At 37.1% G+C, this 72,089-nt stretch overlaps 2 protein-coding genes across 3 annotated transcripts; both read left to right on the top strand.

The window, feature by feature from the left end:
- Positions 1 to 24,118: 24,118 nt before the first annotated feature.
- On the top strand, positions 24,119 to 28,884 carry FABP7 (fatty acid binding protein 7). Its single transcript, XM_069077325.1, has 4 exons — positions 24,119 to 24,383; positions 24,909 to 25,081; positions 26,099 to 26,200; positions 28,539 to 28,884. The coding sequence occupies exons 1-4, from the start codon at positions 24,311 to 24,313 to the stop codon at positions 28,587 to 28,589; spliced, it is 399 nt and encodes a 132-aa protein (XP_068933426.1). The 5' UTR covers positions 24,119 to 24,310; the 3' UTR covers positions 28,590 to 28,884.
- A 5,025-nt stretch (positions 28,885 to 33,909) lies between these two features.
- Positions 33,910 to 63,822, top strand: SMPDL3A (sphingomyelin phosphodiesterase acid like 3A). Of its 2 annotated transcripts, XM_069076928.1 has the most exons (9): positions 34,054 to 34,179; positions 34,315 to 34,397; positions 42,121 to 42,334; positions 43,696 to 43,840; positions 48,425 to 48,521; positions 55,914 to 56,092; positions 57,256 to 57,436; positions 58,831 to 58,955; positions 61,943 to 63,822. In XM_069076928.1, the coding sequence occupies exons 3-9, from the start codon at positions 42,321 to 42,323 to the stop codon at positions 62,273 to 62,275; spliced, it is 1,074 nt and encodes a 357-aa protein (XP_068933029.1). In that variant the 5' UTR covers positions 34,054 to 34,179; positions 34,315 to 34,397; positions 42,121 to 42,320; the 3' UTR covers positions 62,276 to 63,822. The 2 variants fall into 2 exon arrangements, with proteins under 2 accessions (XP_068933028.1, XP_068933029.1); XM_069076927.1 differs by lacking the exon at positions 34,315 to 34,397 and having other exon boundaries at positions 33,910 to 34,179.
- The last annotated feature ends 8,267 nt before the right edge of the window (positions 63,823 to 72,089 follow it).

Here is a 72,089-nt window from a genome sequence, read left to right as displayed (position 1 = left end):
GTACAAAGTCTTGGCAGAAGTTAGAAGATTCAGTTTGAAGTTAGAGATTCGGGTGGAAGAGGATTTGGCATGAATATGGGATAAAGGTGGGATAAATTTCTTATAACCATACAGGAAAAGTATCTCAGTTTTCCATAACCAGTGAACACCCAGACCCCAGGTTATGTCCTCAAGATCATCAGACCCAACTGGGAGATAAATACTTACTTTATGTATAGAGAATCTTCTCACTATATCACTTCCAGTCTTCATGTAATATAAAAGATGAAACCCAGTGTGAATCCAATCATGACCTTGCGTATGTAATCATCAGGTGTTTATGGACCCAGAAACCTGACTAGATCTCCCCTAGTACTTAAGAGGCAGTCATTTGATGCTGACTTATGTCATCAAAGACCTTGAAAATGTAGCTTTAATGGGGAGGGAGAGAGGGAATAGCATTTATATAGCCCTTCACTGTGTGTGCTGATCCCCTTTTGCAAATATGACTCCTAAGCTTTAGTTATATTTATTTCATTTTTTATATTTATACTTATTTTATTTATATTACCTACACTGCTCCCTTTCCCCTAGATGCCCAATAGCCATCTTAAACTCAACATGTCTTAAATAGAATTCATTTTTGTTTTTTTCCTAACCTATCCCCCTCCAAACTACTTTATCTCTCTTGAAGTTAGCAATTCTCTCAGGCCCACAACCTTAGAAACATACTTGACTCTTCCCGTCCTCCCTTAACTAAATGATTAACAAATACTGTCAGTTCTATCTCCACACATATCTCTCATTCTTCCCTTCTCTCTACTCTATCCTAGTTCAGGCCTTTATCACATATCATCTAAATGATTGCATTAGCTTTCTCATTGTTTGCCCAGCTTCCAGGCTTTCCTCTCTCTATCCTAGCATAAATCTGACCATGCCATTCCTCTGCTCATGATGCTTCAGGGACTCCCTACTGCTCTAGAAGGGATACAGATTCCTCAGGTTGGCATTTAAAGTCATCTATTCTGTGGCTTCAGTCTACCTTTCCAAACTTATTTCACATTTCTTGCCATCTGAACTCCAGGTTTTAATTAAGTTGACCTACTGGCTATTTTCCAAACTTAGTATTCCATCTCCTACAGGCCTGTACATAGTATGTCTTAAATAATCTACTTCCTCCTCCTTCCCTCCTACCTTTTAGAACATTTAATTTCTTTCAAGGCTCAACTTTCATGAATTCCATAAGTATCAATACCCCTTCCTCAAACTGTCTTGCATTTACATATTTGTGAACATGCATCACCCTAGTAAAATGTCAGTTTCTTGAAAGTAGGGACAATTTCATTTTTGAAAAGTACTGGCATATATTTAATAAATGAGTATTGATTAATGGAAGGCAAAATGCACAAATATGACACAAGAGCATAATATAAATGTAAAAGAAATGTTCAGGCAAAGTATTATGAGAAATCCAAGAATAGAGCGATGATTTCTACCTAGGAAAGGGCTTCAGTCCAGTGAAGGCTTTGTTGTACACTCATTCAATTGTGTCTGACTCTTTGTGACTTTGTGGAGCAACTGTCCATTGGGTTTTTCTAGCAAAAGTATTGGAACAGTTTGCCATTTCCTTCTCCAGTTTAGGCAGGGCTTAAATAACTTGCCCAGGGTCACACAGCTAGTAAGTGTCACAAGTCACATTTGAACTCTGGTCTTTCTGGCTATAGGTCTAGTGCTCTATCCACTATGCCATCTAGCCAACCCAGTAAAGGTTTTTTGAAATTATAATTAGAAGTAAGTAGATTGCTGGCCCCAGAGTCAGGAGGACTCGAGTTCAGTTCCAGCTTCAGACACTTAACACCCACACAAAAAAAACTAGCCATGTAACCTTGGGCAAGTTACTTAACCCCAATTGCCCTCCAAAAGGCCAAAAAAAAATTATCATTAGACCTTCACTAATGTGAGAGATTTCAAGAGTTAAAGATCAGGAGAGATTGATGGGGACTATTGAGAGCAAAGTTCTGGGACAGGAGAGGGCATGATATCTGATTGGCTGGAATATAGAGTTTGTAAGGGATACTAGCATGTGTATGGACAGATAGGCTGGAACCAGATTTTTGGCTGGCCATGAATGCTACAGTTAGGCATTTATACTTCAAATGGAGGACTTCAAAGGGTCTTGAATAGAAAAAAGGACATCATAATATCAGTGCATTAGGAAGATTACCTCGGCAGCATTGTGAATGATGAATTAGAAAAGGATGGAACAGAGGCTGGAAGACAACTTAGACTTTATTAGTGTTGTCTTTAGTAAGAAAGAAATGAGGGCATCAGCTCATGGAGGATGATAGCATTAAGAATAAAGCTGATCATTCAGTACAAGAAGTACTGCTCATTGGAGTTTTCTGATTATTATTACTTGGAAGTGTTTTATTCCCTTTAATCTTTGAACACATTTACTACAATTTAATCATTTTTCTATGTTTATAAATATTTAATTTTATTATTTGTTACCATTTTAACATGGGAAAAAGAGGGACTCCTCAAAAATGTACACAGAAATATCTTTCTTTGTGGTGTTTTGGGAAATAATCACATGCATAACTAACAATACACCATTGACATTATTATGTACAAATATTAATTGAAAAAATGTTTGTGATCTTCAAAAAGAAAACAGAGCTTGCTTATCCCCATCTATCCAAGTCAAGTCTTATCGAATTGACCTTTATTTTTGTCATATCAATCCTTCTCTTTCCAATGCCAATGCTGTCACTGCAGCTAAAGCCTTTATTACCTCTCACATTTGGGTTTATTGCAACAGACTCTCAAATGGATCTCCCTGCCTCAAACATCTCAATCTCTCTAATCTTTCCCCTATTCAACCATCAAAGTTATTTTCCTAAAGGTGAGGTCTCATGGTGTCATTCCACTGTTCAGTAAGCTGCAGTGACTCCTAATTACCTTTACATTCAAATAGAAACTTCTCTATGCAGCTTTTAAAACAGTTCATAATCTGGCTCTGATAATTCCAGGGTAATTTAAAAAATATTTTTAAAAATAATTTTATAATTTTTTATATTATTACTGTTTAAGTACCCTATGGTTTAGTCAAACTGGACTTTTGATTCTCCTGATATAAAACATTCTATCTCCTGCCTTAATGCCTTTCCACAGGCTATTTTCCCATGTTTAGAATGCACTCCCCTCTTAATACATGCTTCTAGAATCTCTAATGCCCTGAAAAACTGAGCTCTAATGCTACTTCCTATGAGAGACATTTCCTAATCGCCCCAATTTCTAGTATCTCCTTTTCCCAAGTTGATTTTAATAGCGAAGACTCTGGGACTACCATCCCAAACCCTATTTGCACTGGTGTATCAAATCCCCAGAGGACAGACGGCCTACAAAGCTCCCTCAGGTTCTGGGTTATCAAGAGAAGCTGGAGGGTGTTTTTTTTTTTTTCCTGGTGACTTAGCTCGTGAGCTCTCACTAGTATGATTTCTCCATTGATTATCAATCTACATCAATTAACTAGCCAGTTTTGCTTAACCAGGTGCTATATTGCCAAGAGATGTGACTCTTCCATATGTTCTATACAGAGAGTGAACTGTGAGCTCAAAATTGGGCATAGTATGCCATGTATCTCATATTCTGAGAATTGATTTCAGAAGATTCAAAGAAAGTAAGTGGAGGACCACAATATTTCTCATTCTCATCAACATGACCACCACCTAAATTCAGATTTTCATTGCCTTTTGGGACCATTGCAATAATGAGGCAGACTTGGATTTGATGTCAGGAAAGTGTCCTAACAATTAGAAATATAGTGGAATAGATTACCTCAAGAGATGATGTGTTTCTTCACATTAAAAATGTTTGAGCAAAGGCTCAATGACCACTTGTTGGATGTGTAGTAGTGGGGATTCTTTTTCATGTACTGCTTGAACTAGATGACTAATAAGGTACCTTCTGACACTGATATTTTGCAATTCTGTGGAATATAACAAGAATAATCATTAAGCATTCACATATGGTTAATGAATACTTTGCTGCCTCTTAATTAACAGCCCCACTCTGATTCATCTTCCACACAGCCACTATAGTGATTTTTCCCAAAATGCAGGTCTAACCATGTCAACCTTCTCCTCAATAAACTGATAGCTCATTAATAACTCTATGTGCAAATATAAGATCCTCCATTTGACATGTAATGCTCTTAACTTTGTTCCAGCCTACCTTTCCTGCCTTATTATATGCTGCTGCCCTCTACATGGTCTTTCCCCCATTCCTCATGTATCTCCTGTCTCCATGTCTTTCAATTGGTTGTCCTCTACAGTTGGAATGTTCTGTCCTCTCATCTGGTTCTTGCAATCCTTGTTCTCCATTGAGACTTAGCTCAAGCCTTCCCTTCTGCCTGAGGGCTGTCCTTATTTCTTAGGTGCAAATATTCCATCCATTCCCTTACTTTAAGGTTATCTTTCTCATCCCCAAGTTATCTTGTATCAGCTTTGGTATATAATTTGTATATACCAGGGGTGGGGAAACTGTAAACTCGAGGCCATATATAATCCTCTAGGTCCTCAAGTGTGGCCCTTTGACGGAATCCAAACTTTACAGAATAAATTTTGAAGTTTGGCTTCAGTCAAAGGGCCACATTAGCTAATCAGATGGCAACTCCTTTCTAGTTTCCCTTTATGACAACTCTCCACATCCATTCTCATCCCTCCATTCACATGGAACTCCTAATTGTGCTCCCTGGTCTCCAGTCCCTTTCCTCTCCTATCTATAGGCAGGTAGGTGGTACAGTGGATAGAGTTTTGGATTTGGAGTCAGGAAGACCTGAGTTTAAATCTTACTTTAAACATTTATTAGCTATCTGACCCTAGGTAAATCAATTAACCTCTCTCACTTTCAATTTTTTCATCTACAAAAATGGGAATAATAATAACACCTGTTTCCCATAGTTGTTGTGAGGATCAAATGAGATAATATTTATAAGGCACTTTGCAAACCTTGAAGTGCTATAGAAATTCTACATGGTAATTAGTAGTAGTAGTAGTAGTAGTAGTAGTAGTAGTAGTGCACAGCTACTGAGCTGATATTTCTTAAACATATTTGGCCATATCATTTTCTTGCTCAATAAGTTTGTGACCTTCTTTTCTTCTAGGATGTGACACAAACTCCTCTGATTGACTTTTACAATCTGGCTGCCACCCATCTTCCCAGAATGATTTCATGTTATTTCCTATCAAGCATTCCAAACAGTCTTACTTGCTGTTCCCAATACTGGAGATGCCATCTCTCAAAATTGTGCCTTTGTATGGTTTATCTCCCATACTTGGGTTACTAACTCACTTTTTTCATACCTCCCTCTTGTAATCCCTATTTCCTTTTAAGGCTCAGATTAATGCCACCCCATATATGTGGTCTTTCCTGGTCTTACTAGTTGTTAATTGTGCCCCTAAACAACTTCGCATTTACTTTTTATACATTCTCCTTTTAGCTTTATATAGACATCCTCCCTTCTCACATGATAAATTGTAAGCTCCTTGGGAACAAGAAATATTTTGCTTTTATATACTTGGAATTTAGCAGGGAATCTGGCAGTTTGAGGACTTAATAAATGCTTATTTAATTGAAATGTCTTTTTCTTATGTCTATTTCTTCCTAATGACAATTCAAGGAACATAATTCAAATTCCTTCTTAAGAAAGTAGAAAACAGTAAAAATTGTATTTTCCTACCATTTTCTCCTTTGGGAGAAAATTTGGGATCTCTGGTCATCTAAAATGCTTAGAAAAATGATTCAGAAGTGGCAGAAACAAGAGCTCTGACATAACATGAAGATCTACTGTTAATTTACCAGGGAAGAATAGAATAATCACTAGATTGAAGTTAAAAGCTTTATTCTGAAGTATACAATTTTTGTTTTATTCCTTTATTAAAAGAAAGAAGACAGGGAAGGAGTAACAGAAGCAGAGGGAAAGAAGCTGAGGATAAAGGAATGAGTAAAGAGAAAGTCGAGAATAGAGATAAAATAATACCATAAAATAAAGGTCACAAAGGGGGAAAAGAATTGAAAAAAAAAATTGAAAAAAGAAAGAGACCTTTCCTTAGCACATACTAGTAAGAGGATAATAGAAAAATCGGAAATGGGGAAACTAAGCCATATAAAGGCAGCTGGCTTTCCCTTCTTTTTTCCTCAGTCGATCAGAGTATCAAAGGAGTGCCGTTTCCAAGGAAACAGCATCCTACCACTAGGTCTCTAAGTAATTGCTAAAGGACTCATTGTATTTCCAACTTTCTTGCACTTGGTAATGTCAACTGAAGAATAAGGTTATTTTGGGGGCATATCAGTTGTAAGAGTCCCACTGTCTCTCATGTTCCTCCCCAAGCCATTTTGCTTCTGGCATCAGCAGCAGTAGTCAGACAGAAGTATTGGGGAATAAACATGAGAGGAATTACCAATCCTGGCAGTTAAGTATCACTGTAGAAATAGGGAGAGCTAAGAAAGGAAAATCAGAGCAATCCAAGGAACCACATTAGCATAAGTAGCATTAAATAATAAAACCCTGAAGAATTAAACAAAAAATTAAAAAGAAACCAGGGAACTTTGGGCTATGTAGAGTGGATGTTTGCCAAAGTTTCTGTTGAAAAAACATTTTTTCACATAAAGAGTTTGGAAGAGCACTTGAGGCCATGGAAAAAAAGTTAGGGGGGAAAAGACTTACATTAAATCACAAAGCAGGCCTTTATCCTCCAAGGAACCATTCAGCATACATCCCCTACTGTTTTCCTTTTAATCAACTACTCATAGAAAAACAAAGGTCTGTAATTTTTTTCAAAGTACTGTAAATCTACCCCAATTTAGTACTAGATTTCCATTTAGACAATCCAAAATATAAATCAGTCAATGAAGGTTTTTTTTCTTATTAACTCTTATGAACTGGGTTATCAAGTTGAAGGGGGAAAATTGTACACCATGCATTATTAACTGTCTAAAGGAAATGCTGCTTAGTATGTGAGTCTTTACTGTGGCTACTGTGTGCTTAGCCCTTATTTTTTTTCTTTAAATAATAAGCCCCCTTTAAATAAGCCCTCTCTTATTTTCCTTCTATATAATTATATATACATATGCATGTGTATACATATGTGTGTATATATTGTGAATTATAACCATTTGACTTTAAAGTTACCAATGTTATATAGATGAAAACTAAAATAAAAATTGGTGTTGGTCCTTTTGAAAACATTTGTGCCAATTTTTTTTTGTACTTCTAAAACTTCCCACATTTCAGAAGGTTCTCTGTCAAGCAGAATCCTTGTCTTGAGCTATCAGTATTCTGTGGCCAGATACATGCCTTCCTGGGAAATTTCATCCAGGAAATTTCTCCCAATGGGCAATATTCTTGGTCTCTAAGATCTTGGGAGATAAAAGTCCTAGGCTTTACTCTTTGATTATGCCCATTATACCTATAAAATAATTGTTGCATATTTTTAGCCCTGTGAAAACGTGTAATTAGACTTCCTACTCTTCAAAAAGCAAAGAGCTCCTATACAGAAATCATATTTTAAAAAATTTAACTGAGAAAAATATTCTTTTGACTTGATGAATTGTTTACTGTCAAATAAATCAAATACCTGACATTAGACAACATCTGCCTAGAGCTAATTTTCACCCATATAACACATTGATATATCACATAACTTTTAGTGGAAAGTTCGACAGTACATTCAAAATGAAAGAGTAATACATTGCATCAAGTCTACACCCACTAAGTCTGAGCTTTTTTTTAATATTGTATATTTTCATTTTATTTATATTTTTATGTTATATTTATATATTTTATATTTTTAACTGACCCAGTTGACAGCACAAATATTTTAGAAATCTGGGAATATTGTCATATGTGAAGTATAGTTATATTAAGGTAATTAAGTTTTGTTGGTTTTTAGGACTGGTGATTTTATTGGTGTAGATACCTTCTGGTGAAACTCCCTTACCCATATGGAATGGCAAATGTTCTACAATTTTGACCTGGTCTGAGGGAGTTTCTCTGGAGTCTGAGATGTTATATGATTTACCCAAGGTCATACAGCCAGTATGTGTTGAAGGCTAGACTTGAACTCAGTTCTTTCTGCCTTTGAGGCTGACCCTCTATGCATATGACACTCAGAGCTATAAAATCAGTATTTCCATTATCAGAAAAAAAAAAGCTTGGATAAGATTGATTATTAGTGATAATTATCTAATTTAACTCTATACTTAGGATCAGGTTTTATTTTAGGCAATGTTTAATTCAATGTAGGATTGAAGATCTGGCAATGTTTAATTCACTGTACAGCTCATTCTGAGCATATAATCCATGTAAACAGTGCTAAGCCCCAATTCATTTTCTCTCATTTCATATTATTTTGAATAGTTTTGGTTTTTTTGAATAGTTTTCTTTCTTTAGTCATAAATTCCTGATTCACCAAATGAAAAACTTAATAAACTAATTGAATTAGCAGGATCTATAGTCATTGTGCTCCAGTTCAATACTGGAGTACAGTAAGAACAGACAGTATAGGACTTTTATCTCCTAAAGACTATTCAATGATGCCAGAGACACTTCTGCCAATTTCCTGCAGACAGAATAGAAGTATTAAAATGGAGACTATTCCACAAACCAGAAGATCTGCTCACAGTTTTATCATGGTCTTCCCTATTCTGTACACTAAGGTAATGTGTTTTTACCTGATATCAAATTTACAGCTATTAAACAGCAACAGGAGAGCTAGGATTTGACTAGGTGCACTGCAAACATTTTCAATGCACTGCAAAGCTACCAAATTGATTTTACTGCCTCTTGGGGGAAGGTGTGTATATGGACATAGGGGAGTGTAGTGGACAAAGAGGAAAGGTGATAGCGAGCAATTCCTAATGAAATACTTAACTTCCTTCTAGGGTGCAAAATTGTAGCACTGAGACAAATGTAAATTTGTTTGATGCAACTAACCAGAGGAGTGCCATGATATTGAACCTTGTTTTTTCTGGTGTTCTCCTCTAATGACATATTTGACTTTCAGGTCCTGATTCTTGCACCAAGGTATTAAATATTATTTCATTGCAGGTAAAAAGCAGTAGCACTTAATCTAGTCTAGGACTTTGACCCTGAAATAGTTTAATTGTCTTCATGATTTGTCACTGCCATTCTATGTGCATAAAATGTCTTTAAAATTCAGTTGGAGTCATGATCTAGTAGGTAATATACTATTACCATAAAAAGAACATAATCCTAGAAAATTTTTCCAAGATAAAAGCTCTTTTTGGTTATATGGCAATCATAGGTAGTAGAAAGAAATTTGAATTTGGATTTTGAAGATCTGTGTTTGATTTTTGGCTCTGCCATAGACTAGTTTGGCCATAAGTAAATCATTTAACTTCTGGGACTCAATATCCTTATCTGTAAAATGAGATTAATAATAACAGAGGCACCTATCTCACAGGGTTGTTGTAAGAATTTGTGAAACCTGAAGTGCTATATAAATCTGAGGCATTATCTGTGTTGTTGTGAAGATTCAATAATAAAAATAGCCCAATAATGAGCATAACACCTTAGTTTTACCATATGTGGGATTTTATCCTTGTAAGAAGCTCTTGTCCTCCAACGCAGATGGGTACCTTCTCCATAACTTACATTTTTAGCAAATTACCTGAGGCACCATGAGGATAAATGACTTGCATGGGATCACACAACCCATATGGATTAGAGTCAAACCTTAAACCCAAGTCTGCTGATTCCAAGGCCCACTTTCTAGCCATTATACCATGCTGTCTTCTGCCATATTTAGATAACATTTAAAGGTTTACAAATTGCTTCCCTTATAACATCTCTGCAAGAGGCATAGTATAAGAAAATGGATATAAAGTATTTTGTAAACATGAAAATTCTATATTAACAATAGCAATAATGATAACTAGCACCTATATAATGTTTTCAGGTTTTTACAAAATGCTTTCAAATATTATCTTGAAGAGGTTACCCACAAAGAGGATTAAGGTTGCTCTGGAGACCCCAAAATACCAACATGCCAGGTCCTGCCGAATGAATTCGACTCAAGTCTTCTCAGCCAAAGAAAAGTGAAGTTTATTAAAAGTTCTCTTGTATTGGACACAGAGTAAGTCTGTGCTAGGTCATTCTATGGCACTCTCACTATTCTATTGGTGCTCCCACTCTTCCATGGCGCTCTCACAAACATGAAGACAGGATGGGGTCTTATATACAGAAAGTTGTGGGAGGAATCTAGGGGTGGTCTAGGGGAGGAGTTTGGGGAGGGTGTTCAGGAGGAGTTAATGAGGCCAATGAGTGATTAAAGGTGGGAAGTGGCTGGAGGCCACTTGGAGACCACAGACAATGGTGGGCTAGAACAGTTCAAGGGTTGATCAACACTTTGATGGGCTCTAGGGTGGGAAGTCTAGTAACTGAGGGTGGGAAGACTAGTAACAGACTGGCCTGATGCAAATGCCTCATCAAATGAGATGATTTATCAGAGTTCAAGAGCCTGCACCTCCAGGACTCGAGGAGAGCTAGAGGGGACTCCAGAGCCCATACCTCATCAATCTCATTTTATCCTCATGACAACCCTGGGAAGATATCATCCCTGTTTTGTAGATAAGGATACTGAGTCCCACTTCCTATAGGAGCAATCCCCAGTTGTAATTGTCCCTTCCCCCAACCTCCTTGTACTTTCTTTGTATATATTTTGCATTCAGTCAGTTAGTATAAATTTATTAAGCACCTACTATGTGTCAGACACTTAGCACTGGAAATACCAAAAAGATGCAGTATTTTCCATGGTGCATAGAAATCTGGTCTCAGTCCTCAGAACCTTGGGTTCAAGTACCTCTTCTGGCACATCATGGTTGCATGACCCTGAGCAAATGACTCTCTGCTCTGAACTACTCTCCAAGGCTATAAGTTGCAGAGAAGGTACTAACCTCCATGGTAGAGGAAATTTCCTCACCAGAGAGTTCCTTATATCAATAAAATCACAGGTCCAGTCTCTATCTATTTCCCTTACTATGTATTCTTCCTCAGAAATTTCACAGAATTTTTGTCAATCTCATTGTCAAATCATGTCAGACATGACATTCTTTGTTTATTTTCATAAATTAGAAAGTTTGCAAAACACTTTACATAATTATTTGATGTGACCACAACAACCAAGTGAGGTTGATAACCCAGGTATTGCTATGTCCATTTTTTTAGATGAGGAAAATGAGTCTGAGAAACTGAGTGACTCATCCAAGATTTTACAATAAGCATCAGAAATGGGATTTGAACCCAGTATTTCCTCACTCAAAGTAGAGCAATCTATCCCCTGAGTCAGGCTTCTTCTCTATAGGTGGTATTGAATCTAATTTCATCAAGACCTGAAATACTGCAGATCCTCCTAATGAGATCCATAATGATCCTAAAGAGCTTAGGTTATTGGTGGGAACCTGCAGCCTTGAGGTCACATGTGACTCTCTAAGTCTAAACTTCACAGAACAAATCCCCTTAGTAAAAGGATTTGTTCTGTAAAACTTGGACTCAATCAAAAAGCCAAGTACATGAGGACCTGGATGGTCACATGTGGCCTCAGGCCTGCAGGTTCCCCACCCCTGGTTTAGACTAACCCCAGGCAATCAACCAACTCTAGTGCCTTCCTATTTCTTCTAGCCTCTTGATTAGCTTTTAAATCTTTGTACAAACTAACAACATCCTATCTCTTTAGCCTCACCAATTCCCCTTCACCTCTAATCCAATAAACATTTATTAAGCACCAACTATAGGCCAGGCACTGTGCTAAATGCTGGCTAGAGGAGAAAGGGAGGCTGGTGACTTTGCACAGCCCTCTCTCACTTAAATCCAAATCACTTGCAATTCTTGGCATCACCTTCTTGAAGTCCTTCATTCTCTATGATAATGAAGAGCAAACAACAGCTAAGTGCTGGGGATGAAATTGAAAAAAACAAAGAAAGATAGTCCTTGACCTCAAGGAGTTTACAATCTAAAAAGGGAAGATAATATACAAAAGGAAGCAGCAAAGGGTTGGGGTGGGGGTGGAGAAGGTACTGGCTTGAGGACATCTTATTCTATGGAGTAGAAAACAGGAAGAGTAGATAGTACAAATAATGTGAGCTGAGAGTCCAATTTCTGTCCAATATAAAGGAAGGCATTAAGGCATTGGGAGGAGTTAGGTAGTCCTTTCTTTAGCCCTCCAATCAGATGAGAGAAGAGGCTGAGAGAGGTAGTGTCAATCAAGACTTAGCAGCATGATGATGAGTTTACAAGGGATGAGCTCATCTTGGGAGAGGCATCTTGTTCTGTGAACAGCAGATACAAAGTGGAGTGAGGTATCCAGCAAATCTGGTCTCTCTGTTCCTTACACAGGACACTCTATCTCCTCTCTCTATGCCTATGCATTGGTTGTTTCCATGGCATATTGTGCACTCTTATAGCTGATTTACCACTGCATGCACTAACTATACACTGGAAACACAAATTAGACCTGTACTTCTCAATACATAATTTGATTTTTAGGTTGTTGTTTTTTTTTTTACATAAGTTACTGATAAGGTTCTTGATAGTATTTTTCCATTGGTGGTCTGTCCTAACAGAGGGTCCACACAAGCGTATCAGATGTTGAAGAACACAGACGTATTGATTAGATCATATCACATAAGTAATTTATTATAAAAAATCTTACTCAAAACAACTCACAAAATGGAGGCTTAAGATAAAGTGAAATTATGCTAAGTTGACAGACTTTTCCCTACTATTTTATTAATGTAGTAAAAGGGAGTTATTAAGGTAGTTATTCTAACTCTGCTTCATAAAGTCCTTTTTTTCCTCTAAAATGTAGCTCACAAGACATCTTTTACTTGAAACCTTTCCTAATTCCCCCAGCATCTAGTGCCTTGACTACTGAACTGCCTTGCACTTTTCCTAGTGGTGTCTGTTTCATGCAATTGAAATATGCTTTTCATTTGTCATACTATTTATTATATGAGAGTATTTTATTAATATATTGTTATTTATATATATTTATTAATATATTGTTAAAATGCCAAAATATGGTATTCAAAGACATGATGAAAAGCAAAATGAAGAGAAAATGAAAAAAAAAATTGGTCTGGTTTTGTTCTTGAAAAATATAAGAGGTAATGTGGTGCAATGAAGAGAGCACCAGAGTTCATCCCTTTCATTTTACAGGTGACACTAATGGCAAGCAGCAGAACTAGGATCAGATGTCTTGTTTTCTCATTGCATTACTTGTTTCAAAATCAAAAGGAAACAAATGTGTGATACAAAATTATACCCAACCGAATCTTCAGTAATGGATGCCATAGGGAATGGATAAGATATTGGACTTGGGAATTAGAAAAAACCTGGGCTTAAATCTATCCTCTGATATGAGCTATGTAGCTAATTGTGGGGAAGTCATTATAATTCTACATGGCTGTAACTTATAAATGAGGTTGTATCGGTAGAAGGAACTGCGGCACTAATTAAATTACGGGTCCTTGATACATTTTTTTTTTATAAAGAGAACATGGATTTTTGGAAAGAATGGAAATAAATGTGATTGGGGTCAAAAGATCTAAGTTAAAGATTTATTTCTGTTACTTATTTGCTAGGTGTCCATGGAACCAGGCTAAATCTCACATCTTTTCCAGCTTCATTTTTCTCCACTGTAAAATAGCGATAATATCCTTGGTCTTGTCTACCTCCTAGGGTCAGTATCAAAACCAAATGAGATCACATATATGAAAGTGCTTTTCAAACTACAAAATGAGATGCAAATGTAAGTTATTATTAGTATAAAAATGAGTTTCCTTGACAAATAACATGTTCTCTTTTGCCAGCCAACTATCCCTGTAAAGGATATTGAGTTTGGGGAAATCAGCTGGGTGTCTTAAATTATATATTGTTTCCAGGGAAAACAGAAATTATTCTTACAAATGGGTGAACTCATGATAAAACAAAATCATACTTCTGCCATATATTCCATAACTAGGCAAAATAGTCATCCCACAGTCCTTATTTCCATCCTCTTCAAGTCTCCCACCCCAAAGTTATAAGTGATCAGTATTCAGCCCTTTCACTATGCCTTCTGGAATGCCTGTTCCATGTCACAAAGACATGACTGAACAACAAGAGTAAATATCTTGGCATATATGAAACCTTTACTTTGACTCACTGATTTCCAGTTTCCCCAATATTTTTTAACAATTAGATAATATTTTCTACAATAGTTACTCTTTACTTTATAGACTACTATATAAAGAGTAACTAATAGTTACTCTTTACTTTATAGACTACTCCTAATAAGACTTGTTATAATAAACAGAATAGAACCTAGTGATTCTGGGTTCTCTTGATGTCAATCAAGTAGACTGATTAGTATAAGTATTTAATTCAAAGCCAAGTAACATTAGGGATTCTCAGAGAGATCAGGGTTTAGGTAGAGAATGTGCTAAATCAGAAGTCTCAAACTCTGGTCCCTGAAGTCTATTTTAATTTGAGTTTGACACTACTATACTAGATGGCTTCTATGGATCCTCCTCAACACTAAGATTCAATTATTTTACGTTCTTTTCATTCTATATACCATGCTCTCCTATAATTATAGTCTGATTTATATGTAGTATCTCCTCTAGAGAAGAAAAGGAAATATCACATAGTTTAGAGATTGAGCCCCCCTGGAAAGAATCTTCCGAAGGAGGAAAAATAACACATGGAAAGTAGAGAAGAGGAGAGGAGAGGAAAGGAGACCACAAGCACTTTCCCTAGTAGCCCAGGGGTACAGCAGAAAAGCAGAAGTAGAGATTGATGAGAATGTGGCTGGGCATAGTAGCCCACGCAGCCTGTAAAGCAGAAGCTGGTATGGCAGTTTGAACATCATACAAAAATTTTTTTTCCCTCTTTCCAGGCACCAAGAAAGGAAATCAGAAGGAGGATAAGGACAGTCTATTCTAGGATGGGAATAAAAATAACTCAGTTTGTAGCTGGTCATTATTGATCAGAGCAAACAACACACGCTTCACCATTTCATCTCCTCTTCTCCCCCTCCAACTCCCATCTCCATTCCCTTTTTTTTGTCCCATATTCTAAGGGGAAAAAAATAAAAAAAAAACCACAACAGAACCAAAACCAAACTCTTATGTCTGGCTCAAATTGTCCCATCAGCTCCAAATCCCCTTTCTCCAGAACCTCTGCCATTCAGTTATGACCCTGGGCCACTAGAAAAAGCATCATGTCCCCTTTCTTCTCTGTGTGCCCTTTCTTCTTTTGAGCACTCTTTTCTAACTCTTCCACAGACTCAAAACCATGAGGTTTTTTTTTCTTTTTTGCTTTAGGAGTTAAGCATAATCTCTAAATCCTAGCTGACAATATTAGATCAGACCATTCCTACTCTAGAGGCATTAATATGACTGTGACCAATTTGAAGAAGTAATAAATAGCATCAAGAAAGGGGAAAAAAAAACATTTTTAGTTTGATGATGGAGTTAGTCATTTCATCTCAATGAACATTTGTTAAATGTAATGGTTCAATAAGTTCATGACCCTAAACCTGTATTTTCTGTGTTTATTTTTTCACTTTTTTTTTTTTTGGTAATATAAGCAGCTACATTCAGATAAGATGGGAAATAAGGGAAGGGATTTGCTAAAAAAAAAAAAAAACGAAGGAAAATATGCAATTAAAGAGGGAATCGAGTCAACAAAACCATTAGAAAAATTGAATTTACACCAAAATTAGAACTTTAGAAGTTTGTATTTACTTAGAGAAAAGTCACCAATGTGTTTATTACAGATGGTTTCTCCTATGAAGATTACTTTCAGAGGGATTTTTTGAAGACAGCTGGACGCCTCATAGAAATGACATTTATAAAAGTGCTACTTTTGGTAAGATTTTTTAAAATGTGAATTTCAGTTTATGTCTCTTCAGTACAGATTGCCATCTGCTTTGCTGTTGTATCCTAGGCACTGTGGGGCCTTTCCATCTGCCCTCAGTTGAAATTTCCTTTTTGTATTATCTCATCCAAATAGAATATGAGCTCCTTGAGAGCAGGGACTATCTCACTTTTGTACTGATACCCCTAGCACAGTGTTTTTTTAAGTAATAAGTGCTTGTTAAGTTGTTTTTCATTCATTCATGTTATTTAGATGAACTGGATAATATGTAATTGAAATTCTTTCTCTGTGCCTGTTCAATGCACCTCTACCCTCCCCAAACACTCATCAATTCAATTCATAAACTGGGTTGGGTGGTTGGTTTGAATTTATTTTTGATTCAAATACAGACGACAGAATGAAGATAAAATAAAATATGGCCCTGGGTTGACGCCCTGAGAATTTGAGAAGCACTGCTCACACCCTGCAACACACGCCCACGCCTCACATTGTTACAAATATAATGGAGGACAAAAAGCCTCCAGAAGCTTTTTAATACTTGTGGAGGAGAATGTGAGATATGCAAGAATCTGGTTTCATTTGGTCAATAGGAGAAAGGATCAGGTTTTTGAATTCTGGAGGCAGTATTGTGATCTAGAATGATCTTAGCTTCACCCTAGAGAACATAAACTTAACTTCTGTGTAATAAATTTCATCATCAAGTTCCACAAAGACCTCCCTTGCTGATGTCCACAGTGTAATCTGATATGAAAATATATGCTGGATAAGTCATATTCCTTTACTAGAACTGAATCTTTTTCAATTGAGGTAAAGCACGTTGGAAATATTGAAGTACTATTATGATTATCATTTTGATCAACAGTCAGGAACTCGGAGATGGGCAGTAACGAAAAATATTTCATCTTTCTCAATGTGTTACAGAACTTTCTACTTTACTCTCCTGAGACAGGCTCCTACATAAAAGAAGTCTTCTAGAAGATGAATATAAGGTATTTATCAATTTGTTCAATTAAGATAAAACATTGGGGTGGCTAGGTGGTGCAGTGAATAGAGCACTGGCCCTGGAGTCAGGAGAAACTCAGTTTAAATCCAGTCTTAGACACTTAACACTTGCTAGCTGTGTGACCTTGGGCAAGTCACTTAACCCCCAAGTGCCCTGCTTTCCCCCTTCCAAAAAGCAAAAACAAAACAAAACAAAAAGAAAAAAAACATTAAAATGATTCTAGACATGTAAGACTTTATTCTAGGTCCTTTGTTTTAAAACAAATTTGTTTTCACTCAGAAGAAAGTTTTTAAAATTTCTCATAAAGTTGCCAGAATTATATATGCAATTTACCCAAACCTGATGAAGACATTTTACAACTTCTCTTTAAAATATGTCTACCCACTGCCTCTTAACTTCCTATAATTATTTAGCTGATAATCATTATTCAAAGTTGACTTCTGTCTTTGGTTTGCAGAACAAATGGTGTAGTTCTGCAAAGATTGGAATAACAAACAAATCTGTCCTGCTTTCAAATTCAAAAATGCTAATTAACTACTGTAAGCAAACCAGCAGTCTCATTGGAAAGAAAATTTCTATGAACTCATTCTGGCAACAGGAGCATTCCTACAGATGGTATAGTAAGAATCTGTTATACTCTTGTTCTTAATAAAACCCTCATATTTGAATTGACATCAAAGTGTCCATTCTTTGCTTTTATTTTAAATAGAAAAATGAAAATGATTTTTGAGAAAAGTCTAACTTCCTCCGCAATCTAGGGAAGGAGGGGCCTGGATACTGTACTAAAGATAATATGGATATTAATTCAATTTAATAAATATTTATTAAGCACTTGCTATATGCTAGGCACTGTGCTAGATGCCAAGGATCCAAAGATGTAAAAAATGTACCAGACTAAGTCTTGATCAGGAAATACAAGAAAAAATTACGAGTAGTTTTTCTGTTCATGTTTGCATATGGAGACAGAGGATGGCATACACGGGATAGAGTCAAACCAGAAGGGTGCCATGAGAAACCTTCTAGCTCAGAAACTGAACTGGGACCTGGGGCTGGGCATGGAGAGGTCTGGGATTCAGCACAAAGGAGCATGACACTGTGAAGGTTGAAGAAACAGGTATTGACTGACAGCTCTGCTACTTGTATCACAGTCCTGGATCACAAATTGAGTATGGACTGAGGAGGGGACTGGTACCCAAAGATGTTAGACCAAGGCAAGAAGAAGCTACAGGCTTAAGGCTGTGTACTGGATGAAGATCAAAAACAGAAGTAAGCAGTAACTGCAGCTCTGACCCCAGAAGCAGAAGTCTCAAATTTAGCTTCTGGCTTAGTCTGAATTCTAAAGCAGAGTAACTAGCACAGGTTGCATCTACTGAAGGGGAATTTGTAATTCTGTTCATCTTAACCTTCAGAAACTTTCAACTAGTTGATGGCACTTGGGCTCAATAGCAGTCTATCAGAACTTTAACTGGGGAAAACCCACAATCGTGTTGTTCAGATCCAAATCCAGGTCAGGATCTTGCAAAACTCAGACCAAGAGGGCAATATTCAAAATTTTCCCTGAATAAGACCTCTTAGGATACACAGAAAGCTTTCAAGTCTCCAGATGGAGTTGCTCCTAAGATACTTAAAAAACACAGGACTCAATACCCAATGAAAGAAACCTAAGAGAATGAAAAAAAAAATAGGACCAAGCAAAGCCCAGACATTCTCTTCAGAAATGTACAGAACTTGCCCCTAATGTAAAACCCAAAGTCAAGAATTAGGACTGAAAAAAAAATGAATAAATAAAGAAAAAAAAGCATCTCACCATTAAGAACAATTATGTTGACAGGGAGATGAAAGACATAAATTCAGAAGAGAATGACTCTAACATCTATAACTAAGAAAAACACAGTTTGAACACATATTCAGCTGCAATTCCTGGATAAAATGAAGCAGGAGTTTAAAAATGAATTTATAAATGAAATAAAAGCACTAAAGGGAAGAAATATAACAGAAATGAGCTATGAAAGAAAGACTTATATAGAAAATTAAGAGCTTAGCCCAAGCAACACCCTTGTACCACCCCAGTAGATTCCTATCACCCCCAGGATCAAATACAAAATACTCTGGCATTCAAAGCCCCTTATAAACTATTCCTCTCCTACTTTTCCTGTCTTCTTACACCTTAACTTTCAGGTCATGTATTCTATCTAGTCGTGTCTTCTATTCTGTGACACTGGCCTCCTGGCTATTCCACAAGTAAGACATTCCATCTTTTGACTTTAGGCATTTTCTCTGGCTGTACCTCATGCCTGGAATGGTCTCCCTCCTCAACTTCACCTACTGATTTTCCTGGCTTCCTTTAAGTCCTAACTACAATTTCATCTTTTAGGGAGGAAACCTTTCTCAACTTTTCTCTGTTAATTATTTTCTATTTATCTTGTACGTAGCTTGCTTTGTATATGTATTTGTTTGCATGTTGTCTCCCCCCACTATATTGTAAACTCCTTGAGGGCAGGGATTATTTTTTGCCTATCTTTTGTATGCCCAGTGCTTAGTACAGTGCCTAGCACATAGTAGGTGCTTAAAAATATTTATTGACTACTCATCACTTGAGAAGTGGCTGGACAAATTATGGCATATGAATGCAATAGAATATTTATGGTGGTGTAAAGAATTTTGAAGGGAGTGGCTTCACAGAAAGCTGGGAAGACATGTATAAAATGATATAGAGTGAAGAGAGCAAAAACAGAATAAGTTATAAAATGACATTGTAAAACCAAACAACTTTGAAAGACTTAAGAATTCTGATCAATGCAGGACCCATAATGAAACACCTGCCTACCTCTTGAACTCAGGGTACAAATTGACATAAATTTTTTGGACATGGTCAATTAAGGAAGATGTTTTGCTTGACTGCATATTTACTACAAGGATTTTGTTTTTCTTTCTTTTTCTAATGAATAAAATGAGGCAAGAGAGTGAGAAAATAAATTTTAATTGAAAAAATAAAATAAAAATTTAAGAGATGTATAGAAAAAAGTTACAAAACAACCTGAGCAAAGTTTGAACCCACTCTTTCTAGAGACTGAGGTGGGATAAGGAAGGGTGTGCCTCCTGAAATTATATGGAGAAGTATTTGTTTTTGTTACATCTTGAAGTAAACATCCCTTTGTAAAATCTAATTGATATTTAGTGTTTAAATGGAATTGATATATGATATTCGCCGGTGTCTAACAGTGGCGATGGGTGGAGGCTTGAGCCAATAGTTTTAGAAAACATTTCCAAACTACAAAGGATATCCTTAGAATCCTGAGGAGAGAGATTGCCAACTTGGCTCTGAGAGAGTGTGCCAGAGGATACTTGCCACACTGTAGTAGCTGTTGTTGAGGTCAAATTTGAACTCAGGACCTCCTGACTCTAGTTATCGTCCTCTGTCCACTATACTACCTAGTTGCCCTAGAATATAGAATTAGGGGGTGGAGATAAGGAGAGAAAAGTGAAAGTTAAAAAGAGATATAAATAGAGAAGCTGAAGGAGAGTGACCTGGAGATAGCCTACATTGCGTTAAAAATATATTCTTTAATCAACCAGTTTTGGATTTTAGATATGGCACTCATCTATACCTAACACCTCATTTTAAAAGAAGAATAAATTGAAGTCTAACAAGGTTAAATGACTTGCACCAAGTCATTCAGGTAGTAAATAGCAGAGGCATATTTGAATAGTGGTCCTTTAGACCCTCTCCTATTTCCACTGCAATATGAGCTCTTTGAATAGGAGGAAAAAATGCTTCTCTCCTTAGGCTGCTTGCCATTCTTCAATTAAAAATAAATATTTATGTGTATACTACTAGTTCATTAAAGTCATTATGATCATTATTAATAGAACCACAGAACATTAGAACTGAAAAGGACCACAGAGATTTTCTAATTCAATCTCTTCTTTTTACAGATAAGGGAATTGAGAGCCCAAGAGAATTAGTGACTTGCCTAAGGTCACATTGCTAATTTATGGCAGGGTTGGCAACTAAATCCATGTCTCCTAAACTTTAGTCCAGGGCTGTTTCAACTATACTGTGCTGTTTTTCCAATTAACACTAAATAAAAAGATGTGCCTATTCCAGGACTTGTGCATAGTTGCATAGTATCATAGCATAATCAACAATTGTTCCAAAATCCTTAGAATAATTTATTTTCATGTAATTAGGCTTCACTATTCCCATCTTCTTCTCCATGGTTTCACCCACATTCTCATCTGTTAAATTTCTAAGTAAATTTGACAGACATTTAGTTGAAACTATCAAATATAATGGTTTTTGTTCTTAGATGTTAATTTCACATCACAACTCTTTGATTGAAGCATTTTAATAACACATGAGAGGGTTCAATACATCAAGTCAAATAATTGGGGTATGTTCTATTGTCTTTTCCATATAATTTTCCTCTAAGTTTCATGTATAAATCAATATTCCTCACCTACCCCTAAATTCTTAGGTAGCCATTCAAGCACTGGCAAACCTGTACCCCTAAGGGGTAGGAGGAAGAGTGGTCATCATATCCAGGGTCCATCAATATTTTACTATAAGTGAATCATCTTTTCACATTTATTTTATCTATGAAAAACCTTGCCCTAAAAGAAAAGATTTACAAAAGGGATAAAAAATAAATCCTAATGTGTGAAAGGGAAATAGTGCCTCTTATAATAATCCTCCTAGATCACATTTTACCACATTAGTCCTGTGTTATTGTGGAATCCAACATGAAAAGTATTTAAATCTACTAAAGTCAGATATTGGAGAACAGCTTACCTACAGAATTGTGCTTTCTTAGGCTGCAGCAAGATATCACCCTCACACATCTTCAGAGACAAAGACTAGAAAATGTAAACCACTAAGACAGTATTTAATATCTTTCAGTAGATATAACATGTCTGGATTTCAGTAAGGCCTGTGATATGCCTATGATGTCCTTCCAGTCAGGATGAATGTAAGACAGTCTGGTGGATTGATAATTGCCCAAGGTCACATGACTAATGAGAACTGCAGTTCAGGGAAGTTAAATAACTTGCAACATAGTAGGACCTTAATAAATGTTTAGTGAATAAATGCTGAACAACATAGATCAGTTTTGAGCAAAAAGCATTATAGGCATAGGAGGATGAAGTGTCAGCTGCTGAAAGCAAGAGAGGTCAAGGCCAGCAAATAGGACAGTCACTAAAATGACAGTGGATTATATGTGCCAGTTCTATGAAGGGATTTAGATAGCATCAACATTAACAGCAACAGCAAACCTTTATTAAGTATCCCTTTGTAGAACAACTCTTTGCACCAAGACAAAACTGTCCATCATAAGAGGGACAGACTTAACCATGGACAGTCCAATCCCCACCCCTCAAGGTTTCTGGAACTAACCAGTAGATCCAAGTCAGGGGTTTTGAATTTGGGGTCTGTGAACTTTTTAAAAAAAATATTTTGGTAATGATACTGCTATATAATTGGTTTCCTTTATAATTCGATTTATTTTATATATCTAAAAATATAATACTGAGAAAGCCTTCATAAACTTCACCACCCTGCCAAAGGGGTCCATGACACCCAAAAGGTTAAGAACTGTAGATTTAGGTTTTGTTCTAAGACGATTGTTCTAGTCCACTGACAAATCAGTCTGCTCTTACATTGGACCAATCCTGAAGATGTGTGAGACTCACTGTGTGTCATGGTCCTTCTTGGGTCCCTGCTGATCGATAATTAACTGCTTCTGACTCATCTCAGCCACTGAAGGAAAGCCATATAAAACCTCTATGGCATGCTGTCTCTCCTGTCCACACCTCCTACCTTTCCTTCAGAGTGTGAAAATCAAATAAATACCATTGCTTCTAAAAAGGAGGCATCATTCCTTTGCCATATGGTTATATTCACTATTCCTGTGACTTTACCTTTACCAGCCATCCATCACTTTCCCTAAATTTCTTGAGAACAGAGACTATTTGCTTTGTTTTTTTGTATTTCTACCCCTAGCTCTAGCATAATGCTTCAAATACAGTAAGTGCTTAATAATACTTTTCCATTCATTCATGGTGATTTTGGGACGTACTGGGGAATACTAATAGCTTCGCAAAACTCTCAAGTACTCTTAGAAATATTTTGTTTTAACTTAAGTCAGCATGACTTATAAGCACACATCCATTTCAGATATATTCTACATGAGTAAGGGCATGGGAAGGCTACAGTTGAAAGCAGACACCCCTGCAATAGTTTCTTCAACTTCTGCTCTCCTCCCTGTGCTGGCTTAGATTGGCAACCCTGAAGAAATCATAGGGTCCTATAGTGCAAGCATGTGTGGATCAGTCTTTAAAAATGCTAATCATTCAGATACCCTTCCCTGCAATTTCTAGAAAGCTTCTATCTTATAATCTAGGGAAAGAAGGAAAAGTAGCACACTTTTCTCCACCCAGACAGTTCTTATTTCCTTCTTTTCTTGGTAATGAATCCTCATCTTACCCTTTCTTGGCTGCTTTCTCATTTCAATCTAGCTCTCCTATTCTTGCTAAGGACAATGAGAGCTCTAAAATCCTTTTGCTTTGTGTTGGGAGGGTGTCAAAATAGCTTTAGCTCATTGACACCCAGGCAGGGAAACATGCATCATACAGGGGAAAAAGGCCCTTTATCCCCTCCTGGTTTAACTTTATTTGAGATATTTTTGAGAGACTCTCTCTCTCTCAAATATGAGATAAAATAAAATCAAGCCAGGAGCAGATAAAGGTCCTTTTTTTTTCAATATGAAGAGAGAGAGCAGAGAGAGAGAGAGAGAGAGAGAGAGAGAGAGAGTCTCCAATATCCTTTGGCTTAAAAAAAAAGCCTAAAACTTGGCATTACTGTAATTTTCTTCATGGGGCTTTCATTTGTCACCATCTTCACGTTCAACGGAAATCAATCTGAATATCCTATTGTGAGTTTTTCTTTTTCCTTTTCATAGCCTTGTGCTACTATTGCCAAAATTTCAAGCTAAACCTGAAAGACCCCCTCTTATTTTTTGCTTCCTTCCCCTCCCCCCAGCCCTAACAAGTCCTCCCCTGCCTAGCCCCATAAGGGATAAGGGCTGCAGTGTGCAGGGTGGGTGGTGCCTGCCCTACTCTGCTGACCCAGTGGCCTGAGCCAATCACAAAGAGGATTGGGCCCCTTGCTCCTCGATTCCATTCCCCCTCCCCATCTCCAGGCTCCTAGAAAGAGGGACAGAGGAGGGGTGGGGATTTCAGCTCTAATCCTTGCTAAAGAGCCCGCCTCTTCTTCAAATAAGAAGCTGGAGCTGAAGTACAGGGAGATTTTCTAAACCATAGGACCAGGAAAATCAGACACATCTTCTCAGTTGTCTGAAGCTAGAGAGGGAGAAGAAAAAAAAAGAATGGTGGAAGCTTTCTGTGCTACCTGGAAGCTGACCGACAGCCATAACTTTGATGAATACATGAAGGCACTAGGTAGGTAAAAGACAAGACTAACTCCTTCTGAAAACCACAGTATGTATGTGTATGGTTTTCTGATTCCTTTTTCAACTGTTATGTGTAGATTTTTTTTTTTTAAGGCAGAACCCAGGTCTCCAATTCTGAGACTATGCTTTTTCTAGCAGATTAAAAGACCAAGATGATGTAAATAGAGCCCTTATTATCTGTCCTCTCTCCTCCTAAGCCTAAACTCTTCAGATTGGGTTGTGTTTGCCACTTGAAACTAAAAAGAGCTTGCAGATGTTTTGATTTTATCTTCTTTTCATTGGAGTTTCAGTTATTTTTGGCAGATAAACTCCTATTACATGACTGAATATCTGTTTGTACCTTAGGATGCCTTGATTTCCAAGATAAGGTTTGTGAGTGAGGTGGCGGGGAGTGGGAGGAAATAGGAAAAACAAGGAAAGGCTTTGAAAGTTGTCTATTAGTGCAGGCTCTCATTGTAATCCCAGTAGTTTTTAGGCTCAGAGTGATTAGTATTGTTTCTCCTTGGTGCTGTAGGAGTGGGCTTTGCCACTAGGCAGGTGGGGAATGTGACTAAACCAACAGTGATAATCAGTCAAGAAGGGGACAAAGTGGTGATAAGGACTCAGAGCACCTTCAAGAACACAGAAATCAGCTTCCACTTGGGAGAAGAATTTGATGAAACGACTCCAGATGATAGGAACTGCAAAGTAAGTAATTCAACTTCTTCCTAGAAAGGGAAGAACCAGGGTGAGGTTGTTAAAAGGGAAATTTAACTTTGTGGATGCCAGGAAAATAACTTTATTAAAAGGAGAGCTATCCAAAAGTGGAATGGGCAGCCTTGGAAGTAGGAGTTTCCCTATTATGGGAGTCTTCCAGAAGAGGCTAGATGACCACTGGTCATCCACGTGTGTATCTCTCTCTCTCTTCTCCCCTCTTTCTTTCTTCCCCCATCCCAGACCCCATCTATCTGAAATTCTTTTCAAGGTATGCACTGAATTAAATTCCCACTGAATTCTCAACTTTGAAATTCTGCATTTAAAGACTCCTTACCTATTTCTTCCTATGGGGGATTTCAATTCAGTGGTGAGAAGCCCTAAAAGTAATCATTCCATCCTACTCCCCATTCCATCCTACTCCCGGTGCTTGGGGTGTTAGATCAACCTCCCTGATCCATAATCTATTTTTAATTTTAGGTCTAGTTCAAAATTTCCTATTTCATTGAAACTGTATTCTGTTCTTTCCCCTTAATTTCTGCTTGAGCTGTATTCTTCAAACAGTGCAAACTCTAGAGTGTACACTCAAAAGAAGGGAACATGCATTACTCCTAACCTCTTTGAGAAGATTAAATGAGCAATATTCTAAAATGTGTTTCATTTCAAGACTTCATTTAAGCACAAATATTATTGAGATGATGATCATTTGTTTTGGTATGGAATTTTAATTTCAGATACATGAAGGCATTGAATTTTGAAGTAAGATATGCACTCTAATAAAATGATTAATAAGAGAGGTTATATAATTCATGTGTTAATGATATAATTGTTATAGTATAGCAAGATGCCAACCACAGAATGGGCTCTTACCATAATACCAGTTAGTTGTTCAAGTTGTTTTCACATAGACTTCCTTTAAAGAGAAATTAAGAACTGTGTCGCTTCCTACTAGGCTTAAATCTTAACCATTTTATTGTTGCCTTAGTTCTATTATGCTTTTGTTCTCCATAGTCTGTTGTAAGCCTGGATGGTGACAAGCTAGTTCATGTCCAGAAATGGGATGGCAAAGAGACAAACTTTGTACGAGAAATTAAAGATGGCAAAATGGTCATGGTGAGTAAGAACAATGCATTCTGCCTAGAATTTATTTGGTTTACAACATGTAACATGAGTAGCAAAAACATATTAGTGTCTGTAAAAAAGAATTTTTCCCATAACTCTACTGGTTGAAATGCAGGAGATAGGGTGTATATAAGAAGTCAGTCTGGTTGTATATTAAGTATAGCAAATTTACTCTTTTGGTAATTGCTACAGTGAGTTAGAAAAACCACTCTGGTACAAAGTAATGTCTAAATCTGAAGTGAAATAAAATTCTGTATATAAATAATGTACTGTGGAAATATGAAAGAGAGAGGTAATCATTTTCTAATTACAAGAATAATAAGCTAGTTAAGTTTCAAAAAATTAAAGTTTACACATCCAATTGATGAAGAGCAAGAAAATGTTATAACTAATATATATATATTTAAGATATTGGCATGATTTTAAAATATTGATTTCCAATGTGTTCAGTAATAACAAAAGAAAAGTATGTGCTAGCAAAATAAATGAAAACTAATTTTCGAACTTAATTTCCTCAGCTAATTACACTGAACAGAAGTGGCTTTGTGAATGTAAAAAAAATTTATAATATTTTGACTCACCTTCTTTGGACAACTTATTGTATAATGTGGGACAATGACATTTTGATGACATGCATATATTTGAGGGAACCCATTCATTCTTTGCAGTTTAAAAAAAATTTAAAAAAAGAATCAGAAAAGAGTTAATTACATAAAGGTTTGTGCTTTTTGAATAATAGGCTTTGAATACTTGAACCATTATTTTGCAATGAAATGCAAAAGCTCATTAGATTGCTGAGTATAGAAGGTAAGGGAAAGGAAGAAGAAAAAAATGTACTAGAACTAGATTTTCTTTCCTTATCTGAAAATGTATTTACCTAGAAAACATTAACTGTAGACAACATATTTGAAATCCCACCTCCCCACATCCCACCATAGTAGCCTAGATATATATATATATATATATATATATATATATATGTATATATATATATATGTATATATATATATACTATTTATGTAAAGTAGAAAACACTTTACATACACTGGCAGGCAATACAATATCATCAGGCCCATTTTACACATGAGGAAACTGAAGTGGTTTCTTGAGCTGATTCTGTAACTTGACCAATATGTCTCAGGTAGTAAATGTTGGCTCTTTTGACTTTACTTCCAATATATTTTCTCCTCCTATCTGTTTCAACCTTTGTTCAACTGTGGTCAGTGATGAATTATAAACCAAATATCAAGAAAACTAATCAAAGAAAAACTGATGGAAGACAAAGACCCACTGAACTAATGCAGATGTCACATGTATTTGTACTTGTATGTGAAATGATAAATTCTAAAGGAAACTGAGTTTGGCAAAGTATATAAACATCAATTTTTTATTTGACATCTATATGCTAGAGAATACAGGCCGATAATTTGGAGTACTTTCACCATATTTGTAGTCCTATGCCTGGATTCCACCATCAAACACAAAGGATCACACATTCACCTGGTGCTATTCCAAAGATTACATCTTTGTTCAGATAATTTTTGACACACTGTGTTCAAAATCTATCAAAAATTCAGTGATACTGGGGCTGCTAGGTGGCGCAGTGAATATAGCAACGGCCCTGGAGTCAGGAGGACCTGAGTTTGAATCCAGCCTCAGACATTTAATACAAAAAAACTAGCCGTGTGACCTTGGGCAACTCAACCCCAATTGCCCTCCAAAAAGCAAAAAAAAAAAAAAATTCAGTGATACCAAATTTATGAAACTGAGCTTTGCAAACCAGTACAAGAGAGTCCTAAATTCAGGTGTTTTTTTTTTCTTTTATGAAGAATGATAAATTTCCTTGCAGACAGCTGAAAAAATCATCTAGATTCATCAGGCCAAAGCTTAGGTTCCCTCAGATTTCCTCAGCTAGCCAGTATGATAAAAGGGACAGTGCAACAGAATTGTCAACAGGATGACCTAATTTCAAATCCTGCCTCAGACACTTTATCGTGGTAATGTTTAGTATAAGCTATTATTATTACTTTGATCATTTAAAGTATAATTAAGTTTTCTGGTTTGACCCAGTTCCCCTACCAAGATTCATCAAATCACTCTATCCATAGAGACTTACAATATGTATATTAATGAAATGTTTAGAACCATATATGATCTTTAAAAAAAGAATAGGAGAATCAATCCCTAAACATTCAGGCAAACTTTCAAGTATATTAGTTTTAAGGCTCCAGATAATTTAAGGTACAATTTAAAATATAAAAAAAAAATGCCACCACTGATATGTTTTTTTCCCTGAATTTAAAGACTTATTTATATTTTAATATTCTAGACTCTCACCTTTGGAGATGTGGTGGCAGTTCGTCACTATGAGAAGGCATAAACAGCATCATGATGGTCCCCTGTGCAGATGAACATTTCAAGAGAAGTTTTTGTGTCTTTCTGTCACTCTTTTATGAGTACTACCATACTACTGATGTGAATGCCACTTTGACCTGGAAGGTGATGAGCTTTTTAAAAATGTTGCTCAAGTCAGTTATCCCACTTCTTGTAAATTGAATTACTTACAAAAACTTTGTATGGTGTTGGAACCACATTTTTTTACAAAAGAAAAATAAATAATTTTTTATGATTTGTGGGGGAAATTCAAGTCAAATAAAGATAACATGTTAGAAATATGTGCAGCTTCATGAATTAATGGAAGTACTTTGGCTGGGAGGTAGGCATTAGGGAAGCTTATAACAAATTAGTCTTTTATAAAGGCTTACAGTTCTTAAGAGTCTGTGTGCAGAATGCCAAAAAAAAAAAAAGGCCCAATTAAGTGCACCGAAGCCTTGTTGTAATACTTCTTAGAGTCAATGCCAAATTATAGATGAGAATTTAATAAGGTACTTTTGAAAATTAGACCCACTTATACAGGGACCAAGACATACCTACTATCTTGGGTTGTTAAAACTGTACTTTAATACAATATAAAGAAACAAAATAAGATTTTCACATTTTATTATTTTAAAAAGAACTATATAAATATAAACTTGGAGGGGATGGAGGGGAAACCTTTCAGTTAAGATTTAAATTTGAAAAAAACTTGTGTCATGGACTCCTTTGGCAGTCTGGTGAAGCCTATGGATGCCTTCTCAGAATAATGTTTTTAAATGTATAAAATAAAATATATAGGGTTACAGAAGAAATCAATTCTATTGAAATAACATACACACATATGTGTTTATATATGCATATATACATACACATAAACAGACACACACACAAGTTCACAGACCCCAGGTTAAGAAGTTGTTTTAAGATCAGCCCTTAAAAAAAAACTAACACTTTGTCTGATCTGATTTCTAGAGTAAAAAAAAATTGTGATTTTAATTTACTGTCATTTTGATTTCGTAGGAAACCCTTTTAGTGTGATCTGGAAAAAAAATAGGTGAACATTCTTCTAGAAAAAATATATTTCCATTTAAATGAATAGCTACTCTAAATCCATTTGAATTGTATGTTTAGAAATATTTGAAAATTTTTTTCTCAAAGTATTATGGATAGTTTTAGCAGGATGCTGAATTATTTTAGTAACAATGATGTCTGGTGAGGCAATTTTAAAATCCAGATAGATATCTTGAATTAACATATGAATGAAAACAGCTACATACAATCAATTTACTGTCTGGTGAGACAGAGACCTGTCTGGGGAAGATATCCTTTCAGCTCTCCAAATACTGTGTTAGGATCCTGTTATAAGGCCTGAAATGGGTCAGTGAGATGATCTTTGCCATACCATAGCCTGACATCTGTCATTTCTAAACCCTGCCTGAAAAATGATCAACTCATATTGTCTAATGATATGCTTATGTGTAATATGTTTCCCACCTCCATTTCTAGAGATGGAAAGTTGGCACTTGGGTTTCTTGAAATGGAGTTGGATTTTATAATGGTTATCATTTCCATGACAATGGATTTATTTGTTTTGTGGAGGAAAGGATGAAAACTTCTTTTCCCTGTTGGGGGACTGCTAAATGGGATGGAAAGAAAAGCTAAGCTAGAAAGAGTGGCATTGGTAACAGGATTTGAATGTAAAATAGCTAATGTTGGCAATCTTCCTGCCTTCTCCTCAGATTCATTCAAGCTAATTCTAAGTACTTTCTTCAAATCTTACCCTGTTTACATAGAAACAATAGCACACATTTATATAGCCCTTAACAATTTACAAAGCACTTTCTCATAGCCTCCTTGTGTATTCAGTAGTACATGTTATCCCTGACAGCTGGAGTCCTGGAGACCCTTCTTCAGCTGGGCAGAGGTGCAGTGGAGGAGTTAGAGCAGCTGTCATAGTGACTGTCACATCAGATTTATCAGAAGTGTTGGTCATAATGAGATGACTTGGGCATCGTGTGCCATCCTTGGGTTCTCCTTTAGACAATCCTTGGGTCAGAAGGCTAGTGGCCTACATGCATAGAGGGGTCATTATATATGGCTTAGCTGCGCCCTATGGCATTGTCTCAGTTCAGGTAGACCAGAGAAGTGAGGTAATAGAGGAAACAGGGACTGCTAGCTTGGTACCGCTCTGGTCAGTGGTCTTACAGGCGTTGCTCCTAACTACAGAACCAGAGAGGAAGCTGTCCTTTTAATACCCTGTAAACTCATCGTAAAGAAGGTTAAGGAAATTGGATCCCAACCCCCTTTCAGATATGACTTATCTTTACTGATAGGTTAGAATTATAGTCCATTATCTTTAGAGGAACATAAATCCATAATGAAGAAATAATTTAAAACTGGGAGGTAATATGCTAGGTTAGCCCACATGTCCTTTTTAAGTTTGATTCACCTAACATTATGCTCCTTCAGTATGCAAAGCAATGTAAGTGTAAAGCAAAGTGGGCAGAGGACCGGTTTAGGAGTCAGGATGACCTGAGTTATGATGGTTGTGTGTTCATGGAAAATTCTTTTAACTACTTAGTGCTCTAGGCATTTCTTTCAGAGTATAAATTAAAGAAGACTTGCTAATCTAGATTGGTGAGGAGAGTTTCCACACTGGGAATTGCCCACATCAATGCAATGATAGGTCAGGACTGAAAGAAATAAGCTCAAGGCCCTGTACCTTGTTTTAATTCCTCCGAAGGCGGCACAATCATTTTTCTAGAACTAATAGAGTTTTTACATGCTGAGTGTTTTATAGCATATCACTAGCATGTTATGATTCTCCTTCTGGCTGTTGTTTTTCTGGTATTTCCCTGATCTCATTAAAATATTTGTACCTGGATCTCTTGCATGAAAGAATCTCTTAATAGTGTTTACTCTTTTGAGGTAAACCTTCCTAGGACTCCCTGGCTTTCTTTGTAGCCTTTTTGAAATTGTTCTAAGTCCAAGCTCTGTGTTTCGTTTCTCTCTCAAAAATTTACCTTTGGAAGCTCCTCTTTTCTTTTCCTCCCCCTCAGATTGTTAATGACTCTGAAAATTGTCTTCTCAAATGTTAAAAATCTCTGTTACCAAGACAAACTTAAAGTTCTTTCTTTCTGTCTGATATTGCTTCTTTAGACTCAGTGTTGCCGCTTTCAATTACTTTGGTTTACTTTTCTGCTTGTTTTAAGTAGGTCTTTCTTTTGCTAATAATCCATTTTATGGAAAAGTAATGTTTTTCTTTTATTACTTGTTTCTTTTATCTGACACATTACCGAGAAGTATTGTATATTCCCTTTTCCCTAACATGAATTCTTGAGGCCAAGGTCGCTCACTGCATTCTGGGCTATGCTAGTCATCTTGACTTTTGCCTTGCCATTGGACTTTGATGTCTCCAGAGGAGAGACTGACAACTTTCTGAAGCTTTGCCTGACTTAAATCCAATTGCAAATCAAGACATCACCCTTGTGATGTCATCAGTCCCCTTTGAGAATGAAGGATGTATAGAAACAATATTATTACACACACCTATTTTTAGACATGAGAAAACTGATTCTCAGAAATTATGACTTACAGTCACAAACCCAGCAAATGGGGCAAAGATAAGGGAAGAGACTCAGGACTTTAATCTAGTTATTCCACCTTTACCTACCTTCCTATCATACCACATTGCCTCTAAGCATTGTAAAGAAGCTAACTTCTTGGTATGTTTTTGATATAGACATCATGGAAGAACAGTAGCAACACACTCCAAATACCAAAGGCAATTTGAGTTAGAAGTCATTTCTAAGACACCAAGGTCGAAAAGATAAAAGATTAGACTAAAAAGATGTGTTGCAACAGAGCAGTCACGCCCCAATTACAGGCTACTGGAAGACAGGATACCATCTCTTATCTATTCTCATCAGCAATGCAGTCACTGTCCCTCTAACCCTCCTGGGGAGAAATATAAACCTACAATTTATAAATATGTGTACCTTGGGCACAATTAGGTTAGATAGACAAGAGGGTTATAGATCGGTGGATATGAAAGAGATAGGAGGCAAAGAAGCCACAGGATATTCTATACTATTTTAATTATGCCTTTTATGGATGAATATTCATTTTGTACATATATACTGTGTCTCACAGATTGTAGGCAGTATTATATTGGCACAAACTGGAGAATTTCACATGGAATAACACCTCTGATTTATTTATAAATGACATTAATGATGGTTCAAAAGTCATCTATCCCAATTCACTTTTTTCTTCCCTATTTGTTTATTTTCTCTTTGGACCAGAATTCAAGTTATCAATCAATATGTATTCTCTTATTTTGCTGTCCTGAAAACTGTCTTTTATTTCTCCTAGCTCAAATGTTTCCCCCCTCTCCTCCCATCTCTAACTCCAAAGCTTCTATTGTGAGCTGACAGTTTCCAAGTACCGTTTTTTTATCCTATGGTGAGAAAGCAGTTTGGTACTTTTTACAGTTTTGAATGCTGTTTCAGCATGTTTCTGGCTGGATTTGAAACGCAGGGCTGGGAAGCTTTGGTTTTCCATTCAAGACCATTAGATTACACGGCGGGGGGCGGGGGGGGACGGGGGAGGGGAGGCGCGGGGGGAAGTCCCACTTGATGGGAAATAAATGCACTTTTCCAGAAGTTTTCTGAGGGTAAGAAGGGAGGAAGGTGTTTTCTTCCCCTAATGCATTTCCATATTCTGATAATTAAATGTAGGAGCTTGTTATCTTTAGGGCTTTTCAGCCTCACCCCAAACAATCACTAACCGCACAAGACTAAGCAATGGGAGACTTGCACTTCCACTAGACTAGGTAGTTAATTTGTCTCAAGGTGCTTTAGGGAGAAAACCTACTGCCCTCATTATGAATTTCTTTACTGCTCTCTTAAATACAGAACCGAAAAGATCGAAGACCCTTTCCATCCCAGCCCTGTGCTTTAGCCAGTTTTCAAAGGCCAGAAGATGCTCAAGGGTTTGCAAGGGGTGGTTCTGTTGTTGTTATTGTTTTGCAAATCGTCCCATTAGAATTATGAGCTCTTTGAGACCAAGGACTGTGTTTCTCCATTTCCCGGTATCCCCAGAATTTAACAGTGACCAGCACTGTTAGTAAAATCAAATGCTTGCGTGGACAGACAATGAAGAAGAATATGAAGAGATTCGCATGGCCCGAACTCCTAGAGGTAGGCGTGGGGGATACTCGCTAATGGAGAACAGGACCTCGGCGCAGAGGAGTTGGACTTAGAACACAGTAGGCAAACGGTAGCTCCCAGGGCTAAGCTGCTCAGCTCCTAGCAATACCATTCTGGCCACACGTGACAGGCTCACCCAGAGCCACCAGCAAACGCCTCCTTTTCCCACCCCACCTCTTGGGGCCTGGCCTAGGGCCCGAGCTTAACCGCCCCAGACGCCGCGAGCTCCTGGGGCTGGCTCTGGAGCGCTGGCCTGGACTATGGGACTGAGGGGCGCGCTCTCCTGGGCATGCTGCCTAGTGAGCAGCTTGTATTTCTGTTCTGCCTTCATTTTCCCAGTCGGGAACTCTGCCCCTGCGGCCCGAATTCAGGACCCTGCGGTGGGTAAGTGCTCTGTCATCCCTCCCTAGTGGCTGGTTATGGAGAACTGCAGGGAATGGAAGCGCAGATGCTGCGATCTCTAGATAAATTAATACATTTTTAAAAAGAGTCTTCTTCATCCCTTTGCCTTCATTTTAGCTGAAGGGGGTGAGGGGAAGCACTTCTGAGATGTCTAAAGCTTGGACGGAGAGAGAAGGCAGGAAGGAAAGACTAAAGGAGGGGTAAGGATGCAAGTATATGGGGAAGGTGGAGGGTGAAAGCATGTTGGGGGAGGGGAGGGAAAGGAAGGGTGCCCCTGTCTGCCAGCCTGTTTACCTTAAGGGCCGAGAGTGAGACTGTGAGGAGGCAGCTGCTGCTTTGGGATCTGTTCTCCCAAATCCAGCTCAAGGGAACCTGTCAGTGAAACAAAACTGCGTCTGGTAAGTGAGCACCAAACACCCGAACAGTCAACTTCAGTCTTTTTTGACTTGCACAACCACCCGTTTTATTACCGTTGGTTGCTTGGAATAGGAGGTGGTCACCAACCTTTCCGGAAAAAGAAAGCTAGAAATCTGTCTTCCTCTTATTCTAAAGTTCCACAGGGAAGGAAGAAAATTTGGTGGAAACGCACAATTCCCTTGTGATCTTACTTTGGGCGGGCCCCAGTGCACTGTCCTGCTTTCTTTCCTTCCTACTCAGGGATTGTTTTGAATGCGCTGCGGTTAGTTATGTTAATTTTACACTAATCTGGACAAAGATCGAGGTGTTTCTCGGAGCTCTTCCAAAAAAATGAAACTCACCCGGAAGGACTTAGCTTTTTTTTTTTTTTTGAAGTAGCTGTCTCTTATGCCATAGTTCGCTTTGAAGCAAACAATTCTATCTGAGCAAGTGTATTCTTCTGTAATAAGTTGGGGCACATACCTGTCCCTGGCTGCCAAGCTCCTGTGACTCAGCCACTCTGTAATTAAAACAAGTCGGTTTCCCAACGTCAGTGAATGTCAGACATAACAAGAAAGTGCCTCTGATGATTTCTCAGATGTTAGCTGCTCCTTTGTTTCCTTGCTACACTGTGCTATAAAGGTGTATTGAGCAACTGTCCCGTGCCAGCCATGGCACTAGATCTTGGGGGAGAGAACAGAGCTCAGATAAGTGGGGTCACTTGCCCTCTGAAGCTTATTTTCTAAACCTTGTTGAAGTGACACTCCTCTTTGGAATTTAAAGATGCAAATTCTTATCATAAAAGAGTTAATCACTTGTTGATTTTAGGGATTTAGTTGAACCATGACTTGTAGTGAACTATGCTCAAGGTCAGTAGGTTCTCTTTTGGGGAAGAGAAAGATAAAGTTTACCTAGGCCCTTGGGAAGTGGAGGGCAAAGGGGAAAGTGCAGCCCCAAGGTATTTGAAAACCTGAAGTGCTAATGCAGTAGTTGATTTCTGTACTATTGTGTATGATTATTACTGAAGGGGAATATTTACAGAAAAAACCATGGTTAACTTTGCTACCCCAGACTCATTTCCTTACTCCCTAGTCCTACTCTCTTAATTTTTTATTTTTTAAAATCTGGAGAAGTGCTGCCAGACTTTATGCAGGTGTGTTTGATTAATTATAATATATATCACGATCATATATTCAACACCTGTATTACACATAATTACTGTTTTAGGTTAGGGGTATATAAAAACCTGACCTCTTGGAATTTACTCTCCTAGGGAGACCAAGAATTGATAGATCAGTAAATTTAGGATATGTGTAAAATACACAGTGATTCAAGCATACTAAAAAGTGGGGAAATCATGAAAGGCCTTTTGAAGGAGGTGGCAGGTCCACTGAGCTTTTGAAGGGAACCAGAGTTCCACTATTTACAGCTGAGGAGGGAGAACATTTTAGGCATAGGGGACAGCCTGTGCAAGGCCATGGGGATGGGAGGTGGAATATCTCGTGTAATGAATGACAAGAAAACTAGTTTGGTGAGCAAGCCACCAGTTTATGAGGGGAAGCAACATGTAACCAAGCCTGGAAAGGGAGTTTAAGGCCAGATTGTGAAAGGTCAAATTAGAGATTATGTTTTATCCGAAAGGTAATGAGGAGCAACTGAATCTTCAGGAGCAGGGGTTACATCTATGCTTGTCTGACGTCAGAAATGTCAAAAAGTGTCAGGGCCAAGATTCCTAACTTCATAGTTAGAATGAGAAGGAAGCTGTGAAGTCTTTCTAGTGGAACTCCATTTTACAGATGAGGAAACTCCGGCCCAGAAACTCTCTTCTTTTACTCCAGTTCCTGATGTACTCCTCACCAAGGTCAAACTTTCTGCTTATTTCTTCATTGACATTCCTTCTGTATGACCTGCAATCATACCAGGTCTCTCTTATTTTTAAAACAAAACCAAACTAAAAACAACTCTCCAGGGAAGGCTAGGTGGTGCAGTGAGTAGAGCACTGGCTCTGGAGTCAAGAGGACCTGAGTTCAAATTTGGTCTCAGACACTTAACACAAAAACAAACTGTGTGACCTTGGGCAAGTCACTTAACTCCAATTGCCCTCCAAAAAAGCAAAAAACAAACAAAAAACCAAAAAAAGCAACTACAACTCTCCAATGATTCTACCCCACCCACTCAAACTATCCTCTTCTCAGCTAATTACAGTCTGGTTTCCAGCCCCATCATTCAACTGAAACTACCTTTTCCAAGTTTACCACCAGCCTCTTAATTGCTAATTCTGAAGGCCTTTCTACAGTCCTTATCTTTCTTGACCTCTTGCATTTGACACTGTTGACTACCTGTGATAGTAATGGCAATTAAAGATTCCCCTGTATTGGCTTGGTTTTCAAATTGATTGTGTTAAAACCCAGAGCTTGTTAATCCCACCTGTGGGATGGACTTGTTGATGTGAAAAGAAAGTCCTGAACTGGGAGGAGCTGGTGACATAGATTTGGAGAGACACAAGAGAGAGGCAGAAGGACTTTTTGGAAGCAGCACCCACGTGGAGGCAGAGAGAGAGACTGAGAAGGATTGCTGGGGCCACTTTGAATCGCCCTGGACTTTTGAGACCTGCCCCCTGAGCTGCCAAAGACTGAGGAGACATGGCTGTTTTGCTGGTACTTTGTCTGTCTGTTTTGATGTTGTTTTGCCAGATTTGTCCACTGGTGAAAGACAGTCCTGTTGTTGAAGAAGTCCTGGAACCTGGCTTTTGGCTAAGAAGCCCTGAGACTGTCCTGCAGACAGAGAGTGAATACTGTCCACTGGTGAAGGACAGTGCTGTTGTTGCAGGGGTCTGGAGACTGTCCTGCAGACAGAGTGAATACCGTCCACTGGTGAAGGACAGTGCTGTTGTTGCAGGGGTCTGGAGACTGTCCTGCAGACAGAGTGAATACCGTCCACTGGTGAAGGACAGTGCTGTTGTTGCAGGGGTCTGGGAACCTTTCTGTTGGTTCAGAAGCCCTGAAGAAGGATTTTCTGGTTGTATGTTTACAGAAATCCTGGGAGAGGGTTTTGCTAATGTGTTCAGGGGTTCTAGGACTGTTCTACAGACAGAGGATGAATTAATGAAGGGACTGGCAACGTATCTTGTGGCCTTGCTAAGCCTTGTCTCCCCAGGAACTGAGATTGCTGAGAACTTGCCTAGTGTCAAGATGAAGAAAAGACCTCCATTTGGGTATTAAGTGCTGAGCTTAAACTTGATGTAACTCTGGGGTAGATTCAATTGTGATCCAGGGGTGGGGAACTTTTGACCTTTTTGTGTTCTATGGTTGAGCAAATGAATGCATTTTACTTATGTTTGGAAACTAATCTCCATTTGAGAAGAGGGGCTTTGTGGTGGACTAAATGAAGGTATAGCCTAGGGGTGGAGAAGTATTTAGACCAGGAACTTTGTAATTGATTGAATGATTGGAAGGTCCTGGGGTGGGGTAGTCCTTGGAGATTATTTTATCACACTTAGTAAATGCTGTATTTTGAATGATGTCATGTTTTGATCTTCTCTGTTCTTGGTTGGTCACTGAATAAAATGGAGAGCACCTATGCTGGTATTTTGAACCTGGGAAGTTGCCTTTCCTTGACCTTATATTACACTACCCTCTTCCTCTGAATACTTTCACCTGTCTGAATGTCAGTATCACTGTTTTCTCTTAATTTTTCTCTTATTTGTCTAGCCAGTTTTCAGACTCCTTTGCTGTATGATCATCCACGTATTTAACTCCTGTTGTGGGTGTATCCCAAGGCTCCATCCTAATCCCTCTTCTTTTTCTCCCTGTTCTTTCTCTTAGCAACTTTAAGTCTCTGCATTTAGTTATTATCTCTAAACAGATGACTTAGGTCTCTCTCTCTCTTTCCCTCTCCTCTCTCTCTTTCTCTCTCTCTCAACAGTGGCTATAGGGGTGGCTAGGTGGCACAGTGAATAGAGCACTGACCCTGTAGTCGGTAGGACCTGAGTTCATATTTGACCTCAAACACTTAACACTAGCCGTGTGACCTTGGGCAAGTCACTTAACCCCAACTGCCCTGCCCTCCCCCCTCCAAAAAGAAAAAAAAATTACAGTGAAAAAGCATTCTTTATTCTGTTGGAGGGAGGGAAATGAGACACATGGGCCCAGGGTCTGCTCTAGCACTGAGCAGACCAACAGAAGTAAGGCTGAGCCTTGATAGATGTAGTTGTGGCTAGACAAAGAAACAAGCAGTCAGCTGTAGCTATGGCAATGAAGGGATAACAGAAACAAAGACAAGTTTGATTCATAGCAGGGCTTCCTGACCAGAATGTGGCTACTGCAGGTACTTGTCTAAGCTCAAGGACTGCCTGGAGCTGGTGTGAAACAATTCTGTGATTTTGCTCCAGCAGAGTTCATTCAGAGGGTGAGCGCAAAGGACTGTTGTTATGCCAAGTTCAGGGCACGGCTTGTTTTCTGGACCTTAGTTCTAGAGGACAGTGTCTCCTTATAGTAAAAAGAGAGGAAGGCAAAGAGGGAGGTGGTCTTGACCAGGGGATCCTGACAATCTCTCTCCTGATTTCTCTTTAACTCCACAACGTCTGTCTGTCCCCTTTTCTTTTCACTTACCCAGACACCACCCTAGTTCAGGCCCTCCACATGTTTCCTTGGACAATTTAGTTGGTTTCTCTTTCCTACAAACTGTCCTCTATACATAAAGCTGCCAAACAGATATTGTACAAATTCAGGTCTGACTATAGCACTCCCATGATGTAGAAGCTTCAGTGGTTCTCTGTTTCCTCTAGAATAAAACATGATATTTCTTTTAAGAAGGTCAAGATAACAGTAAGAATTCATAACGCTTCAAGGTTTATACTTTGTATTTATTATTTCATGCAAAGCGCTAGAATTGTCACCACAAATGAAATTAATTATATTCTAATAGGCAGGTAATGACTGTTTATTGGTGTGGGAATAATTTCAAAATCATTGACTTATTGGAGAAAATATAAAAATCATCAAATTAGAAGGTTAAGAAGGAGAAAATAAGACAATGTGAAGTTGAGGCAAATTCATTTTTACCTATTTAAACTTTACCTTGGGCTAATTTTGGGCAAATCACCTAACCTGCTTCTCTATAGTTTTCTCATCTGCGAAATATTAATATTAGTGTCTATCCTCTTCCTCTTACAGGGTTGAAACCTCGTTGCATTTCAATTATTGTTTGATTTGCCAAAGTTAAATCTACATAGTCTTCTAGGAGTAGAATGTCATAGCCATATAATTGGGAGAGGTCTTAAAGACCATCTAGTTTAACATGCTCATTTTACAGAAAAGGAAAATAAAACCCAGAGAGCTGCCAGGGTCAGAGTCAATAAGTAAAGTGAATTTAAACCTATGTTAAAAATTCTTTCAGAAACATGAGCAACAAGGTTGCTAACTTCAGGTTTTAATAAACTATGTAGTCATATGTAATTGAAGGTAGTGTATTCAGTAATACTTAGAGTAATGACTGAAAATTCACCTTAGTTGGTGATTTTCTCCTCAACCTAATATCCCAACGATAGGCTGTCTTCAAGGTAACACTGGGCTTTCTTCAAATGCCAATGTGTGTGTTGGGTTAACATATCATATAGGTTTGGAGTAGAGCACAGTATTCTAGATCAACATTTTCAAAGTTGTAGGTAGGGGGATCATTAATTGATCAGTAAACGTTTCTGGAAACCATTGGTTACCAAAGTCTTTGGCATTGTGAAATGGTTCAATGTCAAAAACTAATAGCTTTTTATAAAGTGGAAATGACATTAAAGAAGCAGGCATCAACATCTGCTTTGCCACTGCACCCTAAGGGCCATGGGAAATTTCCATCTGACTTGAAGTTGAAACCTTCCATATGAATTGTCTCCCCCTTTAGAGTGGGAGCTCTTTGGGAGCAGGGACTGTTTTACTTTTATAATTGTATCCCTAGGGCTCAGAACAGTGGTTTGCACACAGTAAACTCTAAATAAATACTTTTCTTCATTTATTCATTCTTATTAGAGATACCTATTCTATGCCATTTTCTTTGTAATGCTGTGAAAGGACACTGTACTAGATGCCAAGAGATCTAGCTTCTAACTCCAATATTGCCATGAATTAGCCCTGTTATGTGACTAACTTCATTAGTCTTTTCTCATCTGTGAAATTAGAAGGTTGACCTAGTGTGATCACTAATATTTCTTTCAACTCTAAAATTCTATGGTTCTAAGGGTATAATAACAGTTAGCATTTATAGAGTGTTTTAGAGTTAGTAAAGCACTTTACAAATATTGTCTCATTTGATCTTCACAATATCTCAGGCAGGTAGGTGCTATGATTAACCTCCTTTTTGCAGATAGGGTGACTGATAGTGTGAGAAGTTAAGTGACTTGCCCAGAGTCACACAGCTAATAAATATCTAGGACTGTATTTAAACTCTGGTCTTCTTGATTCCAGAACAGGATCTCTATTCACTGTGCCAGCTACTTAACTGGGAATATTCCTGTGATAGTGATAGACATAAACCAAGAAATCAGGTCAAATCAAGAATTATTTATATGTCTGCTACATGCCAAACTCTATGCTAAAATGGGGAAATGACAGTGTTTGGAGTAACAGTAATAACATGATATTTTGGCAAGTGTTTGACTATAAGGTCTCTGTAGGTATACACATATTATATATTAATACACTTGAAACTATTGTGTTTCCTACAATTCCTACAACCAATGTCCTGAATGGAGTCCCTTGCCACATCCCTAAATGTAATTACTTTGATCCTTAGGATAATTCCTAGGCAGTGGTAGTATTAGATGTTGGCTAATGTGAGCATTCTACACCAGTTCTCAGCTGCTCCATTGAAGCAGCATTGGACTATCCTTTCCTATAACTATTTCCCTTGCTAAGTAAAGTAGAAGGAAAGCCTAGATAATGGGAAGCCACTAGGTAGCTTTCAGAAATCCTAAATGGAAATTCCTATATTTAGGTTGAAAGCTTCTGCTTTAAAAATTGTATTCACTCTTTATTAATCTTAAGTGCAGTTTCAGATGAGAAAGTATTCAGTTCAGGCTCTACCATTAACTCAGTATATAACACTGGACAAATCATATTACTTTTCCACATGAGTTTTTCTGTCTGGAAAAATGCAAATAGTCATACCTGGAGAATAATTCTAAAGTCATAAATCCTTCAAGGAAACATGCTATTAAGTTACAAAGTTGTTTTACTATCCTCCCACAAGGGTGTCTCCATATATTTCATTATGCAAATTAGCTCTTACGAGTTCACACTGTCTCTGAGCCTATCAACTGTTCGTCAAGTTTATGAGTCCAATGAGTCAAGTCATTTCTTCCAACTGTCCTCTATTTCCTCATCTCCTCACATGGAAAAATTGCATTTAACTGTAGGGTACAGGAGCACATCATTGACTCAAAATTTCCCCTGCCATTATGTGGAGAACTGGTTCCAGTTTCTTGTAAAATTGAGCTTAGAGGCAGAATTCTCAACAATATTTCCTTCTAATCCATAGGACAGTTTTGGCATGTGACTGACTTACATCTAGATCCTACATACCATATCACTGAGGACCGTACAAAAGTATGCTCATCATCCAAGGGGGAAAATGCTTCCAACCCTGGTCCTTTTGGAGATTTTCTATGTGATTCTCCATACCAGCTCATTTTATCAGCATTTAAATTCATTAAGAGCTCTGGACAACAAGCATCTTTCATGATATGGACTGGGTAAGTGATCAAGCCAATAGCAGTTAGAATTCATATAGTGTCTACCTTATGAAAAACTTCAGTAGAATAGCAAATGACTTATGAAGATGTTATATAGACTATGTTTTCTCAAGTGATTTACATTTATTTGGTTCTATAACACAATTAAATTAAGATTTTCTTTTAGAAATGATAACAGATATTGAAGAAGCTACTCATATATGAGGAGTTAATTTACTATAGACTTTCATATAATTAAAATGATTCATTGTAAAATGCTAAAGATTTCACAAATGGAATGCTTTTGAAAAATGTGTCTTACAGAAAGTATTGAATATACTTTATCATTGTGTTGATAGTTCTTATAAGAAATCATAGAATATATGTTTTAGCAGTATTTAAAAATTTTCTTTTATGGTCTTTCTATATCACTCTTATCATGAATGTATTGCCTATGTGTCTAGTACCAAAAAAAAAAATAAATCAGAAATCAGAAGTTTGCATGTTCTTAGGATCCCAGAGTTGGAAAGGACCTCAGAGGTTACTTAGACCAACTTGGACCTGAATAGGATTGCCTTCTACAACATACCCCCCAAAGCATTCATCCATTATTTGCTCAAAAATCTCCAGAAAAGGGTTTCATTGGCTACTAAGGTGGTTCATTTCACTTTTGAATAGCTCTAGTTTTTAGGAACTTTTTTTAAAAACAGGTTTATATCTTCTTATTTGCCACTTCTACCTTTTGATTGCTTAGTTATGCCCTTTGAGATTAATCAAAACAAAGCCAATCCCTCTTTTATATGAAAGTCTTTCAAGTATATGAAAAAAGCTATTATTCTTCCCCTAGGTCTTTTCTCTTTCTTCTTCAACTGATCCTTGTAAGTCCATGACTGCATCTTTTACTCCATGCCTCTCCCATATATACACATTTGTTTTTCACATTTAAACATTTCCCTTTGGTTTGTTTCCTAGGTCCCTCTGGATTCACTTTATTAGTTGATCCTCTGAAAGAATAATTAACAACAACTAGTCACTTTCTGTATTGCTTTTAAGATGAGCAAAGTACATTCACATACATTATTTTATTTAATCCTTACAAAAACCCTATGAAATAGATGCTTGTCAGTATTATTCCCATTTTATAGAAGAGGAAACAATGTGGAGGAGAAAGAAGGGCTAAAATAACTCTTGAGTGTGCTAGTGAAGTAGTGAAAAATATGGGTGATACCAGTACAATTTGGAATATTATTTGGAGCAACTTTACATGTCATCATTTGTAAACATTGTATATCTAAGGTGATCAGCAAAACTTCTTATAAAGCAGCATTTTCCCTTAATTGCCATAGGTTTTTATTAATTAATGAACACTATCTTCTCTTCAGGGATAGCCCTCCTCATGTTCCAGTAAAGGAACTCTCCACGGATGTAGTAATAAATGTCATTGGCAATATGACAACCACCATCCAAAGCCTCTTTCCCAATTTCCAGGTTTTCCCTGCTTTGGGCAATCATGACTACTGGCCTCAGGTAACTTTATCTTCCAGAAACCTTAAAATAATTGTGATTTGGGGGGGATAAAGGTAGAGATGTTAAGATCTATTATTGGCTATTTGATGGGAAAGGGAGTAGCGATGGGATAAACAAAAATAAATGTACTATTGTTTTTGTATAAAATGTAGAGTAGATTTCTCGATTCTTCAGCGATTGATGATCCATTTTGGGCATTACCACAGCCTCTTTTGTTACTTTCACTCTCATTATCTAATTCTCCTCTTTTGAGTAATTTTACTTTTTATTACTTCTATGGGGGGAAAGGGAGAGGAAAAGAAGGTGATAAATCTAAACTTTTTAGAGTTTTCACCTTGTCATTAAGGTTGGCAGTGAATTTGAACTCGTGGCCAAAGTTAGGTTTGGGAATTATCCAAGGATTCCAGTTACTCTATTGAATATAGCTCCCTATTGCTACAGATTAAAATAAGTATGTCTGAATAGACTGCAGCAATATATGTTTAGAATTATTCCTAAATTCTAGAATGAAATTTTAAATTTCAGATGACCTGTAGATACTAAGATTTAGTGCTATGAAGAATGTTGAGGGAACTGTGGGTCAGCAAAAGTCGATGATTATTTAAGATAAAGCAATAGACAATGTCCAAAGATGCATGTTATATCTAATATAATTTTTGTTTGTGATTAAATGTGATGTGGGCATTAATCAGTGTCAAAGGCCACATTTTGGCCAATTTCTTTGAAAATGTGTACTTATTTATACAAGACATCTTTGTCTCTTCTCATTAGATTCAATACCACCAGCTTCTCATTAATAATATTAACTTCTAGATTAAATTTTGTTCAAAATAGTGCATATTTCATGCTACCTAATAGTTAAGTCAACAAGCACTTATTAAGTACCAGAGAATACAATGAAAGGCAAAAGTGGTCCCTGCCCTTAAGAAGCTCACAGTCTAGTGGGAGAAATAATGTGCAAAATGACTGTACGAGTAAGATATAGACATAATCATTTGGAAAGCATCTCAGAGGGAAGGCTCTAAGATTATGGAGATCTAAGAAAGGTTTCTTGTAGAAGGTGGGACTTCAATTAAGACTTGAAGGAAGCAAGGAGGAAGATGTGAGGAGACAGATTTTCCTGGCATGGGACACAGTTAGTGAATGAATATGCAGGTAGAGATGTTCTGAAGCATCTGGAGCCCATATGAGTCTAAGACTCAAAAGAGAAGTGATGCTAGAGATAAAAATTTGGTAGTAATAAGCATAGAGGTGGGAGCTAAAGCTATAGGAAAAAACGAATTTACCAAGAGAATCAAAGAGGATCCACAAACAAAACCTTAAGAAGCACACAAGCATAAAGACTCAGGATTGTATAAGGAGCCATGGAAACAGACTGAGACATAACACTTAAGTAGGAAGAGAAGCAACATTATATTGTGTCTCTGAAACTCAATGAGGGGAGAGGATTTTGAAGAATAGGGTTGCCTACCAATGTTCAATAAAGCTTGGATATACTGAATATAACCATCCTAAACCATATAAGCTTCATTTACTTTACCATATAAGGCCCCATGTATTCTCTCAGCTCATGAATCTTTTTGGTAAAAGAGTTTTAATTCTCCAGTTTGAGAAATCAGTAATACTATATTAAAAAAATATTGTTATCTTTTGTTTTTACATTGCCTTAATTAGCAAACATAGTCAGGTTTTCCATCTCTGTAAACTAGCCCTCATAACAATGAATCAAAAAAAAAAAAGGAAAACCCAGTTCAAAATTGATCAATATATCAACCATTTCTGTCAGTGTATGCAACATGTGATATTTGTGGGTGTGTTGTTGTATTTCTTTCAATTCGCATTGTTGTAGTCGTGTGTTTATTGTTTTTTTTGCTTCTTACCTTCTGCATCAGTTCTTAGAAATCTTCGTATGCTTTTCTGGATTGATGATATTAATTAATTTTTAATTTTTTTTTCTTTTTGCTTTTTGGAGGGGGGAAGGCAGGGCAATTGGGGCTAAGTGACTTGCCCAAGGTCACATAGTTAGTAAGTGTTAAGTGTCTGAGGTCGGATTTGAAGTTAGGTCCTCCTGACTCTAGGGCCAGTGCTCTATTCACTGTGTCACCTAACTGCCCCTAATATTAATTTATTTTTTAAAAAAACATTTCATTTTTGTTTATCTTATGTTTTCATGTTACCTTTGTTTCTGAATATACCTCTCCCCCCATATAACAGAAAATAGTAAAGACAAGAAAAACAATAAAAATAACCAACATATCACTTTAAAAAAATGTTTTTCTTTTTTTTTTGCTTTTTGGAGGGCAGTTGGGGTTAAATGACTTGCCCAAGGTCACACGGCTAGTTTTTTTGTGTGTGTTAAGTGTCTGAGGCCAGATTTGAACTCAGGTCCTCCTGATGCCAGGGCCGGTGCTCTGTTCACTGCACCACCTAGCCGCCCCAATATCACTTTTTTTTATGATGATATGTGCAATGTTCCATCTTCATAGAGTCCTCCCTCATTTGGTAATATTATTAAAATGATTTTTGTCCTCCCATCATTAACAGAAATACAAATTGTGTCATGACAAGCACAGAAACAACTTCTTCCATAGTTATCTGTAAATAATTATAGTAGATATTATGCAATGATGACTAAGATGCTATTGAATTAGAATTATAAAGTCTAATGAAGATATATAAATATTTATCATAGATACATAAACACACATGTGCATATTCATATCTCCACCCATTACAATAGAAGAGGTAGGTATTTGCTTGGCAACCTTTGAGATTCCTTTTTGCTCCCACCCTAAGAAGGAGCCTGGGTCAGGGTCCCTAATTAATCTTTAGGCTTTTCCCACACCCCTGTACTAGTAAAGCTGGATGAGCTTAGTGCCTTTCCTTTTTTCTTGCCTGTGGATGTTACACACCCAGAAGGCAGTGTGGTGGACTGGATAGAATGTGGTAGAGGAGATCTTTATTCTGGTTGTAGCCTTAGTCTTTACTCCTTTATCTGCAAAATGAGAGAGTTGATTATATGAAATCTAAATTCCCATTCATCTCTAAAAAATTTCATGATTTGATAATTCCAAATGCTATAATATTTTTTGACCTAGTATCTTGTAATCTTCACTTAATTGTAGTAAATAAGACCTGACCAAGGATGATTTGGGGTTCTTAGGCTGTGGATTGTTACTGAAATCCTGTTTGACATGTCATTGTATAACATTTTATCAAGTGACTCTGACCTAAGATACAGAACAAAACAAAATTAAGTAATTAGTTCCAGTTAGAACAAGCTGTTTCCTTATTACTTAACCTGAATGTATACAAGTTGCCATCTTATATTTGGCAATCAGGAAAAATCATCTTGAACTAATGTCATGGGTCACATTGAGCAATGACTAGGATGTTGTATTTGTTTTGGCATGTGGATCTATATCTTGGAGGAGTTTCCATCATTAATATATGGGTGGGCAGTCATGGGGAAAATTTTTTATTTTTAAGCCTAATGTCACAAAATGTTAACATATTACAATGATTTTCTGATTCTAAAAGTGTCTGTACGGTTTTAATTTACATTTCCATTCTTTAAAATTGGGGTTTTATGTTTTTAAAGTATTAATGCTATTGTAACAACATCTGTATTATTGAACTTTCATTTGTCAAGAATTCTTTGGGAAGCTCAAGCCATCTTGAAAAATAAAATGAAAACAGATGTAAAGAGTCTTTAGATGAAGAGACCGTGTTGGAATGGAAAAGAATAATAATAATAGTTAATAATAATAATAATCACTAACATGTAAGTAGTGTTTACTATTTGTCAACCACGGTGCTTAGCACTTTACAGTTATTTCATTTGGTCCTCACAGTAACCCTGAGAAGTCGATTCTGTTATCTCCATTTTACAGATGAATACACAAGAGTCTGTGATTTCTTCAGCATAGGGAACTCCAACTATGGGAATTTCCTCTCCCAACAAAGATGCTTCACAATGTGTCCACAACTTTGTAGATAAGTCCTAGAAATATTTATTCTAGAATGTTCGTCTGTGGCCATGTGATGGTGGAAGGATCACTGATGGTCCGAAGACCCACCTCAGTTCAGACCTTTTGTCTGATGCTTGCTACCTGTGTGATCTTGGGCAGGTCATTTAGTTTCCCTGAGTCTTGGTTTCCTCATCTGCAAAATGAGAGGCTTAGACTATGTTGTTTCTGAGTTCCCTTCTAGTTCTAGATTTTTTGATCTTGGGGCACATGGAAGATATGTGACTTACTCTGCATCACACAGTTCATATGTGCCAAGAAGTGATATTTGGACCCAGATCTTTCTGACTTCAAATCTGACTCTATTCACACTGCCTCAGATAAAGAGCATGTAGAGTAAATTGTGAAAGGGGATATGTTGTGGGTAAATCATAGAAACTAGGGAATCAAATCAGCATCTCTAATTATATTACATTTTCAGAAAATTTGGTGTTCTTATGATCATAGGGATATGATTTTGATTATTTATTTTTAAGATAGTTCTGCCATCATTCTTTTTCATCCATATACCTTACTTGAAATTTAATTTGTGCTTTATGTTGTTATATTTGAACAGGACCAACTGCCTATATCCACTAGCAAAGTATATGAAGCTGTAGCGAACTTCTGGAAACCATGGTTAACGGAGGAAGCCATCCATACATTGAGGATAGGTAAATTTGAAGAGCTATAGATGCTTTTTTTGCTATGCTTTGAAAGCATGTGGTTTAGATTTGGTCCTTAATTAATTGTGTTTGATTGGGCATGCCATACCAGTCCCAGAGAGCTCTAGCTCCCTGTTTTACTGAAAGTCTGTGAATTGTTAACCTTGCTTTAGTACAGTTGCTATGAACCAGTTTATCTTGTAGGTAGTTCTATCCCCTGCCTTCTTCCCTCCTTTCCTGAATTTATGACTGTCTGGAGAAAAATTAGCATGTGACACAAGAAACAAAAGTTGACATTTGGATTTGAATATGAATAAAAAATAGCTCTGAAATCAGTGCAGTAGCCAAGTCAATTAAAAAGTGTGAACATGTGCAAGCACCAGCCTTAACCAATTAGCCACTACTTTGCAAGACTAACCACCATGTAAAATTTAAAATGACTGAGCTTTTCCAATATAGAACGGAATGGTGAGAAGGTACATTTTTGAACGTGGGCATACAGGAAGTATATTACTATACCTGTAAGGAAGTGTATAAACACATAGATGGTATACCATAATGCCCAATCTGATAGATGCCCTAAAAAGTAAGTTATTAGGTAGAAACCTTCCTTTAATTTGGTTGGTTAGGGTCTATTTAAATGGCATGGGGACTAAACACTGAAAAAGCCTAGATGAACTCTTTAAGCTAACAACAACCCCTGGAAAGAGAACTTGCAGAAATTTCAAATCCATGCAAACTGATGACTAAATAATGTCCTTAAGGAAATGTTAAATTGAGGACTACTAGAAGTGGTCTGGTCAGTCAAGAAACTTACATTTCAAAGTACTTTGTGTCAGGCACTGTGCCAAATTAAAGGGATAAATGAGGGAAAAAACAAGGTCCCTTTTCAGTAGGAGTTCACATTCTAATAGGGGGGACTAGGCAACTAGCTATGTACATATAAGATATATAAAATGTAAATGGAAGGGTAGTATTAGAGGGAAGAAACTGCAGATGGAGAGCCAAGAAAAGCCTCCTGCAGAAGGTAGGATGTCAAGACTTGGGTCTTAAAAGAAGTCAGGGAAGCTAGGAATCTGAGACAAGGAGGGAAAACCTTTTAAACATGACTGAGGGACCATCAGGACTTCTCTGTGGAGTTGAGAGATGGAATGTTCTATTTGAAGAGTAGCAAGGCACTACAGGGCAGCTAGGTGGCATAGTGGATTGAGTTTTGGGCCTAGAGCCATGAAAACTCATTGTCATGAGTTCAAATATGACCTTAGATATTAGCTGTATAATGTTGGGCAAGATGCTTACCCCTTGTTTGCCTTAGTTTTCTCATCTGTAAGGAAGGAGAAGCAAATGACAAACCACTCCACTATCTTTGAGAAGAAAACCCCACATGGAGTCACAAAGAGTTGGACTCAGCTGAAAAGACTCAGCAACAACAAAAGAAGCCACTGAAGTATATTGGATCATAGAGTGTATGGAGGGGAGTAAAGTGCAAAAGCAAAACTAGAAAGATAGAAAGAGGTCGACTTGTGAAGGGTTTTCAGTGTCAAATATGAATTGATGTTTGGTCCTTGGAGGTTATGGGGAGCCACTGGATTTTATTGAGTAGAGGGGTGACATTTAAGAAAATCACTTTGGCAGCTGAGTGGATGTTGCATTGGAGTAGGGAGAGATGTGATGAAGGGGAACCAATTAGAAGACTATTGAAATAGTCTAGGGAAGAGAGGCTGTTGTATGAGGAGAGAAAAGGGAGATAGAAGTGATGACTGCAGCTTTGACAACATATTGTGAGGGGAGTGTGAATGAAGAGGCAGCTTGGTATAGTGCATATGTCAGGACTTAAGTGAGGCACAACTGAATTTTAACTTTTCTTCTAACACCTACTTGTTGAGTGATCCTTGATAAGTCACTTATTCTTTCTAAGCCAGAATTTCTTTTTTTTTTGTCTTTTTTTGGAGGGGGTAATACAGGGCAATTGGGGTTAAGTGACTTGCCCAAGGTCACACATCTAATGTTAAGTGTCTGAGGCCAGATTTGACCTCAGATCCTCCTGACTCCTAGGCTGGTGCTCTATTCGCTGCGTCTCCTCGCTGCCCCCTACAACCAGAATTTCTTGATTTCTAAAATGATGATTAAGAACACCTATATCACAAAATTGTTGTGAAGATAAAATGAGAAATTTTATGCATGGATATATGTACACAGATATATGTATGTGTATATATGCACACATGCACACATACATACTATGTGCTTATGCATAGATGTATATGTGTGTGTATGTATGTATGTGTGTGTATGTACATATGTACAGTTCTCTGCATTTTAGGCTCAAGTCTCCCAAAAACAGCTCCCAAAGATAGCCCAGAAATACAACTAGACCAATGTTGCTTGGTTATTCTTTACATTTATAGGTTCATAAGATTTAGATCAGAAAGTTAACTTAGAGGAAACTGTGGTCCAGAAAAATGAATGGACTTGCCCAGGATCTCACACAGTCAGAAAACAACAAAGGACGTGAGCCCGGGTCCTCTGACTCCAGAGCCAGGATTCTTTGCCCTTCACCATACTACTTCTCTAGTTCATTGTGACTCCTCTCACCCTCCCATTCCCCACTACCTTGTCATCATCTGTTCACTATTAGGCTGGGTTTAAAAAAAACAAAAGCTACAATGGCCAAGTTTGGGTCCTTTTTATCCTGCCGTTAAACAAAGTAACTAACTATTTTCAGATAAATGTTATGTAGCCAACTTTTGAGTTACATGGTATGTTGTAATGGGGTCAGTGGGCAGCTAGGTGATGCAGTGGATAGAACACTGGGCCTGAAGTTAGGAAGACCTGAATTCAAATCCAGCCTCAGACTTAGTAGTTGTGTGACCCTGGACAAGTCACTTAGCCCCATTTGCCTCAGTTTCCTCATCTGTAACATGAGCTGGAGAAGGAAATGGCAAACCACTCCACACCTTTGCTGAGAGAACTCCAAATTAGGTCATGAGGAGTTGGACACAACTGAAAAATGACTGAACAAATAGGACCAGAATTTCTCTGACCCATCTTTTCTCCCACCCACAACATTATGGGAGGCCCTACCTGAAAGAAAACAAAGCTGCCCCCAGGATCTGATTGGCCTTAGTTTCCCTGACTCAGTGTCCTGGTTATCTAGAAATATGTACATTTCCAGCCACATGTAATCTGCCCCTCTCAGACGTGATGAGTGCCTAAAACCATAAGAATCACTATACCCTGACTACCTACTACCACATGCATTTACAGATGGAGATGAGAGGGTGTTGTGTACAGATAACCTAGTGTTACAGTATTCTTGTTGCACATTCTTGCTGGTTTAGGGCAGAGCAAGCTTCCTGTTAAATGTTCAGTGACTTCCAAGTGCCTCATTTTATCCCAACATTGGACCTGAACCTTAGAGCCTTAGAGCCATGCCTCCAACATTGATAACAATGGTTTGTTGTTGCTGTTGTTGTTCAGTCATTCAGTCACATTTGACTGTTCATGACCCCATGAACCATGGCACATCAGGCTCTTCTGTCCTTCACTATCCCTCAAAGTCTAAGTTCATGTTCATTGTTTCTATTTATCTCATCCTCTGCTGTCCCTTTTGCCTTCAATCTTTCCTAATATCAGAGTCTTTTCTAGTGAGTCCTGACTTCTCATTATGTGGCCAAAGTAATTAAGCTTCACCTTCAATATTTGACCTTCCAATGAATAGCCTGAATTAATTTCTTTAACTATTGACTGATTTGATCCCCTTGATTTTCAAGGGACTTTCAAATGTCTTCTCCAGCACCACAGTTTCAAAATGTTAATTCTGTGATGCTCAGCATTCCATTAGTCCAACTCTGATATCTATACATTGCTACTGGATAAAACCATAGCTTTGCCTATATAGACCTTTATTTGCAAGGTAATATTTCTGCTTTTTAGTGTTTTGTCCAAATTTACCATAGCTTTCCTTCCAAGGAGCAAGTATCTTTTAATTTCAAGGTTACAGTCACCCTCTGCAGTGATCTTTGAGTACAGAAACATAAAATCTGACATTGCTTCCATTTCTTTGCTCTCTTTTTGCCAGGAAGTGATGGGACCAGTTGTCCAGTCTTAGTTTTTTGAATATTAAGCTTCAGGCCAGCTTTTAGACTCTCCTCTTTTACCCTCATCAAGAGGCTTCTTAATTCCTCTTCATTTTCTGCCATCAGAGTGGTACTGTCTGCATATCTGAGATTGTTGATATTTCCCCCAGCAACCTTAATTACAGCATTTCATTCATCCAGTCTGGCATTTTGCATGATGTGTCTCCATATAAGTTAAATAAATAAGGTGATAATCTACAGTCTTACTATACTCCTTTTCCAATCTTAAACCAATCAATTGTTCCATCTTCAGTTCTAACTCTTACTTCTTGGCCTGCATACAGGTTCCTCAGGAGACAAGTAAGATGATCTGGTACTCCCATCTGTTTGAGGACTTGCCACATTTTGTTGTGACCCATACAGTAAAAGGCTTTAGTGTAGTCAATGAAGCAGAAGTAGATATTTTTTCTGGAACTCCCTTACTTTCTCCCTAATCCAGCAGATGTTGGCAATTTGGTATGTAATTCCTCTTCAAAAGCCAGCTTGTTCTTTTGATAATGCTTGGTTTGTATATTGCTAAAGCTTAGCTTGTAGAATCTTTTTTTTTTTTTATTTTTGGAGGGGGGAAGGCCGGGCAATTGGGGTTAAGTGACTTGCCCAAGGTCACACGTCTAGTAAGTGTTAACTGTCTGAGGCTGGATTTGAATTCAGGTCCTCCTGACTCCAGGGCCGATGTTTTGTTCACTGTGCAACCTAGCTTCCCCTATGTTGCAAAATTCTTAAGCATAGTCTTGCTTGTGTGTGAAATGAGCACAATTGTTTGGTAATTTAAACATTCCTGGGCATTTTCCTTCTTTCAGATTGGAATGTAAACTTATCTTTTCTAATCTAGTGGTCACTGTTGTGTTTTTCAAATTTTCTGGCATATTGAGTTAATCACTTTAACAGCATCATCTTTTAGGATTTTAAATAGCTCACCTATTTTGCCTCCACTAGCCTTATTGTTTGCAGTGATTTTTCAGGTCCACTTGACTTCATTCTTCAGGATGTCTGGCTCTAGAACAGTAACCATACCATTCTGATTATCGATGATATTAAACTCTTTCCTGTGTAGTTCTTTTGTGTTGTATTGCCACCTCTTTTTAATCTCTCTTGCTTCTGTTAAATCTCTGTCATTTTTGCCTTTTATCATGTTCATTTTTTGGTCAAATTTAAACTCACAAAAATGAGCCTTCTTGACTCCAGGACTGGCACTTTATCTGCTGTATCACTTAGCTGCCCCTAACCAGGATAGAGTCACATTTCTGTATCATTTGCTTAGACATAGGTGGTTCTGTCTAATGGTAGGATGGTAGGGTATAAATCAGTTGTGCTCAATGTCTTCCATCCCACACTCCTCAGTGAAAGTGGTTATAGTCCCATGAGGTCATGGGAGTCAGCTTTTCAAAAATAAGTTTCAGTAGAATGTTCATACTTATTCTTCTTCACTTCAATTCCCCTACAGCAAAAAAGAAATCCTGTGGTCACACTGATTGTAACCATTGGTGTTGTGGAGAGAGCACTGAATTTGGAGTTAGAAAACTGGGTTTGAATCTCATCTGGGCTCTTTGTGTGAATTTTGGATAGTCACAATCTCTTGGAGACTATTGTTTCATCTATAAAATGAGGAGGCTGGAGCAGTAGTCTGAGCTCTAAATCCTGTAAATGCTGTAAGATAAAAGAAAGGAGAGAGGGAGGAGAAAGATGAAAAGCAGCACAGGGATAAATATTCTCTGTTCTTCCACAGTTTCCACCACTGGAGAGTTTCTTTTTAATATTCTACCCCTCCTCTTCCATGATACCTTCTATTTTGTATCCTTCCCATTTCTCCTCATATCCCTCTTTCCTCTAAAATTACTTGACATCCTCTAATGTGTCCTTTATTCCTGTCTCTGATGAAAATGTGGTCTTTCTCCTTGTCCATATGATTGTCACTTTAATTGTTTTCTTTCTCTCTACTTCTCCAGTCCTTCCTATTTATTGGTCCCTTCTCTATTGTCTTCAAACATCATTTGTCTCCTCCCATATCTCCATCCTATGTCTCCTCCATCCTCTCCTTCCTGGGTCTTTGTGACACGATTGTCATTTCTCTACTTATCTGACTGCTCTTTTGCAGTCTCTTTTGCAGTCTGATCACCCATTTCATACTTCCTAACTGTGGGTATTCCCTTAGGCTGTGCTCTGAGTCCTTTTTGCTCTATTCTCTCTTAGTTACCTCAGAAGTTTTTTTGTTTTAATTTAGTTATCTTTATGAAGATGACTCAAAACCTCTGTCTTTCCCCAGTCTCTTAAACTTTAGTCCATCATTATCAACTGCTTAGTGGACATTTCAAATTGGATATTGAACCAACTCAAATTCAACAGGCCCAAAATAGAACTTATCTTTTCCCCTCAAATCAGCTCTACCTCTGTACTTTTCTATATTTTGAGGTTATCTTCATCTTTTTTATTCTTAGGGGAGAAGGCTGGGCAATTGGGGTTAAGTGACTTGCCCAAGGTCACATGACCAGTAAGTGTTAAGTGTCTGAGATCAGATTTGAACTCAGGTCCTCCTGACTCTAGGGCCATTGCTCTATTCACTGTTCCACCTAGCCACCTCTATTATCATCTTTTTAATTATCCTGATTTTATTTTAGCTTTATCCTGGGCTCTACACTCACCATCACCAACATATTTAATCATTTGTCAAATCTTGCTTACAACATCTCTCAGTTCTGTTGTCTATTTACACAGCTACCATCTTAGTTCAGGCCCTTATCACCTATCACCAAGATTGGTGGTATCAAACTCAAATACAGTTTTAACAACTGTAAAATTTGGATTAAAATAATGCCCATCTCCGAGAGTTGTGAGGATAAAATGAGAAAATATTGTAAAGTCTTTTGTAAACCTTAATGCACTATATAAATGCAAACTTTTATTGTTAAACCCAGAGCACAAACCAGAATTCAGTAATTTCAAAACTTGGACTGATCTGTGATTTCATTGGCCTGGTGAATTCCCATTGAGAAACACCATCTACCAATGCAGGTCAGCACCTGACCTGCTCCTTTTAGTCTTTAGAGATTAAAAAAATAGTCTAATTTGAAATGCCATTATAATATGTAAATATCTCTATCTGTATCCTCCTAATGGCAACTCATGACTGTGCTTGATGGACAAATAGAGGGATCAAGTTTCCCTTTCTAACTGAAGATGCTGTATCTCAATTAAGGATTTGCTTTTTTGCGTGCATGTGTGTGCATATATTTTCCTATAATGTGTGTTGAATTTGTTTTCACAGGTGGCTTTTATTCACAGACCATTCCATCCCATCTGAGCCGTCAGTCCCTCAGGATCATCAGTCTAAACACAAACTTGTACTATAGCCCCAATGCTGTCACTCTCAACCAGACTGACCCAGCAAATCAATTTGTGTGGCTGGAGAACACGCTAAACAGTTCTAGGCAAAATAAAGAAAAGGTTAGAGACCGTGCTGTCCTAAAGCCCTTAGGAGCCATAGAGCATTTAAGCAATTGGGCTATTGGGTGATGGGTTAGGGAGAAAAGAAAGGGAAGCTTGGGGATAGAATGTGTATCCCAGATCTGCTGGGCATACCTTAAGGACACCATATAGAGAACTGGGCCTGAATGGGTGCTAACTGGGGAAGAAACAATAAAAGGGAAAGAAAGGTGAACCTATATAGGGAGTCTGAGGTAGAGGAATAGTTTTCCTGCCTCTCACTATGAGACTTTCCCTTCTCAAATGGCAGGTGCTAATGATAATGATTAATTAAGCATTTTCAGTCTTTAAATTTTAAAAATTAATTTAAATTTAATTCAGGAGGATTTTTTTTTTTTAAATATATGTAACAAGGAGGTAGCACAGAAGGGAAGAAGCTATCAAGTATCATAGTTTCTCTGTATTCCTAAGAGCCATAGCTAAGAGAGTGAGGTCTAACAAGAAGTACTAGAGTTTTTCATTATATCAGCAGTAACTACCTTAGGCAAGATGTGTAACTCTGACAGTCCTGTTATATATAACAGCAATTTTTACCTTGTTTTGGACCATAGACACAAAACTGATTTTAAAAATTATTTTTATGAAGAACTTTCACACAAGCTGAATGTTAGGAAAAACATTGTTTCTAGAGTCAGACAGTCTGAATTCCATTTTTGCCTCTGATGTTTACTACTTTTGAAACCTTGGGTGGGTCACTCTGTGCATCAGTTTCCTCAAGTCTAAAACGAATGGGTTGAACCAGATTGCTTCTGATGTCCTTCCCAGTTTTAGCTTTTTGATTCTATGATCCTGTGAAGAATTCATAGTACTACATAGTACTACCTAGGGATCTTTGTAGTTCAAAGGGGAAAACAGCTTAAAATAGTGTTTACGTAATTATTCAAGGATAAGTTCAGGGGAATGGCTTATTATCTTGTTCTCTTTCTCTCTCCAAAAATGTGGTTACAGTGACTGGGATCCTAGATATTTTAAATGACTTTCTAATTAGATGGTTTACAATGAATGCAACTTATTTAATATGTCTCAAATACAAAATACAATACCATTGGTTGGTGGTCTTTCCATATAAGGTTGATAAGAGAGATCTAAGTTATGACTTAGAAATGTGTTATTTGTTTTTTCAGGTGTATGTGATAGCACATATACCAGTGGGATATCTACCATTTTCAAGAAATACAACTGCTATGAGAGAATACTACAATGAGAAACTGATTGGTATTTTCCACAAGTACAGTGATATTATTGGAGGACAATTTTATGGACACACTCACAGGGATAGCATTATGGTCCTTTCAGATAGAAAAGGTAATGTTGGATGGTTTGTTTGCAATTTGATGCTTCAACATAGTATCTGCCTAAATAGCTAACTTGATACAGAAGATTAAAAAATTAATTAAAAACTATACATACAGAAAGGTACAGTGATTCAGATCCCCAAGTCTCACCTTCTTCTGCAACCTTTTGGGCTTTACCCTAGAAGTAAAAATTATCCTCTCCACTCTAACATGTTATGATAGTGTGATTTTAAGCTCGTACATAGTACTTTTCCTTGGCTATATAGGCTCAATATTACTTGATTGGCCTCAGCAAGAGGGCCTCTTAAACGCCAGCTAAGTTAATTTTGTTTTAGAATAAATATGGTAGTTATTCCCATTGTTCTTTGCTTGACCAATTTTAAAATCCAAGGAACTTAGAGGGCAAAACTTCTTTTATTGCTTGTTTAAAATTTAATCTATTTGGTTTTTGATTATCAGTGGTTACTCTACAATGGATTTCTCACTGTAGTTTTTTTTAAGTCATTTAAGTACTTCCTGATATTGTCACCTGTTCCACTTAAATCAAAACCTTTATTGATCCAAAATAAGGTCTTGCTTAATCTACCCTAGGAGGAGCAGGAAATAACTATTTTATGGCAAACAATTCATACCCATTCAAGGTAAGATGAATCATACCCGCAACTTTGTTTTGAGAGGACAACTCTGCACCCAGTTGCTGTTTTGTATTAGTCCAAGAGTGATACTGTTTTCCTTGGCAGTGGCATGAAGAACTTGAAAGAGGGTCAGGAAAGGAAAATATGGCAGCTTTGTAGGTCATCTTGAGTCATATCACCAGACTGCATGACCAAATATACTCTAAAGTACTGGGAATTCCCAGAATATCTGACATATATAAGGACAAAAATCCATTCTTAATGCAATTATGATATAGATTTTCTACATTTTAGTTATGTATATATATATGCTCCCCTCCATTTTGTGGATAAGTGAGAACTGAATCAACATGTGGACTGGTTTCCAATCTCAAAATAATACACCCACATTAGCAACCAACAAAAACAATCAATATTTTTTAAAATAGAAATTGGAAGATATTTCTCTTGTAGAAAAATAAAGTATTATCCTCCCTCCCTTTTTCAACTAAGTCCTTTATTTAATTTGTATTGTCTGTTTCTGTTGTTTTTTTTTCCTATTAATTAAGAAGCTTGAGGAAAATGATGTTTCTCTGGGATAGTGTGATTTGTTTTCCCTCAGGAAGAGATTCAAAACAAAAAAAAGTGCCTAGTACTCTATGACATTTGAATAAAATTCTTAATGTGTATCTACTGGGATTAGATTAAGGAAGAGAGGCAGGATAAACCACATGTACTTTCAAAACGTTTGTTGAACGTGGTTTGTATTGTGTATGTGTGTTTTAACTAGGAAATCCAGTCAGTTCCTTGTTTGTGGCTCCTGCTGTGACACCAGTGAAGAATGTTCGAGAAAAGCAAACCAACAACCCTGGAATCAGACTGTTTCAATATGACCTTCATGATTATCGATTGCTGGTAGGTTCATATTATTCAAATAGGGACATTAATTAATACCTTACCAAACTCTTGGTAAGTTTCTTTATGCTAATTAGGATTTTAAAAAATTCTGAACCTGTGGTATCATTGCTGTAAGGAATTATTGTTGTTGAATCTCATTCAACAAGTATCTGTAATTTCTAGTGTCAGAGAGTTGCCAGGGGCACTGAGAGTTTAAGCGACTTGTCTAGGATCGGATCATTGTGAGTCAGAGGCAGCGTCTCAACCCACTTCTTCCTAATTCCTAGGCAGTGCCCTTACTGACTCTACCATATTGTCTCTTTGGCATATCCCTACAACACAAAATAATACAGTGTGGATGTTCTAGAATTAAAGCATCTCTCTCTCTCTGTGTCTCCCGTGTTCTGTTCATGTGTGTGATATTTATAATTTTTAGTTTGCAAAAGCTAGGCCATGGGAGTCTACTTATTTCTTCAATTTGATTAATTTAATTTAATAAATTTATAATATATTCTATATTAAATAATATATATAATATAATAAATTAATTAATTTATAAATCAATTTAATAATTAATTAATTTATTAAGCATTTCCTTGGGCAAGACCCTGGGTTATGTCTTAGAGATTCAAAAACAAAATGAAAAAAAACAGTTATTGCCCTCAATAAACTTACATTCTACTGAGGGATAAAAAAAAAAATCTAAAAAGATAAGTAAGTACAAGATAATTTGAAGAGGGAAAAAGCACTCATAACTAGAGTAATCAGGGAAGGTTTCCCCTAAGAAGTGGCACCTGATCTGAGCCTTTGAGAAAACTAAGGATTCCAAGAGATGGAAGAGGAGGAAGTGAGCAAAGGCATGGAGGTGGGAAATGGGTTGGTTACTCTAGGAAACAAGCCTGTGCTAAAGAAAGAGTATTTTGGCAGCTATTATTTTTAAGTATAGATTGGAGGAGGAAGGAGACTAAGAGACAAATTAGGCTGTTACAATTATAGATTTTGAACTGGAAGGAACCTTAGAGATCATTTAATCCAGAGGTGTCAAACATTCCTGTGAGCTAATATAAAGGGCCCACAATGCTCTGGATGCTAGAACCAGATTAAAATGTAATTGGGAAATATTGAACAAAATGAATAAAAATACAACATCCCAGAGATAATGTTAATTTGAGGTTTTATAAGTCAACATACACCTACAGGGATCACTTTCTATTTGAGTTTGACACCTCTTATCTAGTCCAACTTTCTCATTTTACAAATACTTATTTGGTTAAGTGATTCACCCAAGATCATACAGGTATTAAAAGAAGCAGATTCTTCTTTCTTGTGATTAATCATTGACTTATTAAAACTTTCTCATTTTCATTCAGTGTCTCCTGAGACCAAATTAGATACTTTCTTATAACTCATAACTGATTGGAGTTAGAAGCAACATGGAAATATATGTACTGAGCTATGGGCTTTAGGTTAGTTTAACCCCTTGTAGCTATAGCTAGGGGTACTTCAGCAGAATCTTGCTCAACCTGAAGTTGACATAATTCCCCCATAAGTTTTAGCCTCTGGATCTTCAGAACTTCCTCCACCCATAAACAGAAAGGAATATCATAGCCACTTTCTCAATTTGTTCCAAAATTTTCCCAATCAGGCACTTAGCTGGGTATCATTGAAAGACCTAACATTCATATTTACTTTTCTCTTTAAAACCATTATAGACAGACTTAGATACTTTTATTTTCTGAGGTAGCCTAATTTAAAAACTATAATTTACAAATTCTCAATTTACTCAACTAAAAGATTGAAAAACATATTTAAACAGAACTTTAAATAAAGATTGTATATAGAGAAAATATATTCTCAGCAGTGTTTGAGAAATGTTCTTGGGAGATGTCTATAGTGATAGTTAAAGGAATTAGAATGCTATATTTGGTAGTAATTTTATTCCCTCCTTCCCCCCTCCCATGATATTGAGTGTGCTGAAGAGCTTTCTTCTGATATTCTTATTGATAAAATATGTTTTCATGCAAGAAAGCCTGAAGTATGAGACTCTATCTGTATCTATCCCACAAAATGAAGCAGAGAATTAAAATAACTAGTTAGCAATCTGGGCCAGTGTAACCTTTTTTGGCCTCAATTATTTGACTTTTTCCTAATAAAAGTATTTTTTTATTTTGGCCTGAATCATCCAGTAAGTTTTGTCAATCCAACAGCTCACTTTTCCCATACAGATCCAGCATCTGTGAATGAAAAATTAATAATGTGACTTTTTGAGGCTGAAACAAACCAATAACTAAGGAGGAAAATATGCAGAGAATTTTTGAAATTATGCTACTTATATAAACACGCAGTCTCTCCTCCATTAGAATAAAAAGTCATTGTAAGGACAGTTTTATTTCTTTCCAATGAACTGACATATTTATTCTGCTTTGTCGTTATACTTTAAAGTGCTATATAAATGCTAGTTGTCATTATTTTTATATGCATCTCCAGCACCTAGGACAGAGTGCCTGGCACATCTTTTTTATTTGTTTTTTTGTTTGTTTACTTGATGGTACTTAAATCTTTGTTTGAAGAAAAGAGAAGAAAGGGTTTTTAGTGGTGCAATTCTTTTAAAATAAAATTAATTTCTTCTGATTTCCCCTTTCTTTGTGCAGGTGTGAGCTACAAACTTCCAATTTAATCTTACCAGCTAATCATACAACTCTTAATTGGTGTTTCATTATATAATATAATAGCTCACATTCAAATAATATCTCATATGCTTTCTTCCCAATTCTGTAAGTTGGTTGGCGTAAATATTATTATTGGCATTTAACAGATAAGGAAAGTGAAGATCAGAAAGTTTAAAGGTCTTGCCCATGGTTATTTGGAGTTAGTAGAGCAGGGAATCAAATTCAGGTCCTTTGAAACTGTCTGGTTTTCCTTTCATTTCATAACGGTGTTCTCCCCCTAAACCATAGTGAATGTTGAGATATAAACATGAATTTGTATATTTTTTTTAATTGTAGGATACTTGGCAGTATTATTTAAACCTCACAGAGGCTAACATGAAAGAAGAACCCAGCTGGAAGTTGGAGTACATCCTGACAAAGGCTTATGGTATTGAAGATTTGCAGCCAAAAAATTTATATGCGTTAGCTAAGCAATTTGCAGTCTTAGATAGCAAACAGTTCTTAACATACTATAAGTATTTCTTTGTGAGTTATGACAGCAATATAATTTGCAGTAGAGAATGTAAGACCTATCAGATTTGTGCAATTATGAATCTTGACCAGGCATCCTATATAGACTGCCTCAAACAATACGGCCTCCAACACACACAACAGTTATTTCTCCATTAAATTTTTTTAAAAATAGAAAGTGTTCTATTTCTCATTGATCTGTTTATAGGAATTTATGTACATTATTTTGTGAATTACTGTGTCAATTAAAGGGAAGTCTTTTCCTCTTTAATTATGCCCAATTTTACATATTTGTTTAACGTTCTGATTTTTCAATATTGTTGAACAATGTTTATATGGCCCTTTATTCAATGACTTTTGGATATGAATTCTCATTTCCTTGGCTGTGTAAATATTTCCTAACTAGAAGAACTTGTCATTTACACAGCAAAGTAAATAACTGCTTTTTTGAGTAAGTCACATGACCTATTCTAGTATCTTTCAATTCAGGTATTATAAATAATCTTATCATACAAAAAATGGAAGAACTGGATAATACAGGATTTGATAAAGTTGCATAAATCAAATTCTAGAGCACTAGTCTGCAAAATGAAAATGTGAAATCTAGTTTCATCTTTACATGTGGTTGGCCTTAGGTAAAGCCACTGAATCTATTTGTGCCAGTTTCTCCATCCTCAAATATATCCTGTGATAATTTGGTATGTAATCCAAATCACCTTATCCTACATGGGAAGTAGAGCCATATGTAGCATTTTTGTGTTTGGGGACTGGAGAAAAGAATTTTATCTATACTTCCATCCCCACCACACCCCTAGTGTACCAACTCTATGCATGTTATAATTTTGGGGAAAGAAAGGCTCTCAAAGGGATTGTGTTAGGAACATAAATGAGATCTCATATGAGAAAGAAAAAAATGTGTTTTTATTGTAGGTGGGGGTATATTTACCTTTTTTGGTCTGTATTCTCTTAATTAGACCACAAGTTATTGCCTTATTTAATATTTTCTTCTCCTGTTGGGTACAGTTGTACCTGAAAGGGAATGAGGGTAGGGAAGACTTGTCTAATTTCTTTGCAGAGCCATGAGAAAGCCAAGCCAGTACCTTTATAACAACGAAAGAGAAGAATTTTGTTCAAGTACCTTTAAAATCTTGACTTGATGGGTTAAAAAGTTCTATAAATACAAGATGTTCTTACAGTAAAACAAAGTTATCATGATTTCTGTAGGACTGAGAAAATAAAAGTCCTAAGCTGTATATAATGAATATGGAAAACACTGTACTTGCTATTCATTAAGTAACATGTTTTTGTTTTGCTGTGGGTTTTTAAAAGTGAAATTTATTGTGTTTTGAAATGAGATTGCTGAAAAAATTTCATTCTAATAATTGGTATAGATACCATGGGTAAATCATTTTATACATGCCTCCAACTGTAAAAAGTGGCATCCAGATGTTGCAAAATATTGCTTTTATTACTGAATTCTGATATTATGAATGTACCAACTGCTTTATAAACTATTTTTATTTCCACTAGGAAAATTGGAACATGGAATTTAAATAAATTTTTATAGAAGATCTAGGACCATTTTGATTTAGCATTTAGGTGATTTTTCCATTCTTAAAAAGCAGTTGGCAATTATAGTGCCTGTTTTTATTGTCCATTTCAGGCTGTGTCCAAATATACAATAAACTATAATATGTCTACAATAATGCCTCTATCTTAACTTTTCCCTATTCATTTGTAGATCTTTGAGACTTTATTAGCTTAATTTCTTGTCTGAGTTTAAAGTCACATTCAGCTTCACAGACTTCAAATAATCAATTCAGTATAACACCTAGTTTGAAAGATACTTATTTTCTCTGATTAACCATTTGCTTGAATTGACAAGTCTAGGTGGGTATAGAGATAAGCATCCATGTCACGGTATTCCTGGCTATAAATACATAATGCCAATGTCATTGTTCAATTTTAAAAAATTGATTAAAACTATTCTGACATGTTATAGAGGCAAGTATACAGTGACTACAGTCACTCACTTGCATAAATGTTGAGCCCACTGGGGTACAATGGAGATTTCATTTTAATTAGGTTACTAGTTACTCTTCTAAAATGCTACAGTGATGCTGCATCATAGGATTGGGATGACCCAAGTTCCTTGAAGGTTGAAGCAGTGGAGCAAAAGGACTTATCAAACTGCCACATAACTTTAGTTATGGGGCAAAGTAATGGACTGTATGTGTGTTGTCTGAGGACCAGCCCAAGTTTTAAAAATAATAATTTATTTTTACTCTGAACTTAAATATTAAATAAAACAGATATTTTCATATACATAGTAGAACAGAAAAAGTAGACTTTACATGAAAATTTAGATCTCTTATACAGAGATTGATTTTGTTTTTAAATATAAAATAGATTCAGTCTATAGCTTTTAAAATTGTCCTGCTTGTTTGTGCTTTTTATGGCCTTCTGTTCTCTTCTATGCATTATAACAAATGTCTCAAAGACCCTTCCTTCCTTCCTTCCTCCCTTCCTTCCTTCCTTCCTTCCTTCCTTCCTCCCTTCCTTCCTTCCTTCCTTCCTTCCTTCCTTCCTTCCTTCCTTCCTTCCTTCCCATACAAAAGGGGGGCGTATCCCTTTCTTCTTCCTCTCCTATTCACATGGGGAATCATACACTTATTTGGGCATGCTCTGACCAAAGAAATGTAAATTTTGATCTCTGAAATGTCACAAGATATCTTTACAGGTTAGCTTTTTTTCTCTTCTCTAGTTATATATTCTATCATTTTTTAAAGGTGCAGTTAACTCTTTTGCCCCATGTAGTTTCATTTATGATTTCTTGAAATACAGCACTGGAAAACCAGGCTTGAGAAAGCCCACTGGGATTAAAATAGAACTACTTGACTATGCCTTAAATCCAAATCAGTCTGGCTCTCACTGACTGGCCAACAATAAGTCCCAACACAAGCCTCACTTGGTCATTGTTTGAATTTTGATGACTGAGAGTAAGTGTAAATAGCAATTTACACTTATTTGTTTCTGTTCGAAGGAGAAACTATGAGGGTCTTTCCCTCTCAGATTGATTTTTTTTTTTTTAGTAGATAAAAGAGGCCATTCTTTGCTTCATTTGTTACCTAGCCTTAATCACTGAATGGGTATTGCCTCAGAGAAACTGAGACCTGGAAAAGATCTTGGTTTAAAAAGGCCAAGGTGTCCTACTACATCTGGGGCCATCTCCGTGGTTCTGATCTGTATCTTGTCACTGGACCCAGAGGGCTCTGGAAGACAGAGTGAGGCTGGTGACTTTGCACAGCCCTGCCTCACATATCCAATTCACTTGCAAGTCAAATCATCACCTACCTGATGACATTGGTCCTCTTTGAGAATGAAGGACCTTCCTTCCTTTGGTTGTTCATTTCTTCTATTCTTCCTCCTCCTTTCCCCCCTCCTATACTGGAGGAAAGGGGAAAAAAACACACACACACACAGCCTTGTAACAAATAATAAATGTGCTGAATAAAACAAAAGAGATTCCCACTGACTGTCTGAAATTGAATGTCTTATTTCCTATCTAAAATCCCTCACTTCTCTTAAGGGGTGAATAGCTTATTTTATCATCCGTTCTCTGGAGTGGTCACTGCATTGATAAAAATTCTCAAGTTTTTCAAAGTTGTTTTTCTTTTTAATGCTATTATTGTATTAATTGCTCTCCTAGTTCTGTTCACTCTGCATCAGTTTATATGGGTCTTCCCACATTTCTCTTAAACTATCTATTTTGTCATTTCTTAAGGTGCAATAAGATTCCATTATTCTATACAATAAATTTGTTTAATTATTTAGCAATAAATGGGCACTCCCTTAATTCCTAGTTTTTTGTTACTAAAAAATAGTTGCTATATTTTTGTACAATATAGGTTCTTTCCCTTTTTTCTAAAAGTTTTTAATTTTTTAAAAATAATTTTGTTGCTATATTTTATTATTACACCACCTATTTTCCCCTGAAATTGCCCCCAAAGAGACATACTACATAGAAAATAATTTTTAAGAATCAGCAAAACTGATGAATTCACTGGAAAAAAAAACCACCTGAAAATAATGAAATGTTCCATGTTTGTGGACCTCTCACTTCACTATCCTTCGACTCTGCTGAGTTTGGGGGTATAGCCTTTGTAATGGTATACCGAATCAAAATATATGCACAGTTTGGTGATATTTTTTAGGGCACTGTCTCAAATTGCTTTTCAGAATGGCTGGACCAATTCACAAATTCACTAACAGAGGGTTAATGTGACTTTCCCATGCCTACATTTATCATTTTTAAAAATTGTTATTTTTGCCAATCAGAAAAGTGTGAAGTAGATGCTCAGGGATTCTTTCATTTACATTTCTCTATTATTGAGTGGAATATTTTTTAAAATGAGGATATTGATGATAGCTTAGATTTCTTTGAAAACTGTTCCTATCCTTTGATGACATCAAATTAGAAATACTTCTCATTCTTTTTTTTTTTTTAAAGCAATTGGGGTTAAGTAACTTGCTCAAGGTTACACAGCCACGTGTTTCTGGGTGGGTGCTAAGTGTCTGAGCCCAGATTCGATCCCCAGGTCATCCCGACACTGGGGCCAGTGCTCTTACTCGCTGTGCTACCTGGCCACCCCAATACTTCTCATTCTTATAAATTTTGATCCATTACTTATCAATAATCAACAAACTTAAATACTTTCTATGAATTGGATAGTGCCCAAGTTGCATCTTAAAGGAAAAGACTGTCTCTGAGGCAGAAATAAGGAGTATTTTCCAGGCAAAGGGGAAAGATGGCCAATGCAAAGGTACTGAGACTGGAGATGGAGAGACTGTTGTGAGACTAATAGAGAGGTTAGTTTGGAGATATCAGAATCGGGGAACAGGGGTAATGTCCAATGAGACTAGAAAAGTAGTCTGAGGTCAGTTGTGTAAGGCTTTAAAAGCTAAATAGAGGGGTTTGTAGTTTATCCTACAGGTACAAGGAAGGAACAAGAGCAGGTGGAGTAGAAGAGTAGCATGGTCAGATCTATACTTAAGAAAATTACTTTTGTCAGCAATGTGTAGAATGGAATGAATTAGGGAGAAACTGGAGAAGATGAATTATGAAGTTATTGTCATAATCTAGGAGAGACATGAGGCATTCACAAAAAAAGGTAGCTGTATGACTGGAAGAAGAGGATATAAGAGATGGGAAGGTAGAAATGGGAAGATATGTATTGGATATGTGGGGGTGAGAGAAAGTGAAGAGTCAAAAATAATTCCAAGATTATGAATGTAAGACGCTGGGAAGATGGTGGTACCTTCATCAGGTATAGCAAAGCTTAGAAAAAAGGAATGGTTTATAGGAAAATACACAGTTATCCCTTCCACATCACAGGGTTAGGGGCATGGAACCCTGTGATTTGGAAAATCTGTGTTAAAATTTTGGCCCTTCCTTCATGTCACAGAAGAAGTGAATTATTACATTAAAACGTGTCAAATTATAAAATGTGTTGATATTACATAATCATATATATGTATTAGGCATTTCTAAGTTTCTAAACTTTTTCTGTGTCATCTGCTGGCTTTCATGTGTCGTCTGCAGCTTCAGCAAAATTCCTATTTAATTTCTTATGCCTGCCCATGATATATCAAAGACACAATAGAGAAAGTAGTTATGCAGTAAGGAATGTTCAGCTAAGTAGGAGGTGAACCAGGAGAGATTAGTGTCTCTAAATGCTCTAGGAAAGAGTGTACAGGAATGCTAAGACAGAGGAGTAGGAGAGGGAGGAGGGGGAGAGGAAGAGGCAAAAAACATACAAACATAAGAGAGCTGAAAATCTGGAGAGGGGAGTATTATAAAGTAGAGTAATAATTATGGGTTGATCCAGGTATGAAATGAACATAAAAGGTGTGGGTACTTGTTGAAATTGAGGTTCCAGGTAGAGGATAGAGGTTGAGAAGTAGTCTTGGGTGACGAGCTGAGCCAGTTTTAAAATGAGTATGGCTTATGTGGATACCATATTATAAGGCCAGGAGTTGGGGAAGCAAGGAAGATAGTAATCCAGCGGCTGAAGCCCTTGAGAAAGGAGGGAGAATAAACTGAGGGTTGATAGTTACAGGTGCCCTAGTCTTGATTGGATAATTAATTTGAATTGTGTGGACTTCAAAAGAGGCAATGTATTGAATGAAGGAGGTAGAAAGAGTCTAAAGAAAGAAGTAGTATTCTGACTCTGAGGACCAATGTGTGGGAGCATGTGTGTTTGAGTGTGAGTGTGTGTATGTGTGTGTGACAGAGAGAGAGAGAGAGAGAGAGAGAGAGAGAGAGAGAGAGAGAGAGAAATGCAGTTAGGGCTATTGGTCAGGGCTATTGAAAAAGTGTCAGAGAGAAAAGGTTCAGAATAAAGGGAGTTTGTTCTGAATGCTAAAGGAATTCCAGTGAGCACAGTGAAAGGGGTGAACAGGGTTGGACTGGGAAATGGGTGGGGTTGGGTTGAAAGGGATAAAGATGAGAGACATGAGGAAAAAAGGGATAGTTGTCTTCTAAATAGCTGTTGATTATTACAGAGAGAGGGAGACGTAGGAGAAGCCATAGAGATAGCAGATGGCATACGAGGAGAAAAGCTCACAGTGTTCAAGTGGTGTTGCAGAGAGAGTCAGCCAGGTCTGGGTCAGTTATACATACATACATACATAATATACATAATACACATAATACATACATATACATATATATGTATATATATTGGATATGAGACCTTTATTAGAGAAACTTGCTGCCGAGATGTTTTCTCTTATTTATCTATTTCCCTTTTGATTTAAACTGCATTGATTTTGTTTCTCCTAGCTGAGTTTAGAGAGCCTGATTTGTCCTTTCTTCTCTGGGACTAGAGGGAAAGGAGAGAAGAGTTCAGGACCAATGAGTTTTTGAGGGGTGGATAGTGAGAGATAGTGGAGCTCACCATGGATGCTCTTAATCTCTTCAAACTAAGATCATCTGTTGATAGGGTAGGGTAAAGTTGGGGGCTCCTGGAATAACCATTATGGGGACTGCAATAGTTAAATGAATAAAAGAATTACAGTGCAGCAGTGAGGTGATGAATTTTTAGTGGACCCAGTCAGCATGATTGTTGAAATTTCTTCTGATCCTTCAGATGCCTGAGCATCTGAAGACAGATGGTGAGTGTGTTACCCATCTGGCAAACAGCAGGCATGAAAAGTGGGCCAACAAATTCAAGAAGAGTGAAAAGTGCCTTGTTAAAATGACTATAAGTTAAAGATCCAATATAAAGAACAGGTTTAGGAGGAGTGAGACAGTGCAAGAGGTGGAAAGGCAAAGATAGATCAGAGTCAAAGTTCAGAATCTTTGACGTGGAACATTTTTCAGTAGTGCTGAGGTCTAAAGTGTCACCAACCTATGCTTGGTTGATGTAGAGTAAGGGCTGAGGTCACAGTTTATTAGAGGTTGATGAACTGGAAAACAGAGTATTAGAAGGGCCATCATTGTGAGTACTGAAGTCATCCAAGATAATTGCTTGTGGTATAAAGGAAGATTGTGAATCATATGCTAAAGTCATTGAGGAAGGGGGTGGGTGGGTGGGGGTGGATGGGAATAAATTTTGACTTAGTCTCACCTTCACAAGAGGAGGCTTTTCAAATGGATAATGATATATTCTTGGGGTCTAGGCAAGGTCACTCTTAATAAATAATAAAAGTACATCAGGTTATACATATATTGTTGGATATCTATCTGTCTATGTATCTATCTATATACCTACCTATGAGTATATATGTATACATATGTATACAGGCATTTAGAAAAGGAGTAAGATGATACATTTGTAGTACATTCTGTACAAAACATTCTTCTCTCCCCCCACCCCCAAATCTGTGATATATTGCCACAAAGGCATCAAGTACATATATACTTGATTTTTCCAGGGGAAATTGAGCATAAATTTAGAGGATAAGGATGATCAAAGGGTGACTTGCAGTTACTAGTTACTAGAAGTACTTACTTCCCATTCATGGAATACTAATTAAGAAACTCCCCTTAGTCATCCCTACATATATTCTTTTTTTTAAGTTTTAATTAATTTAATTTAAACATTAATTTCAACAAGATTTTGAGTTACAATTTTTTCTTTCCCCATCTTTCCCCTACCCACACCTCCAAATCGCGAGAGTACTGAATGCCCCTTCCCCCAATCTGTTCTCTCTTAAATCCTCCTATAGGAATTTGGCTATAGTATTCCTAGCGGTTTTCTTTTTGGGATCTTTTTCAAGAGGCGATCAGCAAATTCGTTCAATTTCTATTTTGCCCTCTGGTTCTAGAATATCAGGGCAATTTTGCTTGATAATTTCTTGAAAGATGGTATCTAGACTCTTTTTTTGATCATGGCTCTCAGGTAGACCAATAATTTATTTATTTATTTCCAAATGCTTTATTAATTTCTGATTTACATCATTCATTTCCACCAGATTTTGAGTTACAAATTTTCTCCCCATTTTCCCCCTACCCACTGCCCCAAAATAACAGTCCCACAGTGTATCAGCAAGCACCCCAGCATCCCCAGGGTTTGCTGCCAACACAGGTTCTTGGATGTACTTTTATAAAGGAAAGCAACTCAAAATGGGTTAACAAGCTTACTTTAATCAGTCAAACATATATCATTTACCTCGTTCAGGGGAAAAAGGTCAGCACCCTGAACTTCAAAGTATACGTGCAGAATCATCAAGACAGAAACAGATCAAGTAGACAGCTTTCCAAACTGTCCAACCATTACATCCATACCAAATCAACATCTGGGTTTCAACATCTGGGTTTTTCAAAGCTGGGGGGCTCTGGACAACGGCTTCCCAGATTCCATATCAAATCACAGAACACTTCTCAAAGTGAGCCCCAAAACAAAGCCTCACACCAGGGCTTATATAGCCTTCTCCTGGCTCAGAGAATGTAACAACCTTTTGGACCCACTGGCCAATCAAAAAATATCTACTGAAAAACAAGCCTCCTACCCCAGGCTCCAGGTGCACTTTAGCCTAGGGCCAGGGAAGATATTTAAATTTGCATTTCCATTACACACAGGATATCCCCTCCTCCAATCTGCTGTCTCCCATATTTTCTCCTAAACCCCTTTCGATTTTTCCAGTGGATCTCTATGCCCCAGTGCCTGTGTATATTATTTCCCAATTACATGTAAAATAGTATTAATAATAGTATATATATATATATATATATATACACACACACATATCACACATATATATATATACATATATACTTCTGTATATATATATGTATATATACTTATGTATATATTTCAATATTTGATTTTAAAACTTTGAATTCCAGATTCATTCCCTTCCTCCCTTGTCACCCACCCTTACTTGGAAGATAAGTAGTTCAGTATAGGTTGTACATGTGTGGCTAATGCAAAACAATAACATAGTAGATATATTGTAAAAGACTTACTATATTTCCCTCCCTCCTATCCCACCTCCCACTTGTTCTATTCTCTACTTTGATCCCATCCCTTTTCAAAAGTGGGTGCTTCCAACTTCCCTCCCCCCCCCCCAGCCTTCCATCATCCCCCCTCTCATCCCCTTCCCCCCTACTCTCTTGTAGGGTGAGATACCCTATTTAGTGTGTATGTCATTCCCTCCCTGAGCCAAATTAAATGAGAATAAGGTTGACCTACCTACTCCCTTTTGCCTTCCTATTCTTCCCCTCCATTGTGACCATTTCCCCTTCCCTCTTCTATATGAGATAGTTTACCCCATTCTGTCTCTTTCCATGTCCTCTCATTATATTCCTCTCTCACCTCTTAATTTCACCTTTTAAGTATCATCCCTTCCTATTAAATTGGTCCTGTGCCCTCTATCTATGTATACCTGTAAACATTTACACACATTCACTTATGTATTCATACACCCGTATATCCTCCAATACACACACACACACACATATATTCCC

Source organism: Petaurus breviceps, unplaced genomic scaffold (assembly GCF_028583685.1).
Source record: "Petaurus breviceps papuanus isolate PSGF00001 unplaced genomic scaffold, PetGlider_PUasm1.0 90977, whole genome shotgun sequence".
NCBI classification, from domain to species: Eukaryota; Metazoa; Chordata; class Mammalia; order Diprotodontia; family Petauridae; genus Petaurus; species Petaurus breviceps.
Note: the sequence above shows the minus strand (reverse complement) of the source record. Positions and strands in the feature narration are given on the sequence as shown.

What these genes read in the sequence shown, in the direction of transcription:
- FABP7 (XM_069077325.1), top strand. Translation starts at nt 24,311, where the DNA reads ATGGTGGAAGCTTTCTGTGCTACCTGGAAGCTGACCGACAGCCATAAC. An exon ending in CAGATGATAGGAACTGCAAA is followed by an intron (nt 25,082 to 26,098) that starts GTAAGTAATTCA and finishes TGTTCTCCATAG; the next exon opens with TCTGTTGTAAGCCTGGATGG. An exon ending in AAGATGGCAAAATGGTCATG is followed by an intron (nt 26,201 to 28,538) that starts GTGAGTAAGAAC and finishes TTAATATTCTAG; the next exon opens with ACTCTCACCTTTGGAGATGT.
- SMPDL3A (XM_069076927.1), top strand. Translation starts at nt 34,056, where the DNA reads ATGGGACTGAGGGGCGCGCTCTCCTGGGCATGCTGCCTAGTGAGCAGC. An exon ending in GGTCCTTTCAGATAGAAAAG is followed by an intron (nt 57,437 to 58,830) that starts GTAATGTTGGAT and finishes TGTTTTAACTAG; the next exon opens with GAAATCCAGTCAGTTCCTTG. An exon ending in TTCATGATTATCGATTGCTG is followed by an intron (nt 58,956 to 61,942) that starts GTAGGTTCATAT and finishes TTTTAATTGTAG; the next exon opens with GATACTTGGCAGTATTATTT.